At 38.0% G+C, this 66,484-nt stretch overlaps 1 protein-coding gene and 1 long non-coding RNA gene across 2 annotated transcripts; one reads left to right on the forward strand and one right to left on the reverse strand.

The window, feature by feature from the left end:
• Positions 1–10,075: 10,075 nt before the first annotated feature.
• On the reverse strand, positions 10,076–34,731 carry VCPIP1 (valosin containing protein interacting protein 1). The gene is made up of 3 exons (XM_061171398.1): positions 31,763–34,731; positions 22,085–22,171; positions 10,076–12,375 (listed from the first exon to the last, which is right to left on the reverse strand). Exons 1-3 carry the CDS (start codon positions 34,479–34,481, stop codon positions 11,507–11,509), a joined length of 3,675 nt encoding a protein of 1,224 aa, XP_061027381.1. The 5' UTR covers positions 34,482–34,731; the 3' UTR covers positions 10,076–11,506.
• Positions 34,732–35,057: 326 nt separating this feature from the next.
• On the forward strand, positions 35,058–44,923 carry LOC133076807 (uncharacterized). The gene is made up of 3 exons (XR_009697618.1): positions 35,058–35,231; positions 43,966–44,093; positions 44,562–44,923. It is a non-coding gene; the product is annotated as an uncharacterized LOC133076807 (long non-coding RNA).
• The last annotated feature ends 21,561 nt before the right edge of the window (positions 44,924–66,484 follow it).

Raw genomic sequence — 66,484 nt, forward strand, 5'->3', positions numbered from 1 at the left:
AAGGAACACAGCCCTGCTGACACCTTGACCTTAGTTCAAGGACATCCCGTTTGCACTTCTGACATCCAGAACCTTAGAATAATAACTTTGTATTTTTTTAAATTGTATTTATTTTTGGCTGCATTGGGTCTTCGTTGCTGCGCGGGCTTTCTCTAGTTGCGGCGAGCGGGGGCTACTCTTCTTGTGGTGCGCGGGCTTCTCATTGCCGTGGCTTCTCTTGTTGCGGAGCACAGGCTCTAGGCGCGTGGGCTTCAGTAGCTGTGGCTCGTGGGCTCTAGAGCGCAGGCTCAGTAGTTGTGGCGCACGGGCTTAGTTGCTCCACGACGTGGGATCTTCCCGGACCAGGGATCGAACCCGTGTCCCCCACATTGGCAGGCGGATTCTTAGCCACTGCGCCACCAGGGAAGTCCCCTTTGTATTGTTTTAAGCCACTAAATTTGTGGTAATTTGTTACAGCAGCAGTAATACAATCATAGGAATAGGAAACTAATATATCTTCTCTGAAATTTTCAACATTTTTGGCCTATCATAATAAAAATAGTGCTTTCTCTTCATAAAAGAAATCTTTCATAGTGTTCAAAATTTAGCCCTTACTTACAGCAAATGAGCCTACTAGCTGATGCCTTTAAACAAAGGATAGGAACTCCAAGTTAAGGGAGCGGGTAATCAGGGCATTGAAAAAGAGAGAGAATTTACCAGCATATCACAAAATCCTTAAGGCAGAGCTATCACTGATCTGTTGGAAACATGACATCTACCAAGATATGAATGTGTGTGCTTGTCCTCTTAAATCCTAAATTTTCTACCTCTACTCTCAATTTTATCACCTCCCACTGTATCAGGGACAATAATCTATCTTGTCTTTATTTCAGCCTCCTCTTCTCCTCTGGTCTAGCGCATCCAGGCAGTCCCAAAGGGAACAGTGAATTTGGGAAGTTTTAGGGGAATTTCTGGTTACTGAAGGTCCTTACTGCCATTTAGAGTGCCAGGCCTAGGAACATAAGACTCTTGCAGTGTCTGAGACTCCTACACAAGGAAGAATTATGTTGAGTTCCATTCAAAGTTCAACCAGACAGTAAGTGAAAAGCCTGGTGATAATTATTTAAGCCTAGAACCAACTCCTTTTTACTTATAAACAGAAGTACACAAGTATTGGGGGATTTTTCACTGTTTTAAAATACACTGAATATTTCCAGAAACACAACTACTATGTAAACCAGGGGAAGATTGTATTTTATTTTATTCAGACTTAAGCAAGTGTTGTTTCCCTATTTTAGAAAATCACTCCACTGAAGGTATTAAGACACTCAAGATTTTAAGTCGCTAATACAGCCCACTGATATCTGTATTTGTAGCTATTGAGTTCATGGTGAGTCTACGTATGTATCAGTTGGATTAGTTGTGCTTGAGAGGGGTTTTATTATAAATCTCTTCTGTTTCTCCTCATATTATAGGTAGAGCATTAAATTGGTTTTTTAAAAATTATAAGTTATCTATGAATTTTATTTTAGTAGAGTATAGGGACTAGAATATATTGTTATAAAAAGGGGATATTGGCTCCAGTAGGGTTGAAAATATTGATCTAAATATTATCTAAAATTATCTAAAATCCATCCATCCTTCCCTTAATCCTGTATCTGCAGTATTCTGTTCTTCCCTTTCAGTCAAACTTTTTTTTTTTGGCTCAAACTTCTTAAAAGTTGTCTTGACTTCACTATCCGATTAGTCTTCAGTCCTTTCACAATCTAACCTTTACCACCACCATGCCATTGAAATTGTGGCTGTAAAACCAATGGACACTTTAGGAAAGAAATCAATTTTGCCTGAACTTTCTACAGCATTTGACATCATTACTCCCTTTTGTTTGAAACTTCCATCCCTTGTTTTCTGTGACATCACCTCCATGATTTCCATCCCTCAGACTCCTTCACTAGTCTCTGTTCTGCCTGCTCCTTAAAAGTTGGCATTCCTCCAAATTGCATCTTTAGCTCTCTTCTCACTTTACACTCTTTTTCCAGGCAATCTCATCCACTCCTGTGATTTCAGTCACATCCTATGATTCACAGATCTTTACTTCCAGTACCCACCCCTCTCCTGAACTCCATCTCTCTCCATCTGGAAGCACTAAACACCCAAAATTCAACATGTCCAAAAATGGGATTCACTTCCTACCCACCAATGTGTAATAACTCCTGCATCCAATTCCAATTTAGTAGCACCACCATCTAGCCTGTCACATCAGAACCTGAGAGTCTGGATTGACTCTTTTACTCTCCATTATCCTCTTCTCTCCATCCCCACTGCCAGTGGATCAGTTCAAGCTCCCATCTTTCATCTTTTATCTGGTTACAGCAAGTCTTTAACTGATCTCTCGTCCCAATCCAGTATATCCTCCACTTGGCCACCTGTGGGATCTTTTAAAACATAAATCTGTTTAAATTACAATATCTGCCTTGGGAAAGCTCCAACTTCTAGTCGGTGTCTCAAGAAAAAAAAAAAAAAAAAAGCCCTTCTCATTTTGACGTTTGAGATCACCTCAGCTGTTTATTAGCTTAGTCAAACTATACTTTAAAGCAATTATGGCTACAGAACATATTTTGAATATATAAACCTTGATAACATAGAAGTAATAGTATAGCTAATAAAAGTAGAATGGAAAGATAAGGCACATGATAAAGTATAGAAATGTTAATTTCCTCATTTTATATAATGGAGAGCTAAGAGGTAATGTCTAAAATTGATGGCTCAATAAACAGAGACTTAAGTATTCAATACATTATATAAAGTTATAAAGAGAACCTAAAAGAGCAATGGGACTCAGCCTTCATAATGGAGGAATCAAATACTGTCTAAAGTTGATAAATCAAGAGATGAGGGGCTTCCCTCATGGCGCCGTGGTTAAGAATCCGCCTGCCAATGCAGGGGACACGGGTTCGAGGCCTGGTCCGGAAAGATCCCACATGCTGTGGAGCAACTAAGCCCGTGCGCCACAACTACTGAGCCTACGTGCCACAACTACTGAAGCCCACGTGCCTAGAGCCCATGCTCCGCAACAAGAAAAGCCACCGCAATGAGAAGCCTGTGCACCATGACGAAGAGTAGCCCCCACTCACGGCAACTAGAGAAAGCCTGTGAGCAGCAATGAAGACCCAACGCAGCCAAAAATAAATAAATAAATACATTTATTTTAAAAAAATTTTTAAAAAGAGATGAGACCTGTAAATATCTTACTTAAGTTATAGAGGTAGCCACCAAAAGAGAAATGGTTGATTTAGCAACTGAGATGGGGGAGCTGGGTGTTTTTCTGTAGTTTTTAATTTTTTTTTTTTAACCATGTACATGCATTGCCTTGAGAATAACTTTTTAAAAGGAAAACAAGTAAGGCCAATTTCAAGGAGAACGTTTACAGATTACTTCTTTTTCAGATTTTGGTTTAAGTTTTCTAATGACTGTACCAAAAATAAATTTAATAACATTGTTAAGTTTACTATACAAAAGAAAAAGCCAAATCACTTGCTATAAGAAAGATAAAATGATAATCTTAACTTGAAAAGCAATATTGTAAGCACAACTTAAGATATACATTGGTTACTAGCCACTTAGAGAGTACTACTGCTTAATGGAAACCAAGAAGGTGACAGATACTGGGACAGGGCCATGAGAAGCTAGAAGAAGAAATGGAACCATCTTTCTATAATCCTGGTAATGTTAAGTCAGAAAAATTGAGGGCTTCCAGCTTCTAATTTGATTTTTGCTTTACTATTTTGTTTACATTTTTGTTATGCATCTAATTTACACCAATCATATTCAGTAGCAGAGACACCTATAAGCTCATGTTTCTGAAGTGGTTTCATACACTGAATTTAGAATCTCAGTCTCTGTTATAATTTGTTTCCCTTTCCTTATCAACCTTATTTGCACAAGCTTTCTCAAACTTTTTCATCCTTATCCATTTAACTGGATGGGGTCTAAAGTATGGCAAACATAAGCATCCAAATTAATTTTGCTTGATGGACTGACTTAAGTAAATAAAACATTTTTGGAAGTGCTGAATCTTGCAATTTGATTTTTAAACATCCTATTAATTCTTTAGGTCTCAGCTAATACATCACCTCTTGGGAAGCTTTCTCTAACCACTAGCAGGTCAGGGTAGTTCCTCCTGTAGTGTCATCCCACACCACTCAGTATTCCCCCTAGATTTGCACTTGCTTATTCAAATGTGTCTCTCCTTCACTAAAAATATAAGCATAACAAAGGCAGGTGAGAAATGTCTTTCTCATATATATATATATGAATCACTGTGCTGTACACCTAACACAACATTGTAAATCAGCTATGCTTCAATTAAAAAAAAAAAGATGTATGTGACCACCAAATTTTACTTCTTTGCTAAATTACAAATGTAGCACTGAGGTTAAGAGCACAGTGTATGGAGTCATAAACATCTAGGTTTAAATCCCAGCTCTGCCATTACCTTCAGGACCTTGGGTAAACTACCTTATCTACCTGAGCCTGTTTCCTGAAAGATGAATAAAATTATGGTACTCAACCACAAAGAGTTGTTTTGAGGATTAAACTAATTATTTCATGTTGTGTTTTGCCTATTGCCTGGATATACGGAAAGGGTCACTAAATGATAGTTATTATGCTTGTGTTTATTGCTTGTCTCCATTTTTGCGATGTAAACTCTAAGAAAGTGGAAGTTGTCTCATTTAGAACAGTTTCCCCAGTTCCTAGGACAGAAGCTTGGCATTTGATCAGTGCTTAATAAAAAGTTTTATTAAGCATGAATGAAAAATGAAAAAAGTTTTATTAAAAATGAATGAAGGATTCAAGTATAATATGTTGATCCCATAAGCCAAATAAGTATGAGGTAGATCTCATACTGCACGTTTCTTTTTTTTTGCTTTTTATTAGTTATCCATTTTATACATATTAGTGTATACATGTCAATCCCAATCTCCCAATTCATCCCACCACCACCACCACCCCCCGTTTCCCTCCTGGGTGTCCATACGTTTGTTCTCTGCATCTGTGTCTCTATTTCTGCCCTGCAGACCGGTTCATCTGTACCATTTTTCTAGATTCCACGTACATGTGTTAATATACGATATTTGTTTTTCTCTTTCTGACTTACTTCACTCTGCATGACAGTCTCTAGGTCCATCCATGTCTCTACAAATGATCCAATTTCGTTCCTTTTTATGGCTGAGTAATATTCCATTGTATATATGTACCACATCTTCTTTATCCATTCGTCTGTCGATGGGCACTTAGGTTGCTTCCATGTCCTGGCTATTGTAAATAGTGCTGCAATGAACATTGGGGTGCATGTATCTTTTTGAATTATGGTTTTCTCAGGGTATATGCCCAGTAGTGGGATTTCTGGGTCGTATGGTAGCTCTGTTTTTAGTTTTTTAAGGAACCTCCATACTGTTCTCCATAGTGACTGTATCAATTAACATTCCCACCAACAGGTACATGTTTCTTTCTATACACATAACTGACAAACAGGAATAATCCCCCCAGATTCTCACACTATCAGTTTTTAGATAAAGAATTATGTGGTATGATAAATGAACCAAAGGCAGGTTTAGTTCCAAAGAAGAAAGAGTACAAATTTGAAGAGCACGTAAGTTTTTCACCTCAGTATACCATATACAGTTTAGAAAATCAATTAAAGACTTATCAGTTTTTCTATATACATTTTTAATGATTAGAAACAACTATGCAGTCAGAATTGCAGTTGCTGTGGTCTGAAAAAGCCAGTCAATAAAAATAAAATCTATACTGAACTGTCATAAGAAGGATGTTTGTCTTAGTCACTGAAGTTTTTGAGAGCTCCAAACTATGTAGTATGTGACCAGTGACATGCATGTACAAGACCTCAAGTCCAAGTTTGGGACAAGTGTAGCCAAATCACAAAGCAAAGCTAATTATGTTTAGTTATCTTGGGGCTCATACCAATGTCATTTTTCCCATCAGCACCATGCCTTCAGCAAGTGAGACCACAATGACGTGGTCAGCAGAACAAGAGGGTAACAACTGTAAAACAAGTTTATAGTAGAAATGGAGGTCTTGAAAGGCTCATGACTTGCCTTAGGTCACAGAATAAGTTAGTCACAGAGCAGAGACTGTCAGTTCTCCAGATTTTCAATGTTGCATGTGATCATAAAGCTCTTGCATAAACACTTGGACACATAACCAATCCGTTTTTAGCTCATTAATTATATACCACAAATAAAGCGAGTTTTAACATAAACTATTTAAATAACGTATGCCCTATGTATGATTTGTCCTACTTAAATGGCAACTGAGCTCTACTGAGTTATTTTGATGTATAAATAACAATAATAGCAAACATTTTAGTGTTTACTATATGTCAGGCATTGTTCTAACCATCTGATATGTTAACTGGTTTTATCCTCACAAAAACCCCAGTAGATGTCATTATCATCCTCCCAGAGAGGAAACTGAAGCACAGAGGTCACATAGTAAGCAGCGGCCAGGACTCATCTGTAAGTCTGATATCTGAAGCTATGCTCTGACCACTAACTTAAACAGTCTGCTCTAACAAAATGGACATTAAAACTTAAAAGTATGTATCAGTTGTGTTGATTGCTAAGCTATACAAATTTAATTTAGTGCCATTTTCTATATTTCCCTTCATTTCCTCATTATCTAACTAGTTTTTTTAAAAGAACGGAACAAGTTTTCTCTTTGTTAGAACATATCTTTAAGTATTCAGTAAGCATCACATGACCCTATTATGTAATATGTCTAAGGAAACGTTGCTTACTCTTTTCTAATTGGGTCCATTTCATTTGCATTGAAATCTGCACTAAGGGGAGAAATCACTGTCCCTATATGATATCCCAGTGAAGGAAGTTTTCAAATAAACTTTATTTTCATGCATTATAATAATAAGGTATAATTCCAGGAAACTATGTATTAACTTATAGTTTTATTACTGATATAAAAGAAAACTTCAAATACTGTACAGTGAAGTGTGCTGTAGAACTCTATATAGATGGAATATGCTATTACCAATTATTTATTACTCAAGTGTAATATACACAGCAATCACAAAATCAGAAAATAATGGATAACAGCCAGTGCTTTAGGGATGGTAGAACATCTATACTATTTTATTGAGCAGTTAAAGCACTTGCTATTTAATTTTTTCTAAATATTTACACTATTACACTTATTTTTACATATTCTTAATAAATTTCCCTCTAAAAAGCAGACTCTCCAGCTCTTGGCACTAATTCTTAAAGTCAAATAAACCTGAAAATACTGACAACCTTTTCAGTCCTTTATTGCTCTACCACAGGCATAAAAGCTCAGGAAGGGACCTGTGCATTCTAAAGAAAAGTATGCAATACCTTAAAATTTTTAAATACTAAGTAATTGATACTCACAAGCAGATAACATCAACTAAAACTTTTTTTTTTTACTAGTTTTCCTTTTCTTTTACAAGAGACTAATCATCGTATTAATATTATACTACAAAAGCATGTAGACTCCATAATTTAAAAAGTTAAATGTCAGATATACAAGTAATGGCATTTTCTCCAATAATTCACAATTTTTACAATTTCTGCTATTTTGGAGCAAACATTAAAATTCCCACAATGTAAGTATCATTAAATATGAATTGAAACACTTAGCATCTCAAAGAATTATTAAGAATGGCAGAACTTACAATTAACTACAAATCTTACATTGGTGATACAGCCCCTTTTGTTATTTCTTAAGTAAACATTCTACTGTGGTAAGTTTTCAAGTGAATAGTTCTGGTTTGAAAAATTAATTATATTGAGAAGAGCCTTGAGGTTATGCAATTTTGTTAAATTACATGATAACCTGGAAATGTAGGATATATCTACCCCAACTTACTTTAGAGTATGTATCTCACTACTACTGTTATAAGAGGTGATTTTAAATTCATATTTAAGATGAGTGGAGTTCAATCTGATTTTGCAAAGGCTTTTATGAAAATCTTAATATGGAAACCTTGTTTTGAGAACCATGAATCTCTCAATATCTGCTCTGCAGTATTTTATGTCTGGGCCAATTAAAATTCCTGTTTGAAAAATGAAGACCAAATGGTATTGATATTCTGAAATAAACATTTTATGATATTGTCACTATATTGACCAAAGCTTAATTAAAGACAGAAGTTGTAGGTTTATTTCATACTTAAAGGTTGGTTAGTAGTGAGGTCTAAATTTTTTAGAGAAATGTTCACTAGCAGCCAGTTATTAGTAGGTAACTACATAAAATAATACTGTTATAAACTTTGCAGTTAGTAGCTAACATGTGATGTCAGTACAATTCTCAGAAACCTGTCATTAGTATGTGAGTTGCTAGCAAGTGATCTTCCCTGAGGTAAGAGACCATATGCAAAAGTTTGCTAATTTCCAATAAAGTTAGATTCTTAAAAATAATGGCAATAAGGACCTGTGTGGCTGGGAATCATAGATGCATTTCAGATTATCTTAATTGCAAGCAGTAGGCTTGACTGCAAAAACGAAACTAAAAATCATTGGAAGATATAAAGCAAATTTCACAGTCAATAGCACTTGCTAAATTTCTCAGGTCTTGAGCTTAACATTTTCCAATAAAATACCTGAAATATAGTGAAAGGAGGGGAAATGGGCCTTAGGCTTGCTCTTTAACTAGTTCCTGAGTAACCATTCCCTTGGAGTTCATTATATTCTAGCTCATAATATTTGACAGTGTCTTTTCTTCAATTTCAACCAGTTTCTCACAACCAGTATTCTAGACACACATCATCTTCAACTCTACCTGGACTTTGGGTCATATATTCAACCTTGGTATGACTAACTATAAAATGGATTACTGAAGAAAAAAATTTACAATTGTACTTCCATTTTCAGTTAAACACTGCAAATAGAAGTTAACTATAGGACTGAATTAGAGTTATAACGTTACATGTAGGGCTAAGAAAATATTTCAACTAATTTATGATCCGTAGCTTGGACTCAAAGTTGCAGATGTACTGGTAGTACTAAAATAGTAGTACTAAAAACATAATCATTCCTATAATTATGTATTTGATTATGATAACCATATGGAAGGGCAAACGATAACAGTCAAGAACTTAAAGAAATTCTGCTCTAAAACTTTTGTGAAGATGATACCTGGCCCACTTCTCAAAAACCATTAATTACTGCAACCAAATTTCAGCTGATCTAAAATAATTTCAAGAAACCTGACCATTCTCAGAATCAAGCCTTTTATTCTTTATCAAGGCAGAACCCAAACTATTATTATAATGTTCACACCTAACCAGCTTCGAAATAGCACTGCTCTGGCAAGAGAAATTAATAGTGTTGTCAGAGATTAGCCTGCCTTCTAATGTTCACAGGTGCGTTCTAGTTTGACTAAATGCAAGTATTTAATAGGGAGATAAAATGTGCATCTGATATTTTTACTTTATGCTATGAAATTGCATTTGTCAGTTATTAACTAAACATACCGAGCCACAGGTGAAGAAAATATTTGTTAAAAGGTGATTATATCATTTACCTGGAAGCAATGCATTCGTTTGTTAACCAGTTTTCCTGTATTTAAACTAAAAAAAGTATGTGGTGGTGGAGGGGCGGGAGGGTGTTCAGTGGCTGAAAAAAGCCAAAAATAATTATAGTGGTTAGTGATATTTGTAATTTTTAATTTAACACACAGAAGTCACCTGTACTAACCAAATGGGAAATATTATTTGGTAGCTGCAGTTCTTTATGCAAAACTAGTACACAATATAAAAGTTCTAAAATTTCCTTATATTTATAGACATAGAGAGAGGTATCTGAAAGTAAATTTAGAAGAAGAATGGAGACAGAATATGGTTTTAAAAATGTGATAAAACTAACCCAAATATGTATCTTGCTCAGATATCACCTGCAAAATGTCTAGAGTCTCCATTCTTTCCCTATTCAAAATAAAGTAGTTAATTTAATAAGTGGATTCAGTCAGAGATACTTTCATAGAAAGAAACCAAAAACTCCCTTATTTGGAAACACAAGTTAAAGTTCTGTCTATATTCCTTATGAATCAACAGGTTGACATTTTTAAACACCTGATAATATAATTTCTGATGTACATTTTCTTGAAATGCAAACGGTTCTGCATCTGTTACACGAGCAAACAGAGACAGCCAGGCTTTGAATGCTCTAGATAAGAGATTGTATTAACATACATTTTGTCTTTCATCCATTCAAATTCAACTTAATTTCAGTGAACAGAGGAAAAAGATGGATTAACGTGTACATTTCAGAATACAGATTTGCAGAATAGGATAAAATAGTGCAATACCAGTCTCAGGATAAACATTCTTTAAGGAGTAAACATGAAAGCTGCTTCTTGAGGAAACTGGCACTAAAGATTTGATGAATACACTAAGCAAATGCCCGGTTGATCAGGGTATGACGCAGTCAAATCTGCATCCAAATCCAAGTGAAGCCAACAAATGAAGAAAATCTTATGGATTCTAAGAAAAAAGGGAAACATTTTTGGTTCAAAGGGGCTCAAATACATTTAGCATATACAAGCTTAAATACCATTGATCAAAATTGTAGAACAATGTAACTCATTCATAAAGATAAATTCTTATTTATAAATGCTCTGTGAATCTGACAAACTCTGAAAATTAGAGATTAACTACTGCTACCATTATTTTTATTATTTTCTACCACACTTTGCAATCAACTTTTCTGCAAGATTAAAGGACAAAAATTTGGTAGTACTTCACCAGGCCAGGATTCAAAATAATGGTAACATATTATCAACAACAGAGCACACAACTGGCTGTGTTGGCTCAGACAGCAACATTACTGAATCACATTGACTTTATCATTCTAGAATAGTTATCTTCCCCTAACCTTGCTCAAATCAGCAAAATGTTATATCATTACACTACATTCTCAAGATAGTTTCACCAAGAATATATATCTCTATGAATGTGCTCATGTTCACAGAAGTGTCAGGATCCCAGTGTCTAATATATCCTTTTTATGAATTTCAAGATACAATTTAATTCAGATAACCTTCAAATTTACATAAATCCTTTGACACGCTAATAAATATGTGGAATGGTTACCCTGATGACATCAACATTAGCAAAATCTTATTTCCCCCCAGCCCTAGCCTTTTCAGAAATCAAACATATGTAGCTAGAGAATTTTCATGTTTTAAACATTAAGACTTTCATGGAATTAAAATTACAATGAACCACATATATGGAAGAAAGTCATCTCAGCGGATCTAATAACTAATTTATAGGAATTCAGAGCCAGCCTGGGCAGCAGTATATTAAAAGCTATTGCCAATCACACACTTGCTATCATGCACTGAATAACAAGATATAATCTTTGAATTATATACGTACAAGATTTTTAATGACTAATCAAGTTATGTGGCCCAGCCAACAAATATTACATGTTCACAATAAACATTCTGCCTTTATTAGCCTCTAATTAAATCAAGAGTGATCCATTGGCTCAGTTGTGTTTGTCATCTCAGCATCTTGACTATCCATCTCTTCAGGCTCCTCCATGGAGTTTCCCTTTTGTGCTTTTGACCTTGTAGCAAATGCTGCTCCCACTGCCTCTGCCACACAGCCATCAGTTGTTTCCGTGTTCAAATTTTCAGTGCCACCAGTTAGAGAAAAAGATTCAGGTAAGCCAGTCTGAAGAGTCCCAGATTTCACAGAAGAACTCACAACTTCGACTTTCCTCTGAGGAAGATCAGACGGTGACTGCTCTGTGCTTTGATCCCGCAAGTGCTTGTCCATCGACGCCTGAATAGAAGAAACCATTTCCTGCAATTTTTTTCGCTGGGCCTCAACCATATCAGGATCAAGCTGCCTGCTGTCTCTCATTGTAACTACTCCAGGAGCTATTCGAATAAGCTCACTGTTACTAGGAGCAGCTGTGAATACAGAAGGCTCTGTTTTAATGGAACTACTAAAGTGTGTCCCTGTGGTCTGCTTCCTCACAACTGGAGTTTCCCTAGCTCTTGGCTCAAGGTGTGGGGTACTGGATGCAGTTCCTAGAGAATGCCCTTTTCCCTGAAAGGCAGTTACATTATGAAGCTGCTCGGATTTCTTTTTCACTACTCCACCACTACCTAGTTTTAATAACCCATGTGAGGGACTTGACTCCCTACTTCTTGTCGTAGCCTCTGCTCGAACCTGACTTACAGCCTCTTTGACTAAATCTTCAACATCAGGACCGATGGGGAAATGTCCTGCAGCATCCACACACAGCTCCAGCCTATCTTCAGAAGCATTATAGACAAAGGTTTTGCCAGGCAGATGTGGAAAAGTGCAATGCTTGCCATCAGCCATACCTGAAGAGAGGAAAAAGAATTTAACATATTAAAATCTTACTTGAAAGGTGTAGTAAAGACAATTATAATTGAAATAGTAAATTTCCAATAATAATTTACAGGTAACAGCTTTCAAAACAAAATTAATTAGCAAATAATTTATTACACTTATTAATAGAATTTAATGCTATTACAAAAAAAGAAATACCACCATAAACCTTAATGTAGTTTCCCAGGGGATTTGAAAAAAATATATCATTAACCTATCACAAGGTTAGGAAAGTTAGGCTTGAAACAAGCAGCTTGCATAAGAAAAACACTAGCAATTGTGTTAGTAAAGCATTTGCTTATAGTAAAGCAATAAGAAAATATACTTTCATTTAGTAAAATTCAAATTATAAACTTTAAAAATACCTATAAGGGCAAAGTGTTGTATACATATGTTGCGCAGTGTGTTGAATTAAAAATCATAAGTGATTCTATTAAATTACAGAATACCAGAATAAAAGTTTTCTCTGTGTGTATATATGTATTTTTCACAAATATAAAGAGTATGAACTTTCAAAATAAGATACTCCATATTAAAGTAGTAGGTGTGGAGGCACATTTAGGAAAGCTAGGATTAAGGCACTGTGACTTAAGTATAACTGGTAGAACTGACATTTGGTTACAACAGATTAATAACATCATATTCAATTCAATTCCTTTGAAATAGTTGTACTTCATGTTACAACTCTTATTCCTCTCTGGCAGATCAGAACCACCAAAACAAGAGTGAGTTATGGATGCTCTTCAAATGGCCCAGTGCGATATACTTTCTCACAGTCAATGCAGCAGTAGAGGGTAAGAACTTTAAAGCAGGCTTCCCTTTATCTTCTAGCTGAAGAGTTTGGTCTCACTACATGGTATTTCAAATTTTTATACTTTTTCCAGCCTGGGCATAAAAAAATTGCATGTGTGTTTTAAGCTATCCAATATCTTTACATTTTAAGTATAGACTCCAAATATGCAAAAATAAGGGTTTTCAAGTTTTGTGAAACCACAGATTTTCTATGTTTAAAAAAAATGAACTTTTAATAATATATGGGTATGTTTATGGCAAAATATAAAGGCAAAAGCAAACCAGTTTAAAATGAATGAGACTGTTAGTACTATAGAAATTCAGAGAGGGGAAGGATGAGTGAACTCTGGAATGCTTTGTGGGCACTTAGGTAGTCTCTCTCCAGTTTTGCAGGTTATTAAGAATAGTCCCTTCCTCTCTGAAAAAAGCTATGGAGTGGTTCTAATGTATCTTACTGTGAATATTCCACATAATCAGAGAAAAAAACAACTTCAAATGAATAAATACCATATAGTAAGTTCAAATAAACATTCATTTCAGTGATAAGTGAAAATCTAACGAGAATTTCCTCTTGGCACATTTTTGGCAGAGAGAACTGACAAAAATAGACATACAAAAATTAAAATCAGAGATGTCTAAATAGTACCTTTCAGAGTACAACCCTTAAATCAGTTTACCTTCTATCAATCCCCTACCTCAGAGATCTGTAAACCATAGATCAGGAAACAAAGGTAGCAAAAAAGAGAATTTTGAATGGTAAGGCCAGGGATGCCCCAAGGAAAAGCTTTTAAACAATCATTTCAATAGATAACAACTATTGAGCCTCACTATGTGCCAGGAGTTAAAGTAGACCCTGAAGATTCAAAAATAAAATGTAATTCTTAGGAGATGGAGACAAGTGTCAATAGACAATTACAATGCAATCAGGTAAGTATAACAATGAGTATAGTACTTATTTCACTAATTATTTGAGGATTATATGAGAACACATGCAAAGACATACCACAGTGCCTAATATACATCATGCAGTCAATAGTTTTAATTTCTATATTAGATCACAAGGTTTTGTAATCGTTTCCAGGCTGCTACTGTGATGCTTTCCCTTGGCTATCCCTGGAAAGAATCATAGTCCCACACGTTTATCACAGTATTATTTACAATGAAACACTGGAAACAATCTAAGCTTTCAACAAGAAAAGAAGGGTTAAGAAAATTACAGTCTATCTACCTGACAGAAGTAATATGCAGCTATTAATACTGATGTAAATAAGTAACCTATGATGCCTCATTTATACAGTAAAATATACATGATACAGGAAAATAGCAGGAAACAAATCTAAGTATTGTAATTACAATCATGCCAAAAAAATGCATGTATAAGACAAGTATTTAGCAATTATAGGTGATGTTCCCCATTTCTATAGTTTCTAGACTTTTTACATTATTAAAAAACTTTAAAATATATGTTGAAAAATCAATACAAATACTGTGTTGTGATTAAACAATCATTTAGGTTTTATATAACTTATATAGTCCTTTGAATTTTAAGAATCAAGGTGTATTAAAATTTCTATATCATACATCAACAATTCTATTGCACATATACACCAAAAGACATGTATAATAATATTTATAGCTACATTCTTTCTTACATCAAAAAACTGGAAACTACCTAAAGTGCATCAGAACAATGGATGAATTAATTTAAAAATACCTTTCCAAACATAAAGAATAGGAATATTAAAAGCCTATTTGTTATATTGGGCAATATGTCTGTTCAAATGTAGATATAACCATCTATCTGTTAGGGTGGATTTGAACAAAGTAAGAGAATTATGTTCTTTTCCAATTTTTGGAGGGTATGGGTGTATGTCTGGGGGTGAGGAGGGCTTGTTATGTTTTGATTCTTTGACCACGGGATGATGATAACGATTTGCCACATGAATCTGTCCTAAAAATAAAGGTAACATTTTACCACAAATATTGGACGAAATTATATTTTGAAAGGTAAAATGATTTTCTGATGGTGACCCATTTCAAATGGCTGTGTTATGGTCAAAAATTTTTTAAATAATTCTGCAAATAACAGCTGGGATTCTAATAATAATAATAATAACAAACATTAGCTAAGTATTTATTAGGTACCAGGCCCTTTGCTAACTGCTTTGTGTGCACAATCTCATTTGATCCTAATAATAAACCCGAGATTATCATACCCACTTTACAAATAGAGAAACTGAGACTTAGAAGTCACACAGGAATAAGTAGTAGAACCAAAATTTAGTATCAGATGTTCCTACTCCAGAGCTCTAAACTCCCTCCTAATAAGAATAAATACCACAGGTAACATTTAAAAAATATAATGGCTCTATTGACATATAATTCACACACAACTCACCCATTTTTAAGTGTACAGTTGAATGTTTTTTAGGATATTCAGAGTTGTGTAGCCATCACCAAAATCACTTTTAGAACATTTTCCCAGAAAGAAACCCTGAACCCATTAGCAGTCACTCCCATTTCCTCTCCCACCCCATTCCCAGCCCTAGGCAACCACTGATTTACTCTCTCTGTCTCTCTAGGTGTGCCTATTCTGTCATTTATATGACTTTTCATATAAGTAAAATAATACAATATATGGTCTTTTGTTTCTGGCTTGTTTCATGTAGCATAAGATTTTCAAGGTTCATCAATGTGGTCTGTATCAGTACTGCATTCCTTTCTATTGCCAAGTAATATTTCATTGTATGGATATATCACATCTTACTTATCCAATGTTTAAGTTGATAGACATTTGCATTGTTTCCAGTTTTGACTACTATGAATAATGCTATTATGAACATCTGTGTACAAGTTTTGTGTGGACATGTTTTCATTTCTCTCGGGTATACACCTAAGAGTGAATTGCTGGGTTATATAGTAGCTCCATCTTAAATCTTCTGAGCAACTGTGACTTTTTTCCCAAGCTGCTGCACTATTTTACATTCCCACCAGGATTTCCTTGCCCACCATTCTTAATATCTGTCTTTTTGATTACAGCCTTGCTAGTGAGTATGAAGTACTATCTCACTGTGGTTCTGATTTGCATTTCCCTATGGTTAATGATGTTGAGCATCAGTTCATGTGCTTATTGGCCATTTATATATTTTCTCTGGATCCTTTGCCCATTTTTAACTGGGTTGTTTGTCTTTTCACTGCTGAGTTCTTTATATCCTATTATCTGATATATAATATGCAAAATTTTCTCACTCTGTGAGTTGTTATTTCACTTTCTTGTTGGTGTCCTTGCAGCACAAAAATTCGTTTTTATTTAGCTACTTTTTTGTTGCTTGTACTTTTGGTGTCATATCTAAGAAGATTTTGCCTAATGCAAAGTCAAGAAGTTTTATGCCTATGTTTTCTTCTAAGAGTTTTCTAGTTTTAGCTCTCATACTCCAGTTTTTTTATACATTTTGAGTTAATTTTGTATTTGGTGTGAGAGAGAGGTCAAACTTCATTCTTTTGCATGTGGATATCCAGTTGTCCCAGCCCTGTTCATTGATAAAACTATTCTTTCCCGCATTAAATTGTCTTAGCATCACAGCTAACATTTAAAAAATAATTTCAAACCAAAACCAAAAAACGATTTAGAAAATAATCAAGAGCATCATCCCCACACCACCCACCACAACCCTCCCACACACAAAAACAACTGAGGGAAGTTATTTTCAGTCCTATGAAAGACAGTGCATACTTACCCCAATTAGTGGGAGCCCTATCATCAATCATAATTAAATAATAACTTTTTAAAAACCACTAGCTGGGGCTTCTCTGGTGGTGCAGTGGTTGAGAATCCGCCTGCCAACGCAGGGGACACGGGTTCGAGCCCTGGTCCAGGAAGATCCCACATGCTGCGGAGCAACTAAGCCTGTGTGCCACAACTACTGAGCCTGCGCCCTAGAGCCTGTGAGCCACAACTACTGAGCCCGCGTGCCGCAACTACTGAAGCCCACGTGCCTAGAGCCCGTGCTCTGCAACGAGAAACCACCGCAATGAGAAGCCTGCGCACCGCGACGAAGAGTAGCCCCCGCTCGCCGCAACTACAGAAAGCCCGCGCGCAGCAACAAAGACCCAACGCAGCCAAAAATTAATTAATTAATTAATTTAAAAAACACCTTAACTGGTATTGATATATTTCGGAAGGTAGAATGAAGTGAAAGATGGAAAGTTAAAAAGAAAGGGATGCAAAAAAAGGCAGGGGGATGCTCAGAGAGAAATTTATAGCTTTAAATGCTTATATTAGAAAACAAAAATTTATAATCAATAATCTAAGCTTCCACTTAAAGAAACTAGGAAGTGCAAATTAAATCCAAAGGAAGCATAAGGAAGGAAAAAGTAAAGATAATAGCAGAAGACAAAGAAAATGAAATGAGGAAAACAATGGAGAAAACCTATGAAACCAAAGCTATTTCTTTGAAAAGATCAATAAAACTGATAAACCATTAGCTGGACTAGTCAGCAAAACAAGAAAGGCACAAATTGCCAATATCAGAAATGACAGAGCTATAGACCTTGAAGACATTAAAAGGACAGTAAGGGAATATTATAAACAACTTTATGCCAATAAAATTGATAACTTAGATGAAATGGACAGATTTCTTAAAAGGCAAAACTAACAAAGCTTATTTAAGAAGAAAGGAATAACCTTAAGAGCAGTCTATTAAAGAAATTAAATTCATAGTTAAAAACCATCCAATAAAGAAAACTCCAAGCACAGATGGCTTCACTGGTGAATTCTACCATTTAAGAAAGAAATAATATCAAAGCTATTACAAAATCTACCAGAAAACAGAAAAGGAGTGAACACTTCCCAACTCTATTTTCTGAAGCCAACATTACCCTGATTAAACAGTCATTACAAGAAAACTACATATCATTATGCCTCATGAATACGGTCACAAAAACATTCAACAAAATATTAGCAAAGGGGCTTCCCTGGTGGCACAGTGGTTAAGAATCTGCCTCTCAAGGCAGGGGACGTGGGTTTGATCCCTGGTCAGGGAACTAGATCCCACATGCATGGCGCAACTAAGAGTTCACATGCCACAACTAAGGAGCCCGTGAGCCGCAACTAAGGAGCCCACCAGCCACAACTAAAGAAGCCAGCAAGCCACAACTAAGGATCCCGGGAGCCGCAACTAAGGAGCCCGCCTGTCGCAACTAAGACCTGGCACAGCCAAAAATAAATAAATAAAATAAACAAAAATTTTTTAAAAATGGATTATAAAAATAGAAAAAAAAGAATCCAGCATGTGACATTGGTTCAACAGTCAAAAATCGATCAATGTAATTCACACTATCAACAAACTAAAAAGAAAGCCCTTATAAGATCATTTCAATAGATGTGGGAAAAGAGCACCTGATAATATTCAACATCCATTCACAATACTATAAAACCATCAATAAACTAGGAATAGAAGGGAATGTCCTCAACCTGACAAAGGGCGTTTCTGAAAAACCTACAGGTTTGAATGCTTTCCCCCTTAGACCAGGAACAAGGCAAGGATATCCACTCTCACCACTCTATTCAACATTGAATTTATAGCCAGTGCAAAAAAGCAAGAGAAAGAAATAAAAGGCATATAAATTGAAAAGGAAGAAATAAAACAGTCTCTTATTTGCAAAAGACATAATGACCTACATAGACAATCCCAAAGAACCTGCCAAAAGCTACTAGACCTAACATGTGAGTTTAGCAAGGTCACAGGGTACAAGGTTAATGCATAAAAACCAATCTTATTTCTATGCACTAGCAATGAACAACAGGAAACTGGAATTTTTTAAAAAGCATCTTTTACTTATAGCATCCCCAAAACATAAAATATTTAGGTACAAAATCTAACAATGGATGTGCAAGAATTATATGCTAAAAATGACAAAATTTTGATGAGACAAATTAAAGAAGACTTTTTTGTAGGAATTGGCAAACTGATTCTAAAATTTATATGGATAAGCAAAGCACCTAGAATGCTCAAAACAATTTTGAAAAAGGTTAAAGATGGAGGACTCATACTAACTAAATTTCAAGAATTACTATAAAAATATAGTAATCAAGACTGTGGTATTGGTGGAAGTAGAGACATATAGATCAACAAAATAGAAAAGAGATTCTAGAAACAGGCCCACATGAATAGGGTCAACTGGTTGTTTTAAAAGTAACTTTACAGATGTATATTCTGCATATAATTCACCTTTTTCAAGTGTATAATTCATGGTCAACTGATTTTCGATAAAGGTACCAAAGTAATTCAATGGATAAAGTATACCTTTTCCAACAAATGGTTCTGGAGCAATTGGCCATCCACACACACAAAAATGAACCTTGCCTCATAACTTACAACATATTAAAAAAATCTCAAAATGGATCATACACCTAAATATAAAACCTAAAACTATAAAACTCATAGAAGAAAACAAAGAAGAAAATTTTTGTGACCTTGGATTAGGCAAAGATTTCTTGGATAGGACACAAAAAGTATGAATCACTAAAGAAATGATTGTTACATTGGTTATCAAAATTAGAAACCTCTGATCTTCAAAAGATAATGCTGGGAGAATGAAAAGGCAAGTTACAAACTGGGAGAAAATATATGCAAAACACTTATCTGATAAATGATGTGTGCCCAGAATATCTAAAGAACTCTCAAAACTCAGTTAAAAAAAAATTCAAACCAATTTTAAGATGAGCCAAATAATAATAAGATAGCAAATAAGCACATGAAAAGATGCTCAATATCAGTCATTCGAGAAATGCAAATTAAAACCATTATGAGTAGTAATATAAATCTATTAGAATGGTTTAAAAAACAAAAACCAATACTACCAAGTGCTGGAGGAATACAAAATGGTCCAGCCAATCTGGAAAATGGTCTGGAAGTTTCTTATAAAGATGGGCATATACTTACCACATTACTCAGCAATCCCACTCCTAGGTATTTACCAAAGAAAAGTGAAAACACACGTCCACACAAAGACGTGTACACAAATGTTTATAGTGGCTTTATTCATAGTAGCAAAAAACTAAAAACAAACTAAATGTCCTTCAATTGGTTATGGAATTTTTTAAATGTGATACATACATACAATGGAATAATACTCAGCAATAAAAAACAAATAAACTACATGCAACCAGATGGATGAATCTCAAAAGCACTAGGCTAAAAACTGAAACTGACAAAATTTTTCTGTAAAGGGGCAACCTGGTAAATATTTTAGGTTTTGCAGACCATATAGTCTCTGTCACAACTATTCAACTCTGCCATTGCACTGTGAAAGCAGCCACAGACAATATGTAAACATGAGTGTGGCTGTGTTCTGATAAAACTTTATATACAACAGGCAGCGGGCCTGGTATGGCTCACAGGTAGGAGTTTGCCAACCCCTGTGCTCAATCAAAGAAGCCGGACACAGAAGGTTAAACTATATGGTCCCATTTATATGGTGATATGAAAAAGGAAAACATATAGAGACAGAAATCAAATCAGTGGTTGCCAGGGCCTAGGGGGAGAGGTAAGGGATTAATTAGAAAGGGGCACAAGGTGACTTTTTGGAATGGTGGAAATATTCTATATCTTGATTGTGGTAATGGTTACGTGACTGTATATGCTTGTCAAAATTCACATGCCTGTATTCCTAAAAAGGGTGAATTTTACTGTATGCAAATTATGTTTCAATAATCCTATCTTAGGAAGGAAGGGAGGGAGGGAGGGAGGGAGGGAGGGAGGGAGAGAGGAAGGAAGGAAGGAAGCAAGGCTACTGGCCAGCTGGCTATTCTTTGGTCCCCAATTCAATAAATCAAAAGAAAAAACATTTTTTTAGACAATCAAAACTCAAGGAAATTTAAACACTGACTGGATAGTTGGTGATATCTTAAAAATTACTGTTCATATTTTTTAGATGTGATAATGGTATTATGGTTATTTTTTAAAAAGAAAAAAAACAGTGCTTACTTTTAGAAATACATACTGAAGTTCTTACAGATGAAATTATGTCTGAGATTTATTTTAAAACAGTCCATTTGAGATGGGGTAGGTAGAAATGTACTGATAATTATTGAATCTGGGTGGTAGGTAAATAGGGGTTCATTACATTATTCTTGCTACTTTTATGTGTTTGAACATTTCTACAATAGCCAAGTTGGGTTTTGTTTTTTTAAGAAGGAAAAAGAAGTGCATGAGAAAGAAAACAAACAAACAAACAAACATAAAATAGAGATTATGTACTTAATGTCTACAGAGGTCAGGTAGGTAAGAAAGTGAGATAAGCCAGAGTGATAAAGTCTGGGGCCAAAAGTACTCACATCAAATTTTTGATAAAACATATGGGGTCCAAACATACATACTGGCAACCTCTCTCTTGAAACTGTGAAGATACAGTTATACACTTGCACATACCTTTATAAACAATGTATACCCAATGTGAAAAGAGGTTAAATGTAAAGTGAGCTGTTTCCTACAATCCAGAAAATACTGAGGTATATAATAATCATAGTCAAAACACAACAACAAAAAAACACTGTATTATCTGGTTCTGGGACAGTCACTAGCATTATAAACAAATCGGCCTCTAATTTCACAATTTGTCTTTAGTTGTTAAGGATCATATACATAATTTAAATGAGAAAACAGGAGAAAGAAAGTGATAGGAGATTTTTAGTAATATTATAGCAGAAAACATAGCTGACCATATCAGGATAATAATCCATTTTAACTAGGCAGTCTGATAAAGAAAAATATGTACCTAATATTAACACTGGAAATAGTTTCAGAAGAATATTATCTGAACTTTCTTAATCTTAGAATAGCTTGAGTGGAGATATTATCTAAGAATAAAATCAGAAAGCAACTATACCCATGGTTTTCTTCATAATATTGTAGAATACGCCACCCTGCTGGAACATGTGAGGAAGCCCCTTTGCATAAGACCATACATCTTCTCCTGTAAAATAAAGATACAGTATTAGCAACTAACAAGAGAGTTCAACCCAGGCTTGCTTTAATATGGATTAGCCTTGAACAGAGATTGCAAGGCAGATCTCCTAAGTGAGTGATGCAGTCTGGTGTAATACAACATATAGGAAGCGATATGGAATGAGGGACCATGACTAGAAAATGCATGGCCCATCTAACAATGGAAGCCATTGCCAAGTGCTGTCATGGAAGAGTAGAGGCCCAATGTTTCAATATCAAATGGCATTTCAAGAGAAGCCATAAATCCAGGTTTTTAATGTTTAATTCTCCCCCCCTTTTTTTTTAATGTCTTCTATTTATGTATTTATTTATTTATTTTTGGCTGTGCTGGGTCTTCATTGCTGCGTGCGGGCTTTCTCTAGTTGCGGCGAGCGGGGGCTACTCTTCATTGCAGTGCGTCGGCTTCTCATTGCAGTGGCTTCTCTTGTTGCGGAGCACGGGCTCTAGGCGCGTGGGCTTCAGTAGTTGTGGCACGTGGGCTCAGTAGTTGTGGCTCACGGACTCTAGAGCGCAGGCTCAGTAGTTGTGGTGCACGGGCTTAGTTGCTCCGCAGCATGTGGGATCTAACCCGTGTCCCCTGCATTGGCGGGAAGATTCTTAACCACTGCGCCACCAGGGAAGTCCCCCCATTTTTAAATGTAGGAACTAATTCAAAAATGTCTTTAAAGCTGCATGAGTCAATACTGGGCATATTAAACAAAATACATATGAAGACTCAAGCCAATTCAAAGTAAACTAGTATGCAACTGTGGACTAGAACAACAGAAAAGGTTATAAAAAGATACTATGTTTTTAAAGCAGAATATAAAAAATATATTCTATATTTAGATTAAAACTAATAAAAACAGATGGAAAGGGCTAGGGAGAAAAGTAAATAGGTAGACTGAAGATAAGTAATTAATGTATTTTGTTGTTGCAAAGTTGACTTTTTAAAACAGAAATTTAGGGGGGAAATGACCTATTGATGAGATTTAGAATAAACATTAGAAGTCCACAAAATAGCTATAAGCAACCCACTATTTCACAAAAACATATTTTTCAAGAACATCCTTTGACAGTGCCTATTATCGATAAGAAGTTTCAAATAAAAAGTTAAGAATGATAACCACTGTTCAAGAAGTTAATAAAGAATGGAAGGAACATAAAAGTTACTTTTGGTTTGTGGAATATGGTTATTTTAGTTTCCTTATACTTTCATTATTTTCTAATCTGATAATGTATATGTACTGCTTTTACAGTCAGGACTTTTTAAAGTGCATTTTAACAAAGAAAGGTTAACTTTTATCTTTCCTACTAGAGGACTACACTATTGGATCTGAGCTTTGAATGGAGGTTATTGATGAAGTGAATTAATCACTACGTACCTACACTCTCTCAGAGCTCTAACCCCTTCCCACGCTGATAAACAGAAATGTGAATCTACATGGCAGTTGGCTGAAGTTGCTCAGTATATCAGTTTAAAGTATACAAATTTAAAAAGCCTTGGCACTTAACGTTTCAGTTAACTAGAACATTTACTTACACATGAACACTTCATTCACTAATAATACAGCACTACTAGAATTGCCAATATTTAAGGGTGAATACAGAAATTTAATTTAAAATTTTGAATATTAATAAGAACTCCCGAACACAGAACGTTAATAACTTCTGACAGAAGTTCTGACTGCTGAATTTATCATTAAACTTTATTTGGATAAATTACTTCTATGGTGGTAATCTTTCATTTATTTATTATTATCTTAAATGTACTTAGTATTTTATAAAACACTCTAGGATATCATTTATCAAATACTCTAGAATATCAAAACATATCAAAAACTTAGATGGTAGCACTTAATTTTTTGGGTCAAAATCTAAACGGGTGCCAAAATAGTAAACTCCTCAGAACTGACCACCTAAATACTAGTAAGAAAAATGACGTTTCTTAATATTGATACTTTACAAACCCGACTATTCCTTACTTAAGCAGGCAAAACTCTAAAAAGTAAGAACTCTATTGAACTGTTTATCAACCTTGTGTTTTCATTATCTACCTAAAAATTATTTTTAGCCATTATTTTCCTAATCTGCCTCGACCATGGTATTTGCATACTACAGAATACTGTTTATCTGTTTACGTACTATATGTATATCTGTACTTTTTTCATTAAATAGAGTAAGATTTATTTTACCCTCCCCCAAGAACCAATTTTCACCCCCTTCAGACCTATATGGCCCCAGTGAGCATGGATACTCTATTGCTTTTTTTTTTTTTTTTTTTTTAATTTATTTTATTTATTTATTTTTGGCTGCATTGGGTCTTTGTTGCTGCTCACAGGTTTTCTCTACTTGCGGAGAGTGGGGTCTACTCTTCGTTGCGCTGCGCAGGTTTCTCATTGCAGTGGCTTCTCTTGTTGCGGAGCACGGGCTCTAGGTGTGCAGGCTTCTGTAGCTGTGGCTCGCGGGCTCTAGAGCACGGGCTCAGTAGTTGTGGCGCATGGGCTTAGTTGCTCCGCGGCATGTGGGATCTTCCCGGACCAGGGCTCGAACCCGTGTCCCCTGCATTGGCAGGCGGATTCTTAACCACTGTGCCACCAGGGAAGCCCACTCTATTGCTTTAAGGGAAGGATACATACCACCTAAATCTCTATTGTCTACCCAGCTCTGAGCAGGCACTTCACATAATTTTGTTTTCTCCTCCTAACTGAGCCCTATTTTACAGAAAAGGAAACAAGCTCAGAGAGTTTAAATAGTTCTCGCAAGATCAAATAGCTAGTAAGCTGCAAAGCCTGGATCTGAATCCAGTGTATTGTTCCACAGCTTATACCTTTTCCACTGATACTAAACCTCTACTAAAGGTCAAATTATGTTACAACAAATTTGGCAAAACTATCCGTATGGATATAAGAAGAGATATATCCGTATGGATATATCTCTTCTTATAGAAATCCATGGCATCAACAACTGGTTGAAAGAAAAACTAGGTAAATTATTTCCTTTGGTATATACACACTTCCACTGAAGTCACGTTTGTGGGAAACAGAACCAAGAAAAGGGATCAGAGATCAGGAAGCAAGGATTGTGACACTGCACAAGTCCCCCATCAGTCACAGATGGCTCTCTGCTACATTTCTCTCCATTCTTTCTACAACTGACCTGGTTCAGGCCCATCTCCTGCTTGAAGCACTGCCACCGCCTCAAAATTGGTTTCCCCTCTAATCTTACTCTCCTCAAATCTCTCCTCCATACAGCCTTCAGAGTTAAACCTTTAATGGTTCCACCAAACCATATGGTAAGTCCAAGCTCCTTTCTCACGGCATAAAAGGCAGCCTAACATTACTTACCCTTGCTCCTATCTCACAGCTCTCTCATCATATCCTAACTTGATTTCTACAAAGCAACACCACCAAATTGCTCCGGTTCCCCAAAGACCAGTAATAGCTATGTATTCTTTAAAACTCAATTTAGGTGTCACTTCCTCTAGGATTCTTCTTCAGTGGTGGTTAGGTAGGTACCTTCCTTGATGCTCCCATGCATATGAACACCACAGCCCTGATCACACTGCAGGTTAACTCAGTTTACTTTTCTGTTTCCCCTTCTAGACCAGAAGCTTTTCAGAGTCAGGAAAAGTCCAGTGGCCTATTTCACTTTCTATTCCCGGGCCTGGCACAATGCTGGAGAGATAGTAGCACTCAGAATTCGTGAAATGAATACTAGCATAAATGAGGTTTTTTCTTTTAATAATGCCTGAGAGATGTCCATGAAAAACTTAATTGAAGCAGCACAACGACAACTGCTCTTTAATGTTATATGGATAAAATGTTAACTAATGGTACCATCTGTACCTCTTCATGAATCTAATAAGACAAAATCATAGCAAAAACAAAGGCAAAGACTTTTAGGTACAAACTTGCAGTTATAAAATAAATAAGTGACAGGGATGTAACGTACAACATGGTGACCATAGTTAATAATACCATATTTAAAAACTGCTTAAAAAAGGGGGAGGGGGAATTACTCTTCTACCATTTCATTGGAAAGCAAATTCTTAGAGAACAGGACTAGTTTGGTAAAGCGTCTAACAAACACTATACTAATTCATATTTTTCTGTTAGTCTCCAATTAATTTTGCTTTATAATTCAACTGTTTCTTCATAGTAACAGTAAAATACTTATATTGAACATACTGTGTATGTGTATAAATGTAGAAAGAAGTCTATACCACCACCATAGATAACCTCTGTTCATACCTCGTCTTCCTCGAATCCTTCCTAATAGTCTTCAGTTCTCTCACCTGAACAGTAGTTATTATATATGGCAGTGATATTATGGATGTTTTTTCTTTTGGTTATCTAATTTTTTTCCTCTTTAATAAGAGGTAATTTTTAAAAAGTATGTTAAAATTAAACATTTTTAAAATATCATTGTTTTTCTAATTTTTACTACTAATAACAAAATCATGGGTTAAAAGTGAGTTTAAAAGGTCATCGTTCCAATTTTCTAACTTTAGATATTTAAAAAAGCAATTTGAAGTTTCAACAAGTGAGGTAAATTTTAAAATCTAACATCTATATGAAATATATTATTAAAAAAACAAAACAAATAAAAAATATATGAAATATATTATTAAGTTCCCCCCCAAAATACCTAAGTTAATTCTGAACTCAAGTTCCTATTACCATAAAATAAACTGACCAAAATGTAAATTTAAAGTAGGAACATGGGGCTGTTTCTACTAGAAGAATCCTAAAGGTATTTATTAGCTGAGAAAAATTGTTGCCATCTCTCCACCCTTCCTGCAGATCCTCCCATCTAAAAATGTATCTACCTTATCAATAGTCAAAACCATTTCTAAGAAAGGCATGCTTGTTTCTCTCCTTATACTCAGTCCCTTAAGTGTCTTTTAGTGTCATCATCAGCATTAAAAGATATATTTATCTCACACACACACACACACACACAAAGTCTGATTCTCTCTGGGGAGTGCAAATGTTAAAGAGAACTACTATATTCTACTTTATACATACTTGAGTTCTTTGAATTTTTAAAAATAATATTATCTTATAATTGAAAAAAATGTGAAGGAAAAAAGAAATAGAATCAATGTTTAACTTAATCTTCAAAGTATGATATTATAAAATCACCATTTATGACAGACATATTTACCTTAAGATACATCTATATGCATTCTTTTTATTCAACTTTATGACAGCTCCCCCATTAGAAATATGCTGTCTACAAATCAACTGGAAGGGTTACGAGAGAGTATGTTAAGAATAACAGATGCATTAAGTCCTATCTAGATTTGAAACTGTCCTTCACCCAATATTTGAAGAAAAAATTCAAGATGCAATAGTGATATTCAGACCCCATGTCATCTTAAAAATAAATGTTTGAATACCACGTGTGATTTTGGAAAAACCCAAGGCAGTTACAACATCAAGAAGTACTATGAAATTATAAAATATTGTGTAATTTAAAAATGTATACTAAAAACTCATACAGTTCTTTGAGGAAGACAGAAGGTATATAAAAATCACACAAGTTTCTCAACCCCTGAAAGGATGCTAACCTTTGTAATTAAAGTGGGGTAAATATCTCACAAATAGCCTAATTCCATTACAGCAACTCTGACAAAGTATGTATAAAACTGACAAACCGTTTTTCATAAATCTGTCTTTATCTCTTGAAAGAGAAAATTAACTAAAAAGTTAGTGGAATACAATATTAATAAAAAAGAAATTAGCCTAGTATTTATGGTGGATGATGTACTACTATCTATCATATCTACCACAAAATAGAATCCACAAAAAACTGGTCTATAAGAAAATTTAATTACATATTTTGCAATGCTAGAGTTAGAGTCACTCACATACTGTATAAATAATGAAGATAACAGTCTGAAAATTGTTTAATAATGTCCAAGTGGTCTGGATAAAGCAGATTAAAATCTGTGAAGTATTACAGGTAGAACACTGTTATTTCATTTTAAACTACCATTATTAGATTCAAAGTGACTAGTTCCATGAACTGAGCAAAAGATTGATGTACTCACTTAGTCTCGTTGATACAAATAATAATAAATATAAATTCTATTTAATAAATATCCTACTTAAAAACAGTAGAAAGGCAACACACACGTCCCTGGCTATCAAGAAGTCAGCCTATTTAATGAAGACACACAATCCTATATATATATATCTATATATCTATATATCTATATCTCCCCCATACTTTTATAGCTTTCATCAACAGTTCTCCAACTTCCTTTTCTCTATGTATAAAAATTATAAATGAAAACTATAAAAGTATGGGATGCCCTCAGTTGAGACCCTGCAGGTAAGTTTATGGAGGGCAAGGACCATGTCTCATTCATCTTTGTACCTACAGCACAGTCTCTAGCTCACAGCAGATGTTCATTTTGCTGACATAATCTGCATTCATTCATTCAACAAGCATGTACTTGGCACCTAATAAGTGCCAGGGCCTGTACTAGGTGATAAAGTATTCATCGGTGAATAAAACAGGCTACTGTCTCTGCCTCTGTGGAGTTTATAATGGGGGAGGCAAATGAGTAAGTAAACCAACAAACAAGATAATGAAAACTTATAACAGGTGCTAAGAGGGAATTGAACAGGGTGCAGTAATAGAGTGGTTTAGCAAAGGTCTCTCAAACCCTTAGATAAGGTGGTCAGGAGACAACCTCTTTAAGAAAGTGGTATTAAAGCCTTAACCTAAGTGAGAAGGAGGCAGCTATCTGAACAGCAGAAAGCTTGATGAGCTATTTTCTAAACCAACATACCAGCAGCTTAGCTCACATTTGGTAATTCACAAAGTTATTTCTGCACTTTGAAATTTGCAATTTTCTAAATAAACCGTCGTTTTCCATTTTCCAGCCCTCTTCAATCTAAACATCAAGAGTTCCTCAGCACTCTTTACAAAGCGTTGTGTGTATTTACTTAGCTAACCCCAAATTGACATTTTTACAAACCTATCACTTTTAATTAAGAACATCTTCCAGGGTATTCCCTGTCAGTCCAGTGGTTAGGACTCTGCACTTCCCCTGCAGGGGGCATGGGTTCAATCTCTGGCTGGGGAACTAGGATCCCACAAGCCAGGGGGCCAAAAAAAAAAAAAAAATTCTACGTAATTCAAATACAGTTATGAGAGAATTAGAGGTAGAAAACTAATGTTTATAGAGGGACTAATACAGGCCAGGCACTGTCTTAGTACTTTAAAGCAGAAAGTCTCTCAAGAACCACCACCATAAAATTAGCAAAACACTCTTTTTATGCTTTAATTTTGTGTCAGGAGTAGAAGTGGGAGACTTAAAGAAATGTGTGGGTTTGTAGGGGCAGCAACATAAATGCTGGAGGTGAAGAGGGAAGAGATCATAACAAGAAGACGTTATCTTGGTCAACTCATTGCAGTCCACAGTTCAGTACTCAGATATTCAGGTCCAGAAACCTCAATCCAACCTCAAAAAGTGACTAACTGTAAACGAGAATTATATTTTACTAATTTTCATTATGAAACATATTATGCTGGCCAGACTTTTAGACTGCTGATCATAATCTCACCTGTGCCAAATTTATTAATCTACATGGAGAACACAGCCTTCCAAGTGAATATAATCCTCACCTGCACTCTCACCTGTATTATCAATACTTACATCAGGAAGCTAAATGAGTGATCAGACTAGATGCTTGGTGACTGTGGAATCAGTAAATGGTTTCAGATCTTTGAGCCAGGCCACGGTGAGGACTGATCAAATATTCCTGCCCCTCAATTGAGATTACCTTTCTAGTTACCAGAATTTTCACGAACCGCAGTTGATGTATCTTTTCCCCTTGTATAGCAGTGTATAAACATTGCCAAATTCTGCTTTTCAACTCTTTTTCAGTGTTCAGTGCTGACCATCCATTCCATTTCTGCTGACACAGCCTTTCTTTGGATATGTTAATGTCATCTATTTAATTCAATCAAAAAAAACATTTCAAAGTGCCCGCTCCCTGCTGGACACCATACCAGGTGCTGAACATCCAAGGTTATATATGAGCCACCTCCTCAAGAGTTCCTCTTCTATGGAGAAAGACCTCTTTTCTTGTTTTGACCTGGGAGATTGTTGGTTTTCTTAAAAGTGCCTTCAGCACATATCTAAGTTTATCCATTCTGTTATTAATGATGTTATTAAATTTTCAGAGTTCTGGGATTACTTTGCTGTTGCCCTATGTACCAACTACAAGGGGTATCCTGTGTATAGGAGGCTACTGAAGTACTACTGGGGAGTTAAGCAGCTTGCCTGAAATCACTAAATTAACAAGTAGTGGAGCTGGAATTCAAATTCTAGGTCTTTCTGACTCCAAAATTCACAATCTTTTCCTTTATTCCACGCAGTCTCTAAGGAACTAAAAACTCTTAAGAGATAGAAAAAATGCAAAGTGCCTAGCTAGTACATTTCTTGACATAGCCCCCAATTCAATAACTATGTCTGCCAAAATAAAGTCAGCAATATTAAGTTATAAATTTGTATAGGGCTTTTAGATCCCCTATTAACTACTAGGCCCCCAAACTTAACAAGCCAGAAATAAATAATCTTCATTTTGGAAGGTCAAGGCCCAATTCACTGATATTTAGTACTCTTAGAAAACACAATCAAAACCCAGATCACTTTTCCAGTTGAAAGCGCTCATCTCAGCAAAAATAAGGCCTCTCTAATATGTAATATATTTCAATTTTACTTCTATTTCAAGCCTTAATAAAGCATATTAACAGTAATTTAAAAACAAAGATCAGCCAATAAAAATAATGTAAAAAGTACACCATTGGATTATTTCCCAAATCATCTAAAGCTTTAAATCATATATTTGATTGATAATATATTTTCCTTTAATTTGTGTTGAATTATTAAAAAGAAATGCTTCTTAAGCAACCCCATTAATATCTACCTCGGTTCCTTATGTTTCTCATCAGTTATAATAGTTCATTACAATTCATGGCAAAGAGTCACCGAGCAAGGAAATTACTTAAACACAAATCCTAATGTACAAATAAGAAAAATGTGATGAACTGGGAAAGGGAGAACAGGAAATGGATGAGAGAGACCATTAAGTGGGAGTACAGTGAGCATATAAACCCAGAAACTGCAATTCATCAAACAGGAAGTCCTGAAATCACATGACACGCAGGAAAATGAAATTTAAAAATAAATGAAAAGGGACAAGTTGGGCAGGCTCAATAGAGCCAAGGGGGAAAAAATGAAAAAGCCTTTAAATGGATCCATTACAAGCCTATTTTTAAAAAAACAATTACAAGAATACGTTATATTTAAATAATCCGGTGACAATTAAGGGACTACTTTCACTTTCTTAGTTACATTTTCCTAATATTTACTCAATAGAAAATCACACTAACATCTATCCACTAACTGTCAAAAAACGAAAGAAAATAATTTTCTTCTAAAATATATAATCAGATAGTTTTTACGATGACCAATTTTTTTCCATGAAGACATCAGAAAAACTCAGCATATTACATTCACAATTAAGAAATACTGTCTGAGTTAAATTGATCTTACCCATTAACGTTGCTAAAAGACACAAGGAGTACATTTCTTTGTCAGCTTGCTCCTGAAGTTCCTTAGATGACAGTTTACCAGTGACAGCACTGTCTTCTTGTTTCACAGTGTGGGCCGAGTGTGCTGCCGCAGACTGACCCCCTTCGGCTTTACTTTTTAGAATCTCTATTGTAATTCTGTCACCATGCTGTAAAGGAACTGGCTCCTTTTCCATTCCTGCCTGGGGTGGCATTAACTCTTTAGGAGGAAAGCCATATCGAATACATTGTAAATATGGAGGAATGTTGAATTCTCTGGCTATGCTTTCCTGAAGTTCAAAAAACGTTGTTGAAGACTTAAGTGTAACCATGGACTGTCGTCCATCATTAGTTGTTATTCGGATCTTCTTCTCCTTAGAAGTGGTTGGTGAATAGGGAGCCTTGGTAGGGGTGGCAGGTGCAGAGGAAGGACCATCACGAACGGTACTGGGAGAAACAGTCCTGGGCTGCCCCTTTTGTTCTTGTTTTAACTTCTCTGTTTTCCGTTTCTGCATTACAGAAGCCTGTTCCGTAATATTCTGTTGAATAGTTCTTTCAGTCTTACTCATGTTTAACTCCTCCTTGTGCAAAGTTTTTGTTTTCTGTCCAGTAAGAATAATTTTAGTTGGGAGCTGGGACTCCGACTCTTGTCCTTGTACGTCTCCAACTCTTTGGGCATGAGCACCATCTATATTTACAGGAGTATAATCATCAGGATTCTTTTTGGCAGTCTGATGCAATATAGTGTGGACAACTTTCTGAACTAGGATTTCACTCCCAAATTCACCTGGAAAGTGCTTGGTAACAAGTTTCATGGCAACATCGTAAACATTACTATTCAAAGACGCATCACTTTCATACTGGAACCAATATACTGTTTCTCTGACCACTCTTCCACCCCATTCCAAAGTAATAGGAAAAGCTTCTGGTAGATTGTCATACTCTTTACCATCCCAAAAATGTTTGAATCCACAACCACATTTGCCACCAGTGGACCTAGCATTAGTTCTGTCCCCATCCAAATACACAATAGACCCATCTCCTCTGACTCTTCGCACAGATGTGCCATGGCACCAATTACAAGCTGTCAGGTTACTCAATCCGTAGTCTGGTACCAGAACATCTTTCACTGAATCATATGAGCAAACCAAATTGTTCAAGGGAAAGCTATAATTTTTGTCAGGCCTCAGCTGTCCATGAGTACTTTTCGCCAGGTTATACAGTTTCCCTCCTGGAGCCAACCACTCTGGAGGAACATGAAGTTCAGAAAGGGCACCACAGAGCAAACATTTGTGAAGGCGATTATCCATTACTGCTTTTTTAGCAGCTGCTGTGACTTCCTCAGGCTGAACTCCTATCACCCCTGTCCTCCTGTAGAAATACTGATGGACGTCAGCCACCAAACTAGGATGGATACCGTGTATGTCCATAAAGACTTCTTCCATAGCAGCAACAAGCCTAAGTAAGTATTTATCCTGCAAACTTCTGTCTCCTCCAATAACACAACCACCGTCCTCCTCAAGTTTGATGTACTTCTTAATGAGGTCCTGAGGCACACCCCATGCTTTAGGAAGCAAATTCATTGGCAGTTTGGGCAAAGCAGCCCCTTTTATGCCTACCAAGGGGATATAATGGTTTCTACCAGAGCTACTCCAGGCAATACAGATGGGTTTGTTCAAATGACCATCTCTCCCAGTGCACTTCTCTGCAGGGATAAGCCCTGGCAGAAAGGTGGCTGAATAATCACCAGAGCTTCGCATGCCACTGAGTGAATCTAACAGAATAATAGGGCGATGCAGCACGTTGGCAAGGCCGAATATGTGGATGTTCCTCAGGCCCAAGGGAACACCCTCGGGTGGTACAAACAGTGGGTCACACTCGTTGATAATGTCCTCCCACTCAGCGGCATCAATGAAGTCATGGAACAGGGCTTGATATCGGGCCAGGTGCTGCTGAAAGTGCTGTTTAAGATTCTCTCTCAAGGCATGCCAGAAGAGCTCCCGGCCTACTAGAGCCCGGGACACAGCATGCACCAGGCAGTGTCCATCCCCGTCCACATGCACTGGAATGAGGCATTCCTGACTTTTATTGGCCCGCTTGATGTCCTCAAGCGTGTCATGCAAATACAGGAGGCTTCCGGAGCGGTCCTTGCCATAGCCCACCGTGTTCACATGCTCTGGTTCGATGAGGAAGGCGCGGTCCCCCAGTAAAGCGCAATCGAACAGTTCGCCCTGGTTCATGTCCCGGAGAAGCTTAGCCCGGCCTGTCTGCTTGTCCATTCCGTAGCGAGCTAAGATGGGCGACAGCAACTTGCAGTGGTAGTTGGAAAGGCCCATCACCTTTACCAATTCCGTGTTCTTCTTGGGTGCCCCTGTCACCCCGAGCAGCGCGTTCCGAAGCAGGTTGTGCAGCACTACGTCCGGGTCGGTCACCTCCTCCACCCCCAGCAGCTGTTGCTGCTCGTGCCGCTGTCCGCACTCGGTACACTCGATGCTGACAGAACCGGAGGCCGGGAAGAACAGACGCGCCTGGCACTTCGGATCCGGGCAGCTCCCGGAGAGGATTCTCCGGTCTCTCCGCTTCGAGAGCACCCCCGGAGCAGCCGCCGCCGCCGCCAGGGCCGGCGGAGTCTGCGGAGCCTCTGGGGGAGGAGGCGGAGGCGGCGGCGGCGGCAGCGGAGGCGGCGGCGGCGGCTGAGACATAGCTCTCGGCTCTCGAGTCTCGCTCCGCGTCCCAAGCGACCCTCAAAGGCTCATAGCCAGACCCCCGCCGGCCCGACTCGGTCTAGTCCAGGCCCAGGGCGAATCACTTTCCTTTCCCTACCAGCTCCTCCTCCTCCTAAGCGAAGGCGGAAGCGCCGGACGTTGTTTCTCTTCTTACTTCTCCACTGCCGTAGCCGTTGCCCCGAACGTAACGGCCACCACCCTAGCCCGCACTCACACTCACTCGCTCTCGCTCTCTCTCCCTCAGACACACAGACATACACGCCCTCACTGAGACTGCGCAGGCGCACCTTTCGCTCTGCCCTCTGGGAATTAGAGTCTTCTAGCCTCTCTCCTGGCCATCAAGTGCTAGGATCCTGGATCCATAAAGAACTACAAATACCGTGAGGCCAAGCGGTTCGGCGCCCGCGGAGAGGAGGAAGAGGAAGGCACTCGAAATGGGGGCAGAAAGGCGGAGAGTCGCTCACATTGCCTGCCGGGAGTTGTAGTTTTAACTGTATGTCTTCTGTCGTCTTCCCCACTCTGGGGCCCAAGCAAAATGAGTATGAGAGACCACATTTCCTAGGATGCCCTGCGGTGCGACCAGACTCACTTCCCCCTTAGGCGGAGAGAAGAATATAGGGAAGCTTGGTTAATAACAGAGTTAAAGGGAATGGGTGTCGGAGGCAGAGGTTCTGAAGTTCACGACTCCTAGAAGGGGAGGGGAATGAAAGGCTCTCAGTGAAGAAGGTACAGTAAATAAATGTCCAGCGACATGGCGGGATGGGAAGTTGAATGAAATGGTCTAATCTAGGCTGGAGGTCATAAGAGAAAAAGGGGGAGAATAGTGAATTGATTCTCAGAGTATTTTTAAAAGTTTTTTCTTTCTATTTTTCTTCTATCACACTCCTCTCTTCTCATTCCCAACGCTATTACAAGCCGCCGAGGCTCCTGAGCCCCCTTTTCTGCCTTTTCCCCCCTCTCTGCCTTTTCCCCCCTCTCTACTGGGAGTCATTGAGGCGCCATTTGTTTCCTCGTTCCATGTGCGTCTTTGCAGTTTACAGTACAAATAACAATACCTTGGATGTGTACAGAATTTAAATACATATTCAAAGCCTTTTAAGTAGATATAATATTGTTTGATCCTTACAATCCTACTCTCAGAGAGTAATAACAGCTATCATTTATTGCGTTCTTGATATATGCCTGTCAGAGCATTTACATACAGGATATCATTTGATCTTCATAATGTAATAATAACCTTGCTAGGAAACACACGTCCAGAAAGAAAATGACTTGCTCAAGTTCACAGGCTTTTGGACCTAGATCTGTACCCATTTTACAGACAGGGACATAGGCAGGAAATGTTAGGACAGTATTATATAAAATAGTAACTAATTTCTCCTTACTCTTGCTTTATAGTTTACAAAACATGATCACATATATCATCTCATCCTCACACCTGTAATATCTTTACCAGGTATTGTTGGCTCCATTTACAGTTATGGAAACAGACTAGAAGTAATTAAGTTATTTGTACAAGGTCAAATCACCAGGATCTCTCAGACAGAGAGTGCTTTTTATACTACTTCCTACAAGAGAAAAAAGGAGCTGTTAAGCACAGACCTTTTGTTAGGCCTCAGGATCTCCCCGTAGTGACTCAAGGGGCTGTAAGGATGTTTACCCTTAAGGAGGCCACAGAACTTTATTTTATTTCTTGTGTGATAGGCAACTGCCTCTTCATGCAAAACACATTCATATGTTAATTGAAAGCTAGTATTATTTTAATATTGTACAGTCAGCTCCTTTCACTTATCATTCTGGAAACTCTTGCTTTCTGAAACCTTAGATAAGTGAACTGCCTCAAAATTTCTGAAACATTTGGCACAAAATAGATACATCAGTGCAGTCCATGAGGCCATTCGAGTTTTCTGTAGCTGCCAAACCTACTGTTTACTTTGTTAAGTTTTTTGAGTAAATAGAATTTGATGCTTTGAAATGAATCGTCTGTAAAATAGACATTCCTAAAAGGTATTAGTACTGCCTTTCACCTAATTATTATCTACAATTTTCTTCTAAAGAAATATGTGTCAAAGAGAAATCCTTTATTTGTTTTTAAAGGTTTATTTTTCTTTCCCTGCAAGCACCACACCTGCTATTCACACACCGGTCATCACATGAATAATAAGAACAACAACATTTACATAATGTGAACCAGCAAGTTAAGTTTTTTGGCCGCGCAGTGGGGCATGCGGGATCGTAGTTCCCCGACCTGGGATCGAACCCACACCCTCTGCAGTGGAAGAGCGCAGTCCCAACCACTGGACCGCCACGGAAGTCTCGAGAAATCCTTTAAATGTTAATTATTTTCTTGCCCAATTCTACCTGGCCCCTGCAAAAATAATGTTACTTCCATACAAGATAGGTAATGTTATTTATCTTGAAGGGAATAATTTTCAATAAAGTTTTTCTTAAAGAATTAATTCATGCAGGAAATTTTGTTTATTTCTATTCTGACAGTAGTTTGGTGGTAAACTACACAAGTGGTCTTGGAACTGATTTTTAATTCTTTATAAGTTGAGAAATTAGATATGCCCTTTAAGTGGAGATTATTTTCTACTGTGACTGAGGATTTACACCTGCAGTGAAATTGTATTTTTCTCATGATGAAAGCCTCAGAGCACAGGAAAGATAACAGCAAGTGTGCAGTTCTAACACTGTCATGTACTTTCATGTCAATACCACCAAGTGAAATTTTCCTTATTGATGATACATGCGAACAGTGAAATAGATTTTTAAAATTGCGTCTGAATATTGCATTCTGAACTGTGCCTTCACAGAATAACTACTTCCTATCCTACTGAAGAAATGGGTAGCCTTTCCCTGGCTTCTCAAGCACAATCCATTTGACTGGTCCAGTGTTCCTTTACCCATATGGAACCTAGGTTAGTTAGAAACATACTTCCCAAACTAAATTTGATACCTAAACCCATTTGTTACTATAGTTGTCCTACTTTTAAGGATTATACTTTTGAGGGAAAAATATAGAAATACCCTGGTACAAAGCATAGTTAATGGGGGGAGGTAGAGGAGGTAAGTTTTCAAACAGTTCTGAAATTAGATCATTTAACCTGAAAGTCATTTATTTAATGAGTCTGTAGATACAAAGTTCAGAAAGTAAGAAAGCTAACATAAATAATATGTTAACCATATTATTATATGTTAAAATGAAATTAACCAGGCCAAATTCAATATGTGAAATTAATTCTTTACAGGAACTTAGGCCTAGGTACCTATAAAGTAAGGAAAAGAAAATTTTGTTAGGACAAAATATGACATTCTGTTTCTTATAAAGCCATAGGAGTGCAGAAAGCCTCTAACCTGCTTATGTGAGATACACATGCTTCCTTCCTCTTCCTCAAATGCCATGATATTAATTGCCTAATAACCTTCTTTGTGGGATAAATAATAGCTCTTGTTCTTGCCTCAGTATTCCAGATGGGAAGAATGAGCTGGGCACCTAATGTTAGCTCTTCTGATACCTACACAGCATCACTTGTATCTGAATTGTCAAAATTAAGTTAAAACTGAAACCTGTTTTCTTCATAATTTCTAGTATGGCACTTCTGAACATCCTGTATTGCTTTTTTTTTTTTTTTTTAAAGCAAGGCAATGCTTTTTTTTTTTTAATTTATTTTTTATTTATTTATTTTTGGCTGTGTTGGGTCTTCGTTTCTGTGCGAGGGCTTTCTCTGGTTGCGGCAAGCGGGGGCCACTCTTCATCGCGGTGCGCAGGCCTCTCACTGTCGCGGCCTCTGTTGTTGCGGAGCACAGGCTCCAGACGCGCAGGCTCAGTAGTTGTGGCACACGGGCCCAGTTGCCCCGCGGCATGTGGGATCTTCCCAGACCAGGGCTCAAACCCGTGTCCCCTGCATTGGCAGGCAGATTCTCAACCACTGCGCCACCAGGGAAGCCCCCTGTATTGCTTTTAACAAACCTGGTAACTGTGAAAAGCAAAAGGCCTCCACTTAACAGAATAACCATCATCGTTCTTTCTTTTTTATGTTGGAAAAAGAAGGGAAGCATAACTTTGGGGATTGTTAGAAGCAAGCCACATACTTTCTCATATGAAATGTACATCTCTACTGAGAATTGACTCTGTCACTCCAGATCCCTACCCCAGACAATCACAAGCTTTTGTTGAAGCTTGAGGTGGATGTGAGAGGGACTTAATTACTGAAGTAGGTATTGTAGGAGCTTAAAGGGATGCAGAAGGCCATCCCTGTCCCAAAGGAGCCTAGAGTCTAATAGAATAAATAGGCTAAACTAAGTTGTTCATAAGTACAAGTAGAATAAAGCATATAATCAAAACAATACAAGAAACTAAATACCACAAATGCTATGAAAAATTTATTGAGGACTTATTATATGGCAGGTGTTTTTAAGTATATTATCTTAATCTTTAAAACAATCCCGTGAGATAGGTAGTATTGTCCTTATTATACAGGTGAGAAGATTTAACTCTGAGAGGTTAACATTATTATCATTATTACCACCCTGCTAGCAAGTAGCAGAGCTGGGCTTCAAATCAAGGTTTTCTTCTATGTTCAGCACTCACTCTTTCCACTACATCATAGCTGCTTAGTGATTTGAGAGAGAATTAGCCAAGAAGCGAGTGTAAATGGTGGCCAGTAGCCAAACTTGGCTTAGATGTGTTTTTGTTTGGCCAGCAGCAGTTTAACTTTTCAAAAAATTGTGAACATCTTTGGGCAGTGGCCAGCACTTCACTCTTTAAGGTCGTACACCAGGCCTGCTTGAGATAAATTACCTGCCTGCCTCCAGAAGGCATTTGCATTTTCTATTGCCAGGCAGTAACTGAGGATAGGGAGGAGCAATAGCTCTCAAAAGGCTCACGAAGAAGGTATGTCCAAGGGTGGAAAGAGGACATTGTGAACAAGAGTTGCAGAGTATTTGAGGAAGAATGATTGGCAGTATTTATCACTGTATAAAGGTGAGAGAGGTCAAGTACAGAGCTACAAGTTATGCCTTAGCACAGTAGTTCTCAAACTTTAGTGAGCATCAGAATCGAATATAAAGCTAAAACAGATTGCTGGTCTCCACTCCAGAATGAGTACATCTGGGGTGGACCTTGAGAATTTGCATTTCTAGCAAGTTGTCTGGTTCTGCTGATGCTATTGGTCCAAAGATCACACTTTGAAAATCACTGCTTACCAGACAGTAGGGCACTTTTGGGGAAGGGCTTAAAGCCAAGATTTTGTTTCTGTGTTTCTATTGTTTTAAGTACAAAAAGAATTACTTGACGTGGAATGTCTATAAGTAAAAGAGAAGAAAATTAAAATAAGTCTGTTATCAATTAGAGGTTACAGTTGTTAACATTTTTGATGGACTGTTCAAGTTCTTTTTTTCTAAAACAAGAAGGGGGGAGGGGGAGTATCCTTTTTTAAGAAACCAAAATTGTATCATCCTCATCCTCAGCCTTATCATAACAGCTGTTACCACTTACTGAGTATCTGCTGTGCACCAGGATCCTTACATATATTTACTTAATCCTTATAATATCTTTATGAGCCAGGTACTATTCTTATCATTTTTATTTTACAGATAAGGAAACTGAGGCGCAGAGAAGTTAAGTAACTTACTCAATGTGTCATTGCTAATAAGTGACATAATTAAGATTAAAACCAAGTAGTCTGGCTCCAGAGTACATGTAACTATTATGCTATTACTGACTCTTAGGCTATTCTGACCGTTATGCTATACTACTGTGCATACTGTTTTTAACCTGTATTCTTTTTTTTTTTTTTTAATATTTTATTTATTTATATTTATTTGGTTGCACCGGGTCTTAGTTGCGGCATGTGGGATCTAGTTCCCTGACCAGGGATTGAACCTGGGCCCCCTGCATTGGGAGCGCAGAGTCTTAGCCACTGGACCACAGGGGAAGTCCTTAACCTGTATTCTTTAATCACATCATGAACAATCTTGATAACATTAAATATTCTTGTCCAACATTTAAAATGAAAGCCTACTTTTAAAAAAATATTTCAAGCATTCAAGAGTGTACAGAAAAATAATATAAAAACCACTACTAGTTTTAACAAATGTTTCTATTTCAGCATATTTGCTTTAGAATCCCCCCTTCCAAAACACACACACACACACACACACACATAGATTTAGTAAGACTATGATTTTGAAGTTTAATTTTACTTAAAACAAGATTGTGCCTTATGAGTTATAAAGGCATGTCCTTAATAAAAATAGGACATCCTTGGAACTTAGTAATGGAGAAAGAATTTCTATGCAATGAACAACTCCATAGTTACTGTTGCCATCATCATACCATTCTCCTTAAACACCCTGGCCCAAGCATGGCTTTATTAATTACTTGGCGATAAAGGTAATAAACACAGATAGTAATATAAAGCTGGGTGTTGTGACATGTATGGCTTACTCAGTTTTCAGACTGCTTGGCCTACCTCCATGTGGTGAAGGTCACATTCCACCAGGGTGACATCTCAGCATTGCCCAATAAAACTGTCTGCAACGATGGAAAAGTCCCATGGCCGTCCTGTCCAATATGGCAACCACTAGCCACATGTGGCTATTAGGCCCTTGAAATATGGCTAGTGCAACTGAGGGACTGAATTGTTCATTTAATTTGATTTAAATTCAATTAAAGTAGCCACATGTGGCTAGTGGCCACCATTATCGGGCAGCACAGATCTAGGTCCTTAAAGCCCACATTACAAATAATGAGTCCCCAATTCCAGTGAGTTCCTGGCTCTGGTGGGGGTCAGGGGGTGAGCACTGACTGCAAAAGGGAACAAGGGAACTTTTGAGGCTGATGGAAATATTCTTTATCTTGATTCTGGTGATGGTGACAGGGATATATACATTTGCCAAAACTCATCTGACCTCTTAAAATGCGCGCATTTGTTGTATGTAAATTATACCTCAATAAAGTTGATTTTTTAAATTATTTTATTTATTTATTTTTATATTTATTTTTGGCTGTGTTGGGTCTTCGTTTCTGTGCGAGGGCTTTCTCTAGTTGCGGCGAGCGGGGACCATTCTTCATCGTGGTGTGCGGGCCTCTTCACTATCGCGGCCTCTCTTGTTGCGGAGCACAGGCTCCAGACGCGCAGGCTCAGTAGTTGTGGCTCACGGGCCTAGTTGCTCCGCGGCATGTGGGATCTTCCCAGACCAGGGCTCGAACCTGTGTCCCCTGCATTGGCAGGCAGATTCTCTACCACTGCGCCACCAGGGAAGCCCTAAAGTTGATTTTAAAAGGAAAAATAAAAAAAGATTTTCAGAGACAGGAGTTCCACTTCTTTTCTATCTAAAGCATGCTTTCTGCAATCCATCCCATTTTTTTCCCTAACAACCACCAAAGTCATTACTACAAAATTATAGGACCCCGTGTGATCTGGCACCTGGACCCCGTGTGATCGGCCCCTGGACCCCGCGTGATCTGGCCCCTGGCTACTTCTCTGACATTATTTCCCTGACTTACGTTTCAGCCACACTAGCCACGTTATTGGTACTCAGACCCTCCAAGTACATTCCTGTCTCAAGGCTTTTGCACTTGCTCTTCTTCTACCTGGAAAACCTTCCCGGAAAATATTCATTTAGGTATCTGCTCAGATGTCAGCTCCAACAAGATGCCATTCCTGCCAACCTCTCTAAAACAGCACTTCTGTCCTTTTCACTCTCCATTCCCTTATCCTCCTCACTTTCTTTACAGCACGAATCACTATCTGAAATTATATAATTACTTGTCTGTTGTCCTCCTTCCCCATTAGACTGTAAGGCTGTTCATAAGGGCAGGCAGTTTGTTGATTGTTGGATTCCCTGTGCCAGGCACACAGTAGCCTCAATAAATACTGTTGAATGAATGAATGGCTATCGTCCATGGCAGTTTCTCAGCCTGAGATCCAATCGTATGTTCATAGAAAATCCACAAATTCTCTACAAGATTAAAAAAAAAATTATCATTCTGATACTAATCTAAAGCAAGGTAATATTATTTATGATTTTCCAAATGAGCACCTTAAAACATGAACTTTTTAGTGCTGAGTTCACATTGAGTTTAGGATTTTGTTTGGATCAGTTGAAAGCCAAAGGACATCATGACACAATGTATGAACAAAGATTTCACTTCACACAGTAGCCTAGACATGCCAAACTCTAAAGAATCAGCACTTTAACTGTCAATGCCACATTCCAGTTAGAAGCGGAAATTGCACAAAACACACATACACGTACATATATTCGCAACAACTTAGTAGCTGTAAGTGAACTAGTAAAGCCACAGTGAGGAATTGGTTTTTGGTTCCCATCAATAATTAGATTAGATACTATTTAATTCAGATTTCAAATACTCAAAAATAATGACCCCATCTTACAGTGAATAAGCTGCTTTACAGAGTTATCAATTGATCCTCAATTAAAATTGACACTCCAGGATTTTGTAGCACCAGAATTTTTATGAACATATGAGATCTGATTATCTTGAACTAGAAGCAAAAATCTTGGAAGTTATTAATACTTTGTGCAAACAGGTATCATTTGCACTGACATTATTAAACATACAGAGACACATTTAATGTAGACCAGAAGTTGAATCTTAATACTCACAAACCGAACATTTTGCAGTTTAAATTTACATTAATTTTAAATGGCTGGATGAAATAACCACTGTCCTTGGAGCAGGAGAATGCTTATCACTGCGGTTATATCAACGTTGCCTTTTCTTTCTTTTTCTTTTCCCTCAATTTAGAACCTGAAGGGTAAAAGAAAGTTCAAGAATTTACTAAAAGGAACATTTGTATCTTCATTGCAGTAGCAATTTTGAGTTTTTGTAGAATAGCCTGACCCCTGTCTCTGAACCTTCTAGCTTTATGCCCTCAACACAGTCTCATTCATTTCTTTCCATGAATATGACACAAAAAGTCAGAGCAAGAAGTACTTGACACATTTTTCATATGTATAGTTTCATAAGATATTTTAATAGGCGAGAGTAGAGCAAAAGTATAAGCCAGCATACTTTTTTAGCCCTGTGAATCATGTATGTAAATTCATAGTATTCCAAGATATAAATACATCGTAATGATGACATACAAGAAATTAAATCCAAGGCAGTCTGCAAGGGGGTGCGTTTTACATCAGTGGGCAGCAGTATACTGAAGAAATTGTGTGTGTGTACTAAATTAAAGCATCAGCATTAGATGTCAGCAAATCACAACATGGGAGAGTGATAAATGGACAGTATATCCTCGACAAGGATGCCTCAGCCAGCATTTTCCCATTCGAAGATTAATTTTCATATAGCCTGGCATTTGCTAAGGTGTGCTCCACAAATTCTATGGATATTAATAGGTATCGTTGAGGGAAAGGTTCTACAGTCAAATGAGTTTAGGAAATGTTGAGTAAACTAAGTTTTCTTCTTTTTCTGCCGTAGGACTTCTCAGAGCCTTTCTATCCTGATGACAACATGACTCTTTCCAGAGAGCAGCAGTGATAGCTCTGGAATGTCTAGGGAGAGGAAGGGCTTAGTGACCAGAGTCTGCTGACAGCACAAGATCCTAGGTTACATTTGTTTTCTTTGCACACTGTTTTATTTATTTATTCTTTTTTTTTTGGTTTTACTTAGAGTATATATTTTGGGGTTGGTTTGGGCATGCTGATAGAGGTAATGACCTAAGGCACCCCTTGGCCTTACTATTGACAATGTAGCATTTCCACACTTCTTTGGCTACAGAACCATTTTGAATCTGTGTCAGAGGCACACACTTTAGGAAAAACCAACACAGGCAAATAGTGCCCCTCATTATGATCTACTTTTATGAGTGTGCTTGAAAAAGTTTATTGTTTGTCCATATTTTCTGGTAGTATATGGAGGTTTTTTCCATTTAATGCTTTAATCCAGTTAATGTGTATTTTTGTATATGATGTGAGGGAGAGATTCAACTTTTTAATTTATCTCTTTATTTTATATTGCAGAATACCAGTTGTCCCCAAACCTTGCATTAAATGTGTTTTTGGTTTTGTTTTCAGGTCCAGAACCCTGCAGATCAACTTACCAATAAGTTCAATATGTAAAACAGTTAAATTTGGTTCAAATGTGGAAGGATGAGAGTTATTGCAACCTGGCAACGCTCCCTACCCCCATTCCCACCCTCCCTACAGGGGAGGCTCCAGGGAGTACTTTGAAAACCATTGGAAAAATTCTGCTCATAAATGACTTGAAATGCCATGTCTGTAGTATGCTATGTTAAATTTTTTTACCCATTCCAATTATTTTTCTATTTTTCTGCCAATCTCATACTTTAAGTTAATTTAGAGGCTAAGAGCTTTGTAATATAACAAAGGAAGAAATTGAAATGTCTAATAAATAAGTAAAATAACAACATGTTATTTTGGGGGGCCTGCATATTAGTGTATTTCTTTAAAATAATGTCTACTATTGGCAAGAGTTGACTAGATCACCTTCAACATAGAGATTCACTTGGTAAAACTATATATTGATCAATAATTTAATAATGTGTGTCACAAGTTTACAAGGTTGATATTCTTTGATCCATCAAATCACTTATAGGATTTAAGACTAAATAAATAACCGGAACTGTATAGGAAATTTTTCTGTTGTTTCTATTATTGATAATATTGAAAATGATCCAAATGTTTAACAATGTGGGACTGGTTAAATGAATCCTGGCACAGCCATAGGATACTCTTCAGCCATTACTGTGATGTTGTAAAAAGGAAAATATTTTGAGTACTCGTGGTGCATCTGACACTGTACCAAGCACCTTAATTATACTGTCTTACTTAAGCCTAACAGTATCCCGAGATGATAGGTATCATTATTCCCATTTATAGATGAGAAAACACAGAAGTTTGAACAACTAGTAAAGTAGTGTTGCTGGAATTCAGTCCATATCTGCTCTTAACCCCCATTCTTAATCACTGTCCTAATGATAGGGGAAAATATTCACTATTTACTGATAAGTTATTGTTTTAATGCAGTTTAACTGACCTTAAAATAAACAACAAACCAAAAAACTCCCTCCTATATGCAATCCCTTCTTCCTAACTTTGGAAGTTACTTATCCTTGGTAATTTTTTTCCCCTAAATGAATCTACCTGTATACATGTTCCTTATTGATTTTGGAAGTATTAAATGCCTGCTCTAAGAATTCAAACAATATTGAAGATTATGAAGTAGCTGCTCCTTTAATCATAAATGGTATCTCTGTATATGATTGGATATACTCGTAGGCCCTTTTTTTAAAGTTTCCTCATTTCTACCTCTTCTTGCTCTAGTGTCAGCTTATATATATCCCCTGGTTGGGGATGAAGACGGACCAGAAAGGCAAACTGAGTGGAGGGATCCACGTCGGTCTAAATGGCTAACTTTCAGCACAGCAGGGTCCACTGTGTATGTGGTATAGCGTGGCGATAGAAGCACTGGCTCTGGAGCCCGACTGGCTAGATTGAGCCCCAGCTTTTGAACCTGGGCAACTTGTTTGACCTCTTAGTGCCTCAGTGTCTTCCTAAAATGAAGGTGGTCATTGTACCTATTGTACCTCATAAGATTGTGGTATGGATTAAATTAGTCAATGCATGTCAAGTACTTAGAACAGTGCCAGGGACATAGTAAGTGCTCAACCATTAGCTATAATTACTGTAAGGATGGTGATGATGATGCAGCATATGTGCAGGGATGGAAGAAAAGAAAAATAATAGAGCTTACTATGTGCCATTATACCTACGTGATCTCCCCATTTGAGCTCTATGAGTTAGATATTTTATTATTCCCACTTTATACAGATGAGGAATCTAAAATTCAGGGAGGTTACATATTTCCATATGTAGAATGAATCATTAGAGGACAAGATAAATACTGAGAGCCAGCTGGCCGGGAGATAATAAAATGCTGAGTAATGAGATGAGAAACAGTCTGCAGTGGTACCTCCCTTTAGGACCAAGGTTCAGTGTTGTTACTTTCAGGACTGGATGGGGGCCCGATCTGGTATCAGAAAACTGTGTTGGAAATCCAACTATTTTTATGCTTGTTGTAGTTTCTGTAAATATTTCTTGTTTTGTGTTCCCTTAATATGTACTAAAATTATTTCCAAATTATCGGTTTATCTCATTTGTACTTTGAGGGAGCAAAAAGGCAAAAGTGATCTTTGTTGGAGCTTTCAGGAAGAACCTTGTCAGTTAGACACCAGGTGTGCTGGGCTTCAAATGCCAAAAGCCCAAGAGGGCAAAGAAACACAGGGAGAAAAAGCCTCTTCCCCAGAGGCTTCTGGAGTATTCTCTGCTCTAGCCTTGGAAGGTTTTGAACAATGCTCTTTGTCCTAGAGGATACCCTTTCACTTAGTCATCTATCCAGCATGAAACTCTGAGAGAGTTTGAGAGAAATCCCCAAGAGAGTTTGAGTAAATGAAATCTTACAGTATTTATGTTTTTGTGACTTTTATAAACTTAGTGATGTAGAAAGAGCATGGACTTTGGAGTCAGACCTGAGGTAAACTCCTGGTTTTGTCACTTAGTAGTTGTGCAATTTGGGGCTAGTTAATAACTTTTCTGGGCTTCCGCATCTATAAAATAGGAATAATGAAATCTACTTCACAGAATTGGTATGAAAATGAAATGAGCCAGCAAAACCGAAAGTGGACCCTGTAACCTCTGGCACACACAGGCACTCGTGCCTTTCCTTCCGCTGTTAGCTTGTGGTTTTGGGGGCGAGCATTTGCCAAGTCTTGTATTTATTTTTATACTTTTCTACTATATAAAGTACAGTGCTTTGTTTACAGCAGCATCATATAAATACCAGCTGAACAACCTTGGCATACACGCACAGAAACTAAGTCATGGGTAGACGGATTTTAGGTGTGTTTTAATGTTTATTAATTTATTTATCCTGTCATAGAGAAAAACCGCCAACTGTAGATAAGTGGGATGCAGAGTCAGGGCCGAAGAGTCAGCTAGATCGTTCCCTGCACGGGGCCACCAGCTCCAGAGGAGAGTGGGGACCAACCTCTGGGCCCCTCTGCTTACAGAGGCCCGGACAGCACCGTGCTTCATTGGCTCAAAGGCAGCCTTCTGTGGGTGAATGATGGCCTCCTCTCTTCTGACACGAGGGGCTATTCTTTTTTTTTTAATTTTTATTTATTTATTTATTTATTTATTGGCTGTGTTGGGTCTTCGTTTCTGTGCGAGGGCTTTCTCTAGTTGCGGCAAGCGGGGGCCACTTCATCGCGGTGCGCGGGCCTCTCATTATCGTGGCCTCTCTTGTTGCGGAGCACAGGCTCCAGACACGCAGGCTCGGTAGTTGCGGCTCACGGGCCTAGTTGCTCCGCGGCATGTGGGATCCTCCCAGACCAGGGCTCGAATCCGTGTCCCCTGCATTGGCAGACAGATTCTCAACCACTACGCCACCAGGGAAGCCCTCGAGGGGCTCTTCTTATAAATGATTTGCTGTGCTTGATTTAAATGTTTTCTTTTTATCTTTTAATTATGAACTTACGTAAGGAAGATGTGACACTCGTTTACCCGTAAACTGAGATTGCCATAATTGCTATAACTTTTTAAAATTTTGACTTCCTTTCAGACTTTTAGAAAAACTGGGAAGAATGTTACAAAGAATTCCCGTACACCCTTCACAGTTTTCCAGGTGTTAATATTTCACATTTGCTTATCTTCATCTCTCTATATTACATAGGCAGATTTTTTTTTTCTGAGCCATTTAAGATAAATTTCCCTCCCTCCCTCTCTTTCCTTCCTTCCCTGCTTTCTCTCAAATAAAACGTGTAGGTAGAGCTAAACTCCCCCTCCTCAACCATCCCCTCCCTTCCCTCCCTGCCTTCCCTTGCCTTTGTCAGGGAACCTGCTGTCTTACATGTTTTTGTCCTTTTACTACATAATGATTAGATCTGTAGATACTGAATTTTGGTTATTTGTTGAGACTTGTTTTGTAATCCAGTACTTGATCACTTTTACAAATGTTCCATATAACCTGGGAAAGAATGTATACTCTTTAATTCTTTAAATGAGCCAATAGCTATAAACGACTTACAACAGTGCCTGGCACATCATAAGCAACAGGAAGTGTTAAATTTTAAAAATAATCATATGGTTGTACAGTTATATATATAGTCCACTAGCTCATATTTTTTTATTATTGAAGTATAGTTGATTTACAACATTATATTAGTTTCAGGTGTATATCATAGTGATTCAATATTTTTATAGATTATACTCCATTGAAAGTTATTATAAAATATTGGCTATATTCCCTGGGGTGTACACTGTTTCCTTGTAGCTTATTTATACATAGTAGTTTGTACCTCTTAATCCCCTACCCCTATCTTGCCCCTCTAGCTCATATTTTTTAACTGTCTTATTCAAATTATATATGTATGAGCTTTCAATTTTTAGAGAAGTGTGTTAAAACCTCCCTATGATTATAAAGCTGTGTATCTTTGCATGTATTCTACCAACTTTGCTCCTTGACGTGGAAGTGAGAGATTCTGGTCAGTTGTCTGGATCCCATCCCCTGATCCCTCCCATTAGTGAGGGCTGTGCTTCACTGCACAGCAGAGACCTAGGATGGAAGTTAGGGCACTGGCTGAGTGGAAACGGTATCCCAGGGAAAGGGAAGTTCATGAATTCAAACACCTGGAATCACAGTGGCATCAGCATCTCCCCTGTGTAAGGTATTGCTCTGCAGCCTACTCATCACTTGCTATACTCTGATATTTTTCCTCTTAAATTCCCCCTGGTCCCTCAACCCTAATTCCTCTGAAGTTTAGGTTAACCTTTTTTTATTTTTTAATTTTTTTGGCCGTGCCCTGTGGCACGTGGGTTCCCCAACCAGGGATCGAACCCACTCCCCTTGCATTGGACACGTGGAGTCTTAACCACCGGACCGCCGGGGAAGTCCCTAAGTTAACTTTTTGGATAATATTCACCATATTCCCTTTTTCCAATATTCCAAAACTAAATTTCAAGATTGATATGATACTTAACAGGACCGGAAGCTTAGTAAAAATGTTTCTTAGCTAATTCAACAAAAGTTGAATGTTGTTGGCTGCACAGTGGTAAACAGAATACACATGGAGAAGAGTGGGAAAAATAGACACAAAGCTAATAAACCCTAATAAATTGTGAAAATTGATAAAAGAGAAAAGAACCGTTTCCATAAGGGAGAAAACAATGGGTGGGGAGGGTGTTCCAAGAGGAATGACGAGCTCTGGGATGGTCACGGGCCAGGACAGACCTTGGCCACTGGAGGGCGACAGAAGCCAGCGAGGTGGGAACATAGTGAGTGCGGATAAGTGGCCAAGAGGAGACAGGAGAGACCCACAGGCACTGGCTCATGCGGGCCTGCGTGAGCCTTGGGAGAGCTTTGGATTTTACTCCAGGAATTGGAATCCATTGAAGGGTTTCAGCAGAGAGTGAGATGACTGTACTTATGGTTTTAAATATAACTCCAGCTAGTAGGTGGAGAACGAGTAGACAAGGTCAGGCGTGGAAGCAGGGATACCATTCAGGGCAACTTTGGCAAATGAAGGTTTTTGTGACCTCAGATTATTTTTCCCTCTTGTCAGAGAGTTTAAAAACCACAATGGCAAATAAAAGACTTAAAGTAACTTCAGCTGTAAAGAATTGTTTATACAGGGACTTACCTGGTGGTCCAGTGGGTAAGACTGCGCTCCCAATGCAGGGGACCCGGGTTTGATCCTTGGTCGGCAAACTAGATCCCACATGCACGCTACAACTAAGAGTCCGCATGCTGCGACTAAACATGCCACAGCAAAGATCCCACGTGCTGCAACTAAGACCTGGTGCAGCTGAAATAAATAAATTTTAAAAAAAATAAAAGAATTGCTTATACAGTTTGTAAATAACTATCTTCACAGGCCTGGAAGGTCTAGATTTATAACCATAACCCCACCCCCAATTTAAAGTTTGTGGGTATTTTGTAAAAGTTTTTTTTTTTTTAAAGAAGTGTGTGTGTCTGTGTGTGTGTATGTACACATGTGTATATGGCCTTTTATTTCTGGGTTTTTTTTTTAATTAATTTATTTTTGGCTGTGTTGGGTCTTCGTTGCTGCGTGCGGGCTTTCTCTAGTTGCAGCGAGCGGGGACTACTCTTCGTTGCGGTGCGCGGGCTTCTCATTGCGGTGGCTTCTCTTGTTGCGGAGCACGGGCTCTAGGCGCGCAGGCTCAGTAGTTGTGGCGCACGGGCTTAGTTGCTCCGTGGCATGTGGGTTCTTCCTGGGCCAGGGCTCGAACCCATGTCCCCTGCATTGGCAGGTGGATTCTTAACCACTGCACCACCAGGGAAGTCCTGTAAAAAGTTTTTATTTTGAAAATTTGAAACTTATGTAAAAAGAGAAGAGTATAATAAATTCCCATTACCTTGGGAATTACTCAGTTACTCGATGAATATTAAGTTTGCTGACATTTACTTCATCTGTCACTTGTTTTTCTTCCTTTGCTGAAGTATTTAAAAGCAAATCCCAAGTATGTAATTTTGTCCCTTCATATGTTAAGGCTCCAACTCTAAAATATAAACATTTTCTTACATACCACAAAGCCATATTCACAAAACATAAAGATTTATTGCTAACATCTAATACCAATTCTATAACCAAATTTCTTTAATGTCTCAAAAAATGTCTTTTTATAGTTGGTTTGTTCAAATCAGAATCTAAATAAGATCCACGCCATCTTAGACCTTTTAAGTCTCTTTTAATACAAGTCACTGCTTTTTTTTTTTTTTTTAATTTATTTTTGGCTGTGTTGGGTCCCCTTTGCTGCGCGTGGGCTCCCTCCAGCTGCGGCGAGCGGGGGCCACTCCTCGTCGCGGTGCACGGGTCCCTCACTGTCGTGGCCTCTCCCATTGCGGAGCACGGGCTCCAGGTGCGCAGGCCTCAGTAGTTGTGGCACGTGGGCTCAGCAGTTGTGGTGCACGGGCTCAGCTGCTCCATAGCATGTGGGATCTTCCCCGGCCAGGGCTCCAACCCCTGTCCTCTGCACTGGCAGGCAGACTCCCAACCACTGCGCCACCAGGGAAGCCCTCCTTTTTTCCTTTTTCTTTTTTTCCTTTAAAAAAATTTATGTCATTGACTTGTTGTAGAAACTGGATTAGTTGTCCTGTAAAACGTCTAAATATTTCATAATAAAAACTCTTAAGTTAAAAAAAAAAAAAGACAAACTGTGGAGTTTGAGCCTTTCAACTTCCAGTAAGTCAGCCCATCTCTCTGGAATGTTCTTTGAAGTGTCTGGCATACAGTCCAGTCCAGTGAACCATAAACACTCACCATGCTTGGCAGGCATACGCAGACTGTTAAACACGAGTGAATGTTTTAATTTTATCATTCAGCCTTCTCAGGTTCTTGACCTGTTTACTCACTGTGATTTGTCTACTGTCATTAAATTAACAGAATCTGAAAATAGCACCGTTTCTGAAACATTTAAAAAAAAAAACAAGATAATGCTTGTTTGCTAATCTCAGTCTTCTCTATTTCAGAAATTAGAAAATTAAAAATAGTTAAACTGGAGGTAGCTTCGTAAAAGCCAAATTTGTTTCCACTTTAAGGATGCACAGAAGAAGCAGTGACCAAACAATGCATGTTTTCTTCACCTCAATGTCTGCCTTCACCTTTGATTTCTTTGCTATAATTAGCATCTGTTGCCAATGAAGCTGAGAACTTATTACCTGCAGTAACCAGAATTAGATCACTGGTTCTTTTGGCTTGGTTGTTTCAACAGATTGTAGTGCATGAATATTATTGCAAATCTAAAAAGATTTTTTAATATCCATCTCATGCTAATCATTTTGAATCTTTACTAGTTTGAAGAGTCAAAGCAAAGGTATAATTCCAAATCAAGCATTTGGGTAATTCTGGGTGTATCTTCTGGATCAGGCCCTAAACTAGGAGACATTTGACAGAGATACATATTAGTTATTTTAAGATGAAAGAGAGGGTTGGGAACCAGGATCCTTGAATCCTCAACCAGCCAGCTACTGTGGCTTCAGCTGCCCTCTCTGGATCCCTGTAAGATGTAAGTGTGTAGAAGACCAGGCCAGACAGACACCAGCCATAGGTAAGGGCTGGAGCCTTGACATACTGTCTGGGATGAATTGGGTGGTCACTGGATGATCTTTCCCATGGTCCACTGATAATTAGTCACTCTTTTCTTTGTGCTCCTATAGCTCTTTGGATTTATCATATCCTGCCTTGTATTATATCTATTGTGTACAACTATATACCCTCCACTAAAATGTAAGTATCTTAAGAGTAGGGATCATATCTTATTTATCTTTCTAGACTTTGTTAATGTAGTAAGAACTCAATAAATGTTTATTTAATCGAATTGACACTCGAATGGCCAGAAAATGTTGATGTCTCCTCCTCATACAGTCTTCAGTTAGGAAAGATTTGTAGTCGTTAAGTAGCAAAAGCAACTTAAACCAAAACAAACTACACTAACAATGAGATTAACATTGGCAGATAATATTCTAGGAGTTATAACGGACAAGGAGCTGAACCAAGTGTTGGTTCATCCATTCATTTAGCAAACATTTACTGAGACCTTGATGTACGTCAGGCACTATGCTTGATGACCAGGATGGAAAGGTGAAAAGATACTGTTTCTGCACTCAGGGAGTTCACAGTTTCAGTTGTGTTTGATCCTGGAATAATTTTTAATAATAAAAGAATAATAGGATTTATAGGTCACCAAAAAAAACAGAAAACAAAGAAAACTTGAGCAGTACTCTTCAAAAGTGTCAATGTCCTGAGAAATTAGGAGAGACTAAGACTCCGTCACATATTGGAAAATAATAAGGAAACATGACAACTCAACACAGCGTGGTATAAGAGATTGGATCCTGGAACAGAAAAAGGACATTTTACTAGTGACATATTTTAGAATTGCTGGAGCATAATGATACGTTTTATTATTTTTAAAAAATTCTCCCCAGAGACTTCCCTGGTGGTCCAGTGGATAAGAATCCGAGCTTCCACTGCAGAGGGCGCGGGTTCCATCCCTGGTCGGGGAACTAAGATCCTCTATGCCTCGCAGCTCGGCCAAAAAAATTAAAAAATAAATTCTCTCCAGACAGTGCACCCCCATACTGCCTGCTTGCCTCCCTCCTGACTACACCGTCCCATCCCTCCCTGGTATACAGATAGGTTAAGAAGCCATCTTACTTGATTTGCATTTCTCTGATGAGTAGTGAAGTTAAACATATGCTTATTTGTTTATTGGCAATTTGTATTTCTCACTGAATTGCCTATTCATATCCTTGGCCTATTTTTCTTTTTTGGTTATTTTCTTTTTCTTATTGTTTAAAAGAACTCTTTATAGATTATGAATAATAACCCTTTGTTGCCCATTTTGCAAATATTCTCTCTCAGTGTGTCATTCATCTTTTAACTTTATGGTCTTTTTTGCTATATGGAAGTTATGTTGGTGTTTGTGGGAGGGTATAAATGAATTTTTATTTCATTTAAATTCATTTAAAATTAAAATACTAGGAGCTAGGAATACATTTTAAAAACCTATCAAAACTCCAGGTGGAAAATCCACTGTGCTTTTCTGAGCAGGGAGCAATGCCCAGGATCAAAGCAAAGCAAAGCATAGCAAAAGACTTCTGGGTGCCCTTCTCGGACTCCCTATACTTCCCTCCCAGCTCTCTTCTGCCACCCGGTGCTATTGCTATCCTAGGAATTCCTAGGGGAGAAGGATGTACATAAAGGCAGGGCTCTGTACAGAAGTGTTTAATCTTTATATAATTTAATCAACCCATCATGGATGGCTTCTAGGTTTTGTTTCAGGCCAAGGAATTTCTTTCCTACCCAAAGTTTATAAAGATACTATATATCTTTATTTATATATATATATATATATATATATAGTTACAGTTTTATTGTTTTGTTTTTTACATTTAGATCTTTAAACCATCAGTAATTTATGGATAGCCAGTTATCCTTGTGCTGTTTGTATTGAATAATCCAGTCTTCTCCCATTGACTTGAAATGCCACCTTGAGCATGTATGAAACCCTCTAAGTATAAACCCATTATACTTATTATTTTATGGACTCTGTTCCACTCCACTGTTCTAGTTATCTTTTCCTGATCAGTACCACACTATCCTATTTACCATGTTTTATAGTTCTTTTCAGTGTCTTGTGGGCAAAATCTTATTTTCTTACAGTTGTTTTACAAAATTTTCTTGGCTGTTTTCAAACATTTACTCTTTTAGATAAGCTAGAGAATCAGCTTTTAAATTTAAAATTTCCATTGGGAATTTGATAAAAATCATATTTAGTTTACAGATCAATATGGGGAGAATTGGCTTTTAAAAAATATATTGAGGCTTCTTATTCAGATATGACTCTCCACTTACAGAGATCTTTGTATGTCCTTCAATAAAACATTATAGTATTTTTAAACTGTTTTGAACATTTCTTGTTAATTTTATTTCTAGGTATTTTATAGTTGTGGTTATTATGAATGGGATATTTTTCCATTACATTTTCAATCTGGTTCTTGCAGATACATAGTAAAACTATGATTTCTATATACTCCTCTTGTATCTAATATCTTTTATTAATACACTTTGTTTATTTAACCTCTCCTTCATTTCTGGGCATTAGGTTGTTCCTAATTTTGATGGTCATAGTTCGCTATAAACATCTTTTTTTTTTTTTAATTTTATTTTTTATTTTTTATTTATGGCTGTGTTGGGTCTTCGTTTCTGTGCGAGGGCTTTCTCTAGTTGTGGCAAGCGGGAGCCACTCTTCATCGCGGTGCGCGGGCCTCTCACTATCACGGCCTCTCTTGTTGTGGAGCACAGGCTCCAGATGCGCAGGCTCAGTAATTGTGGCTCACGGGCCCAGTTGCTCCGCGGCACGTGGGATCTTCCCAGACCAGGGCTCGAAGCCGTGTCCCCTGCATTGGCAGGCAGATTCTCAACCACTGCGCCACCAGGGAAGCCCCTATAAACATCTTTAATCAGGTAATTTTTCCCTTTAAATTTCTTCCCACAAATGGGAAAAACAGATTAAAGGGATATGTGACTTTATAGCTCTTACTGCATAGTGCTCTGAGGAATCTCCTGAAGGGCTCTCCTACCTTTCCAATTCTACCTGTAACAACATCAGCACATCAGTAGCAGTGATGAAGGTAATGGCAACAAGGATGATGAGACTCTTTGTTGAGAGCTGGGTATTTTGCTTTGGGCTTTCTATGTCATTTCTCATTTAATCCTCATGACAAGTCTATAAGATGCTGTTACTATCAGTCTGTACAGATAAGGAAATAGGGTACAGAGAAGGAGGGTGACATATGTGGGCTCACAGCTGGTAGGAGGTGAAGTCAGGTGTGTTGTGTTCCATGGTCAGTGCCTTCTCCCTGTGTCTTCTCCAATACCCGTTCTTTCCATTTTCATTTACATTTGAAACTTTAAAAGGTATATGAGACCTGAAAGTTGTTTTATTTTGCATTTATTAACTAATAAATAGGCCATTTAATAACATACTTGTTAAACTGCTTTTTCATCTCCTTGACTACTTATCCAACAGATGTTAATTATATATTTGTAACAACTGTCTATATGTATTGGATAGAAAGTTTTTAAAGATTATATTTTCCCCTGTACCTTTACAAAGGTCCTTGGGTTTTCTTACCCAGTGAGTCTTCCTTTCCTCTATTCTAATTTATGTCTCCTGTAAATTCTTCTTATCTGAAAATTCTATTACCAGCATGTAGAATAGTATATTAAGTGGGGTTACATGGGACACATCATCTCATTAATGTACTGAATAGTAGTAGTAGTACTACTAGTAGTAGTAATAGTTAATAATAATAGCAGCTTTCAAATACTGTTTACCAAGTGCTAAGGATGTTATATACATAATCTCAGTTAATCCTCACTATAATGTAATAAGATATTATCCTTTACAGATGAAGAAATAGGCTCAGATTTATCAACTTGCCCAAGGACATACAGCTAACAAAAGGAAGGCCTGTCATATTCCAAAACCATGTTCTTAATGACTATTGTCTGGCCCTTCATTACATATAAAGTTGACTCTCTCTTTGCCAAAAAAAAAAAAAAAAAAGGAAGAAAGAAAAAAGAAAAGCTCTTTATCAAGTCAAGAAAAAAAACCTTCCATACCAATTTCTTTCTCTTAAAAAAATGTTTTTTAGTTATTTAGAATGAATTTTTAAATTGATGTATGTTATAATTCATGTATTATAAAATGATCACCACAATAAGTCTAGTTAACATCAGTCACCACACATAGTTATAAAATTTTCATGCCAATTTCTTAAAGGCTTTAGATCAAGAAGATTTGAAATAGTATCACATATTTTCCTAGCATTTTTTCAAGAACTTTGCCGTCTCCCTGGCCTGTCCTAGCTTCTCCTGCCTCTTGGGGTCTCTGAGCATTGCCACTCTGGCCTCCAGGGGGCACTATTTCCCCTTTAATATAGTGGCTCAAGCATTTGACTCTCAATTCGATGGAGTAGGGATTAGACCAGGGAAAATATTTAAACAAAAGTTTACAAAGGGCTTCAGAAGAACAAAAGACAAATGAGTACAGGGAGTAATATACAACTGGATAATTTGGTTCATTGAATGCAGTGCAGGCGTTTCAGTATTTGACACTGTAAAAGGATTCCTCCCTACCTTGCTTCCCACTACATGTACAAACCAGAAGCCAGTTTTCTCTACCCTGCATCATGTCCTCAAGCAAACAAAAAATCTCAAAAATAGCTCCAAGGTTGGTAAGGCTAGTTCCAGCTATGGGCTTCCTTCCAAATTCTACTTTCCAGTCTCAGTATCTGCCTCTTTCCTACATGCCAGACACTAAGCATGCCAGCCCTTTTCTGGGAAGATAGCATTGCTGAACCCTGGGTTGTTGCTTTACCCTGTTGTTGGGAGATGGTTATCTCACGCGCCTGCATGTCTTGCTCAGGATGCCCAGAATGCAAGGCCCTGACTGCTTGTGTTACTTATCTGTTACTCCATAGCAGATTACTCTAAATCATAGAGGCTTAAGACAACAATCACTTATTTTCTGACAGTTTCTGTGGATGAGGAATCTGGGCACGGCTCAGCTGGGTGCCTCTGGTGCAGGGTCTCTGACAAGGCTATAGTCAAGGTGCTGGCCAGGGCTGCAGTCATTTCCAGGCTTGAATGGAGGAGATTCTGCCTACAAGCTCACTCACCTGGCTGTTGGCCAAAGACGTCTTTTCCTTGCCATGCAGTTATCTCTACAAGGCATCTCACAACATGACAGCTGTCTTCCCACAGAGTGAGTCAGTGAGAGAACATAAGATGGTGCCCAAGACAGAAGCCAGTCTTTTTATAACCTCATCTCAAAAGCAACATCCCATCTCTTGTGCTGTATTCAGTTAGTTAGAAGTGAGTCAGTAAGTCCAGCCCACAATCAACTGGAGCGGGGGGGGGGGGGTGTCACACAAAAGAGTGAATATTGGGAGGCAAGTATTGGGAATACTTGGAACCATTATGGGCTATCTTGGAGGCTCTCTACCACACCACTGTACGCAAGCCATTTCTCGTGGTTGGGTTTGCAGTGGGCAGTCTTGAGGGATGAAGTAACATCTCCTTCTGGGATAAAGGACAGGCTTAGCTTGCTGCTTGCTAGAAAAGCAGTGGGTTCCCCAAGTTTATTGTTCCCCAGCTGCAACACAAACCCACTGCACATGTGGCATCTCTCTGGGCCCCTCCATTCACCCGTGTGGAACTTGGAGACAAGGGGAATTGATGCAGACATTCTGATGCTCATTCTTTTTTTGCTGTGCTGCGAATAATAAAGTTCTTTTTCTCTCACTCAGCTGTCTCGTGTCTTCTTCCAGCATCTGTGAGACACTGATAAGCTAACCTGTTGGCTTGTAAGGAGGATAAAATTAAATCACAGACCTGACAGTTTGACTGAACAGGGCAACCTCATCAGAAGTGTGTACCGAATTGTGAGACCAGCATTCACACAAGAGATCCATGTACATATCCTTCATTTTATTTGACAAATACTTATGTACCAGGCAGGTATCCTTCTAAGAGTTTGTGAATATAAACTCATTTAAGCCATGAGGTAGGCACTATTAAAAATCCCTGTTTTGGGACTTCCCTGGTGGTGCAGTGGTTGGGAATCTGCCTGCCAATGCAGGGGACATGGGTTCGAGCCCTGGTCCAGGAAGAGCCCACATGCTGCGGAGCAACTAAGCCTGTGCGCCACAACTACTGAGTCTGCACTCTAGAGCCCGCGAGCCACAACTACTGAGCCTGTGTGCCACAGCCGCCGAGGCCCACGCGCCTAGAGCCTGTGCTCTGCAACAAGAGAAACCACCGCAATGAGAAGCCCGTGTCCTGCAACGAAGAGTAGCCCCCACTCGCCGCAACTAGGCCCGCGTGCAGCAACGAAGACCCAACGCAGCCAAGAAAATAAATAAATAAAATTTAAACAAAACAAAAAAGGAAAACATTTGAAAAAAATAATCCCTGTTTTATAATGGATAACCAACAAGGACATACCGTAGAGCACAGGGAACTCTGCTCAATTTTATGTAACAACCTAAATGGGAAAAGAATTTGAAAAAGAATAGATACATGTACATGTATAACTGAAGCACTTTGCTGTACACCTGAAACTAACACAATATTTTTACTCAACTGTACTCCAATATAAAATAAAAAGTTTTAAAAAAATAAAAATTAATTAATTAATTAAAATCCCTGTTTTTTAGATGAGGAAGAAGCAGCACAAAGATGTGAAGTTACTTGTTCCAAGTCATGCAGCTCATAAGTGTCAGAGCCCCATTATACAGACAGAGACAAACGGACAACCTGGCTACAGCATCCACTGATCCACTGTGTATGCCAAGTATGCTCCGTGTTAGGAAGGAAGGGACAGGGCAGAAAGAAGATGAGGGACGTGACAAAATTAAAGAATTCTTCAAAACATTTGGCAAAATCATCAGTTTAGAGTTCTTTATTCCTAACGTAACATTATAGCTTTTGTGGTTTCATTGTGTACTCGAAGGAAAATCTCTTATCAGTCAAATTGATAAATGGTGTGATTTGGTGTGCTGTATTTGGCTCGTTAGAATTTGACTTAGAAAATTTTCTCTATATTCAGACTATGAATGTAAAACTGCATTGTCCACACAAAAATCTACACATGAAGTTTATACCAGCTTTATTCATATTTGCCAAAACTTGGAAGCAACCAAGACATCCTTCAGTAAGTGAATGGATGAACTGGCATATCCAGGCAATGGAAGATTATTCAACACTGAAAAGAAATGAGCTATTAAGCCATGAAAAGTTGGGGGGGGGGTGGTGGTGTTAAATGCATATTACTAAGTAACAGAAGCCAATCTGAAAATGTTATATACTGTATGATTCCTACTGTATGACAATCTGGAAAAGGCAAAACTATGAAGACAGTGAAAAGATTAGTGGTTGCCAGGGGTGGGGGGAGGGAGGGATGAATAGGCAGAGCACAGAGGATTTTTAGGGCAGTGAATCTATTCTCTTTGATACTATAATGTTGGATGCACATCATTATACATTTGTCCAAACCCATAGAATGTACAACACCAAGAGTGAACCTTAATGTAAACAATGAACTTTGGTTGGTAACGATGCATCAGTGTAGGTTCATTGATTTTAACAAATGTACTGCTCTGGTGGGAGATGTCAGTAGTGGTGGAGGTTGTGTATATGAGGACAGCGGGTACATGGGAGCTCTCTGCTCTTTCTGCTCTGTTTTGCTGTGTATATGGGGACGGCGGGTGCATGGGGGCTCTCGGCTGTCTCTGCTCTGTTTTGCTGTGAACCTAAAACTGCTCTGAAAAATGAAGTCTATGTTTAAAAAAGCCTTGAAAATTACAGTGTACTTTAAAATGTAAAATACTGTTAATAGTTTATGTGCATACAGCAATCTTCTGTTAACCTTACCCTGTACCTGTTCAGGTCCCCCATGCCCTTTGGCCTCGCCTTTCTTCCTGTCACCTCCTCCTTTCCTTAGCAAGTGTAAGTGGCTTGGCTCCCCACCTGGGCTCTCTTCCTCTGCTCTTTTGACCTTCTCTTGAACCTTTCCAATGCAGGTTCAACCCAGTTGTCTGCCTTCTCATGGCTGCATCAGGGCTGCAGAGCTCTGCTGGAGAAAAATCACGATCGTGAAGACGCTGCCTGCTGTACAACTTGCAGTCTCACCCCTCAGTGTTTCCTACAGCTGTGTTTCTCAAATCAGAGCTTTCTAGTTCAAATGTGTATTAGTAAGTTTTAACTGTAGTTTTCTTTTTTTGATAGTGTACTATTTTGAGTACATAAATATTTTCAAAGTCTTATGCCATTTCTTCCTTTGCTACAGATAATATGATATGTCAACTTTTTGCACATACATAAAATGGATTCACATCATTAATTAAGCTGTTTTCTGTTAAAATAATTGATCTGATCTGGCTACTAATTATCACATACAGAAATATGGCAGATAAACATACCTATCAATGAAGATTCACCCAAAAGTGCTTCTACATTAGAAAAGAGGAAAGGGGAAAATAATAAGTAGGTTAATATGTTTAAAGTTGCTTTAATTATTGGTTAGATGGGTCTCTTTAAGAAGATTTTGTGGAGAAGTTGAGTCATATTCCCTTATCGGATGTGCCTCAATGCCCTAGAATATGCCTCCCTTGTTCTTGGATTAGGGCACCGTCCTTTCTCAGAAGCTCAATCAAAATCCGGTCCGGTCCTTTCCACATCTCTCTTGTAGCTTGACTATGGACCACTCCTGGGTCAGTACTAATCCCTAGGGTCTAGGCTAGTGGTCTCAAATTGACAACCCCCGAGGCAGATTTGCCTGATATGTGGCTTATTTGGCTTGCACAGTGTTTTTTAAAAAAAACTGAATTTGTTCCTAGCATTTTTTTTTTTTTTGGCCGCGCCGTGCAGCTTGCAGGATCTTACTTCCCCAGCTAGGGATTGAACCCAGGCCCCCTGCAGTGGAAGCACGGAGTCCTAACTGCTGAACCACCAGGGAATTCCCTGTTCCTAGCATTTTGACATTATGCCATTTCAGACGAAAATGTATATTGCTAGCTTTTATTGAAAAATGAATCAACCTGGCAACATTGGGCCTGTGCTCTCACATAGCAGCCATCAGCTGGTAGCAGCCGTCAGCCGTTCCCCGTAGAGAGATCATGCCCTGCTTGCCTCTCACTAAGACTGATTGTCAGTTGCCATTCTGCATCTCACTTTCACCTCCTCTGACATTTAGCACCCGTGTTGCCTTCCAGGTGCTGTAGGCGTTTGAGTTTGTAAACTCTTCTACACCTGATCTTTGGTGCCTTTCACCCAGCACTATTTGTTGACATTGGAGGCTCTGTGGTGCTCTAGAAAGATCATGGGCTTCGCATGGACTTAGCTCTGCCACTTTCCTACTGGGTGACGCCTTTGAACTTCTGTTTCTTTATCTGTGAAATGGTGATGATGGTGTGGTTACGAAGATTAAAGGCAATGTGTACATAACGTGCTTCTGACAGAACCAAGAAGACGCAGGAAGCAGTCAGGGAGTGCGGGCTGCCTCCACTGACAACCTCTGTCCTCACCTCTCCGGGAGGTGACAGGACAACTCACATTGTCATCAACTTGTAACTAATTTGTACGATACTCTAGCTGTTGAGACACAAGAGAGAAAATCATAAGAAACTAGGGAGTGCTTAAGTAAAATTTATTTCCTATAATTGTCAGCTGCCATCATGAGGGAATCCTAATGGGTTAAGCTGTCAGCCAAGAGTACTTCTATTACCTGGAGGATAATCTTATGGTATGGTACATCAGACCCTTGCAACTAGTTGTATAAAGAAAACAAAAATGAAAACGTTTTTGAGTTAGCATGGTTTCCAAAACTGGGGAAAACAAAGATAATTCTCCATATGCCCACACTTACCTGCATCTTTTGTAGAGCTCCTGATATATCTAAGTATCTAATTTGTTTTCTACCTGCTGCTGTACCAAATTACCACAAACTGAGAGACTTAAAACAACAGAAATGTATTATTTTATAGTTCTGTAGGTTAGGAGTCTGACATGGGTTTAACTGGGCTAAAATCAATGTGTCAGTGGGGCTGTACTCTTTTTTGGAGGCTCCAGATATGAATCCATTTCCTTGCCTTTTCCAGCTTCTTCTGGAGGCTACCCACATTCCCTGGCTCTTGGCCCCTTTCTCCACCTTTAAAGCCAGCAGTGTTGCATCTCTCTGACCATTCTTCCACAGTTGCATCTCTTTCTCTGACTCTTTTCTATTGCCTCCCCCTTCCACTTCTTTTTTTTAGAAATATTGATAGTTTATTTCTTTTTTTTAAACACCTTTATTGGAGTATAATTGCTTTACAGTGCTGTGTTAGTTTCTGCTGTATAACAAAATGAATCAGCTATATGCATACGTATATCTCCATATCACCTCCCTCTTGTGCCTCCCTCCCACCCTCCCTATTCCACCCCTCTAGTTGGTAACAAAGCACCGAGCTGATCTCCCTGTGCTATGCAACTGCTTCCCATTAACTATTTTATATTTGGTAGTGTATATATGTCAATGCTTCTCTCACTTCGTCCCAGCTTACCCTTCCCCCTCCCCGTGTCCTCAAGTCTATTCTCTACATCCGTGTCTTTATTCCTGTCCTGCCCCTAGGTTCTTCAGACCTTTTTTTTTTTTTAGATTCCATATATATGTGTTAGCATACGGTATTTGTATTTCTCTTTCTGACTTACTCTCTATGACAGACTCTAGGTCCATCCATCTCACTAAAAATAACTGAATTTCACTTCTTTTTAAGGCTGAGTAATATTCCATTGTATATATGTGCCACATCTTCTTTATCCATTCATCTGTCAATGGACACTTAGGTTGCTTCCATGTCCTGGCTATTGTAAATAGTGCTGCAATGACCATTGTGGTACATGTTTCTTTTTCTTTTTTTTTTCTTTTTTCTTTTTGAATTTTATTTTATTTATTTTTTTATACAGCAGGTTCTTATTAGTCATCCATTTTATACATGTTAGTGTATACATGTCAATCCCAATCTCCCAGTTCATCCCACCACCCCCACCACCCGCCACTTTCCCCCCTTGGTGTCCATACGTTTGTTCTCTACATCTGTGTCTCAATTTCTGCCCTACAAACTGGTTCATGTGTACCATTTTTCTAGGTTCCACATATATGTGTTAATATACGATATTTGTTTTTCTCTTTCTGACTTACTTCACTCTGTATGACAGTCTCTAGATCCAGCCACGTCTCTACAAATGACCCAATTTCTTTCCTTTTTATAGCTGAGTAATATTCCATTGTATATATGTACCACATCTTTATCCATTCGTCTGTTGATGGGCATTTAGGTTGCTTCCATGTCCTGGCTATTGTAAATAATGCTGCAATGAACATTGGGGTGCGTGTGTCTTTTTGAATTATGGTTTTCTCAGGGTATATGCCCAGTAGTGGGATGGCTGGGTCATATGTTAGTTCTATTTTTAATTTTTTAAGGAACCTCCATACTGTTCTCCATAGTGGCTGTATCAATTTACATTCACACCAACAGTGCAAGAGGGTTCCCTTTTCTCCACACCCTCTCCAGCATTTATTGTTTGTAGATTGTTTGATAATGGCCATTCTGACCGGTGTGAGGTGATACCTCATTGTAGTTTTGATTTGCATTTCTCTAATGATTAGTGATGTTAAGCATCCTTTCATGTGTTTGTTGGCAATCTGTATGTCTTCTTTGGAGAAATGTCTATTTAGGTCTTCTGCCCATTTTGGGATTGGATTGTTTGTTTTTTTGATATTGAGCTGCATGAGCTGCTTGTATATTTTGGAGATTAATCCACTGTCAGTTGCTTCGTTTGCAAATATTTTCTCCGATTCTAAGGGTTGTCTTTTTGTCTTGTTTATGGTTTCCTTTGCTGTGCAAGAGCTTTTAAATTTCATTAGGTCCCATTTGTTTATTTTTGTTTTTATTTCCATTTCTCTAGGAGGTGGGTCAAAAAAGATCTTGCTGTGATTTATGTCATAGAGTGTTCTGCCTATGTTTTCCTCTAAGAGTTTTATAGTGTCTGGCCTTACATTTAGGTCTTTAATCCATTTTGAGTTTATTTTTGTGTATGGTGTTAAGAAGTGTTCTAATTACATTCTTTTACTTGTAGCTGTCCAGTTTTCCAAGCACCACTTATTGAAGAGGCTGTCTTATCTCCACGGTATATTCTTGCCTCCTTTATCAAAGATAAGGTGACCACGCACCTACGGTCAACTAATCTATGACAAAGGAGGCAAGGATATACAATGGAGAAAAGACAGTCTCCCTCCACTTATATGCACATTTTTTTCAATAAATATGTACTACAGTACTACACCATCTGTAGTTGGCTGAATCCATGGATGCAGAACTGTTGATACGAAGGGCTGCCTGAAAGTTAGCCATGTATTTTCAGCTAGGTTTGGGGTAGGGGGTCAGCACCCCTAACCCCCATGTTGTTCAAGGGTCAACTGTATATATATACAATTTAAAATTTTACCATGTATTGTGTTATTACTGTGTGATTATCTCACTTAATCGTAACAACTTTATGAAGTAGGAACTACTTTTCTGAATGAAAAAAACTGAGGCTAGGGAGTTAGGCGATGTGCTTGGGTCCAGAGCCGGTAAACAGCAGAGTGAGATTCAAACCCAGGACTGTTTTCCTCTAAAGCCATGTCCTTAATCACTACATTGTACTGAAATTTGTTCAAATTGTATTTTTCTTTCTACTTTCTAAGAAAATGTTTATGATAGTGAAAATTGGGTTTTTCTGTTGGAGGGATAGCCAGTTAATAGTCAGTAAATAACATTTAAAAGTCAAATAAAGATACCATCTCTTTATTGCCTTTATGTGCTGCTTACCATTTTCTAAATGGAATTTTATATTACCACAGACTTTTGTAACTAATTTTGACTTTTTATACCATGCCCAAAATTTCTGAACTGTTAATACTGCTTGCTTTTTAAAAAGCCAAACGGGTATAAGTTCCTCCAAAGGCTGTGAGCTTTGGGCTTTGCTTATTTGCAGAGTTTAAAAGTAAACAAGACCTCAGGAAATCATGTGATCCAGTTTCTTGCCTTGAATACCTCAAATCACCACATTTTCTTGCTATTTAGGGAAATGTATAGGATTCCATTTTAAGCATATAGGATCATTCTATGATCTAGTTTCCAGAAGTATTTTCCTCTACCTGTTTTTCATATGATTGTTCTCCAATGCAAATAAGTAGCAATTAAAAATAATTTACCCCAATCATGGGTTAAAATTACAAGTAACGAGATGAAATTTGAAAGACGTGGTTTAAGTCAAATACCATGCCTGTAAAACTTCCAAACAGATGGTACTAGGCTTGCAGAAACAACACAAGGCAGAAGTGGTAAGATAATTTAAAATGCAGTATACTGGGGGCCTCCCTGGTGGCGCAGTGGTTAAGAATCCGCCTGCCAATGCAGGGGACATGGGTTCGAGCCCTGGTCCAGAAAGATCCCACATGCCGTGGAGCAACTAAGCCCGTGTGCCACAACTATTGACCCTGCATTCTAGAGCCTGCGAACCACAACCACTGAAGCCTGCGCGCCTAGAGAAAGCCCGCGTGCAGCAATGAAGACCCAACGCAGCCAAAAATAAATAAATTTATATTTAAAAAATGCAGTATACTGAGGAATACAGTCAATAGTGAAGGCAATCTACGTTGCATAAAGAAAAAATTAAGGTGTTTTTCTCATTTTTCATATGTTATATCAAGGATATAAAATCCCCCTTGAAAGTACAATTCATCTTTGTACCTTGAAACTTCCCTCTGTCTTAACACAGGGCTTTGCAGAGGAAGTGTTTGTTGAATTA

This window comes from Eubalaena glacialis, chromosome 17 (assembly GCF_028564815.1).
Source record: "Eubalaena glacialis isolate mEubGla1 chromosome 17, mEubGla1.1.hap2.+ XY, whole genome shotgun sequence".
NCBI lineage: Eukaryota > Metazoa > Chordata > Mammalia > Artiodactyla > Balaenidae > Eubalaena > Eubalaena glacialis.

Bases quoted from the DNA above. Each gene is read 5' to 3' on its own strand.
- VCPIP1 (XM_061171398.1), bottom strand. From the start codon at position 34,481: ATGTCTCAGCCGCCGCCGCCGCCTCCGCTGCCGCCGCCGCCGCCTCCG. The intron at 22,172-31,762 runs GTAAGATCAATT...TTTATTTTACAG, and splicing joins TCTTTTAGCAACGTTAATGG to GAGAAGATGTATGGTCTTAT. The intron at 12,376-22,084 runs GTATAGTTGCTT...TCCTCTCTTCAG, and splicing joins TATTATGAAGAAAACCATGG to GTATGGCTGATGGCAAGCAT.